Source organism: Crotalus tigris, unplaced genomic scaffold, assembly GCF_016545835.1.
Source record: "Crotalus tigris isolate CLP2741 ecotype Arizona unplaced genomic scaffold, ASM1654583v1 scf7180000024279.507856, whole genome shotgun sequence".
In the NCBI taxonomy this organism is placed as follows: domain Eukaryota; kingdom Metazoa; phylum Chordata; class Lepidosauria; order Squamata; family Viperidae; genus Crotalus; species Crotalus tigris.
In genome coordinates this window covers 175,169-236,420 of record NW_024100451.1, presented here as the reverse complement: position 1 = coordinate 236,420, position 61,252 = coordinate 175,169, and the positions used below count along the sequence as shown (strand labels likewise).

Genomic DNA, 61,252 nt, shown 5'->3' with positions numbered 1-61,252 from the left:
TATACATCTGCACTAATGTCTCTGCCTTTTCTAAAACTTTTGAACATCTGGCATTTCTATTTGCATGAAGGGCTCTAATATGCCTTCAATGACCATAACTGTTGTGGGAAGTCAGCCCTCCCCAGAAGGAAACATTAAAAAGGGGGAGAATATTATCTTTCCTCAAAGAATCTTAAAAGAGGCAGAAAAGCATACCCAGTTTTTTCTTAATATCCCCAAGTCTCCCTCCCCCAAGCAGAAGCCAGCTCTGTAAAAATACAGCTGTAAACTGTTCAGGACGGTTGAAGCTAGAAGATTAAGAGACTGTTGAAAGAAAAGTCTTCATCCTGGTTCATCCAAGCCGGGGATAAATAAACAACGTGGCAACTGTTTTAGAAAGAAGGTTGCAATTTATTGAAGAGCCAGACCGAAAGATGGTTCTGGCAGGAAACAGGAGAGAAACAAGGGCCGAGCATGTGTGGCTAGTAGGTTTTTATAACCTCTGAAGCCTTTTGTTTGGAATGGTTCTCCGTTCCTGTGGCATGAACTTTGAGGCTATTTCCTGTGTCATCTATTCTGACCTGAGTCTAGGTGTGCCTCTCTGGTATTCTTGATGGTGATGGGTTAGTCCTATTATGTCCCATCTCAGGTGGGGTATGCTGATTTTAGGTCTTTGTCTTGATCTCCTAGTTGGGGCTTTTCTGATGGTTTACATCTGCATTGTATAGGGCTGGCTTCTGCTTGGGACAGAGAGACTTGGGGGCAGGGTTGGTTTCTGCTTTTAAAATCCTTTTGAGGAAATATATTTTTCTGCCCTTTTAATATTTCCTTCTCTGGGGGGCTGACTTCCCTCAAGACAAAGACACCTAAAATCTACATACCCCACCCAAACTTTAAGACAGGACATAATAGGATTAATCCACAGATGCCAAAGGGCACACTCAGACTCAAGTCAAAGTTCATGCCATAGGAATAACTCCAAACAAAAGGCTCCAGTGGGTATAAAAATCCACTCCCTACATGTGCTCTCTCTCTCTCTCTCTCTCTCTCTTTTCTTCCAGAGCCATCTTCCTATCTGGCTCTCTTCAATAAACTTCAACCTTCTTTCTAAAACAGTCGCCATGTTGTTTATTCCTGGTTTGGACTGAACCATGATGAAGACTTTTCCTTCAACACCATTATTTTGCTACCATGTGAAATTAAAGATGATGTACTACATGAGAGTTTGCATCATCTGCTAAGTCTCCTTGTATTTATATTAGACTGACCTTTTCCAATATTTACTGGGCACTTTGTCATAATGCAGATATATTGGCAAAGCTTGATTAGAACTTTTATTGATCTTCTGTTGCTTGACATATTTCTGCAGGTATTGCATTAGTTCCTGTAGCCTTCTGACTTTGTAATAAGTGGCATAAATTCATTTTCTAACAGTAGAACTTGTAAAGAGGTAATATCTTCTAAGGCAGAATCCTAGGGGGGACAATGTCACAGGGGGTCCATAGAAGCTTAAAGAAATGTTATGATTTAAATATTGAGTTAAGTCTTGGTGGTCACAAAAGGGTCTGTGGTGAAGAAAAGGTTAAGAACCACTGTTCTAAGGTATCCTAGATATTGGCATCTGTACCTTACAGAATTTCAGTATACTCCTTCCATCCATCTTTGATCTTTTTGCAATCGGTTCCATCTGACCATTGCTATCTTTTAGAAAACCTATCTGAGTTTGCAACCTTCTGAGGTTACAGATCTTTTGGAAGACTTTCCATGTTTTTCCATATCTGTTTCCATCTTCTGTGCTTTTACAAAGGTCATTTGAATTTAGCATCTTATCTTTTAATGGCTGTCTATATAATCACTTTACCTTGATAAATATATCCATGATTTACCAAAACACCTTCCTATACTCAGGGCTTTTTTTGTCATAGAACGCCCAGAACGGGGTTCCGGCACCTTTTTTGGATGGAACCTTGTAGGGTAAGCATGGCAGGTTGTATGACGTGTGTGAGTTCCGGTACCTTTTTTTTTTCAAAAAAAAGCACTGCTATACTACATAATGCCTAATATAGGGTGCCCCCTTCTTTTAACGGAGATGGCCTTCATGTCTTGGGGACCAGTAGTCTCTGTTTATCCCTCACAGGAGTACCCACCTAATACACCATGCACAATAATGAGGCAGCATAGCAGGACTTGGGGGGAAGGGAGATAAGTAATTAAATGAAGCAGTTCTGTTATCTTGAGTACTCACAACATGCACAGGTACAATGCTGTGAGAAATATCTATTTTTCATCAGTTAATCAGATCTTGTATATACACGAAATATTATAGGTTATGAAATTGCTCTGAAGTTCTGCAGTTTATTTACTGTTGAAGGACATATATGCATTTAGCTTCAGAAAATAACCAGAACCTGCTTGTAATTTACAAGAATAATATAACTCACCTATTTCCTGAGGTTCTTTTTTGGAAGGATTTTTTTTTAATGTTGAGAGTACTTAGACAATTTGCATTTAGCTTTTGTTCTGCTATGAAATTCAGCAGCATTCCTTTTTAAGAGGAATAATTTTTGAATTAAGAAAGTCACGTTATTTCAGTTAAACATTTATATTTAATAGCACATGAGACCTCTTGTGGATTATGAGCTACAGTTATGTTCTTTTTAAATTTCCCTTGATCACGCTATTGCTTTTTTAAAAAAAAGGCAATGATAAAGCAAAAAAAAATCACACACGTTAAACAAAATATCATAAGCAATAATGGCTATGAAACCCTTATAGGGGAAGAAAGTAAACCTTCAGTATTAGAACTACTGACAATTCTTGCAAGTTGGTTGGAAAAGGATGTGTTGATTTTGGAGACAATATGCCAGATTATATTAGTAGCAAATTACTGTACAAAGATGGTTGGTATGATGGAAAGCCTTCATATTCGGTGTCATTAGGTATGAGATTGTGCTCATTAAGATTGTTCTAAACCTGCTAACAAGAAGGGGTGAATGTATGCTTTTATTTCATTTTTTTCTTTTTTTGTATTTTATTTTTTATGATAAAACAATAAATAATATTTATTTGTATAAAAGTGGTTATGAACTGGGAATAAAGATTGCTCCTTTTTTATTTTATTTATATTTTCTACAAGGTGACTCTGGGCAGATTCTAAAGAATATCAGGTCTCCTGCTCAAGCAGGGGGTTGGATACAGTATGTATAGTTCTAGGCCAGGGATCTTCAAATTTGGCAGCTTTAAAACTTGTGGACTTCAACTTTCCAACACACTTGTGGACTTCAGCTCCCAAGTCTTAAAGCTGCCAAGTTTGGAGACCCCTGTTCTAGGCTCTACATCTAAAAGGGTAACAGCAAAATGTGTGCAAACCAAAACAGGAGTGGGGAAAGAGACACAATGAAGTGGATAAGTCATTTGTAGCATAGATAAAGTGGACAGAGTGTTTCCTGTTATCTCAACCCATGGCAGCTAGTAACTATCCAATGAAGCTGATTGGAAGGCATTCTGGAACAAAACATGTGGAATTCATTACAAGATATGGTGGCTACTAACTTGGATGGCTGGAGGAGGGATTAAATAAATTCACGGAAGACATCTCTTAAGGGCTATTAATCTTAAAGATTCAATGTTATAGCAAGAGTACTGGAACTGCATTCACCAACAGTAGGGGAACAATGACAGCACAGAGGTATGTATGTCTCTGCCCAAAGATACTGGGTTGGCCCCTGCAGGAAAAAGTTGCTGTAAGAGGAGCAGGTCTTTTGTTTAAGTGAAAGTCAGCTAATACTATCACTTATCTATTCCATTTCAATTAGAATATAATAAATCAATTCTGTTACACACACACAATCATTTTATGATGGGGGGGGGATTCATCACATTATGCTAGAATGGTTAAACTGGCAGAAGTTCTAAGCCAAGTTTGGTAAAATACTTATCTCAGGACCAATATATTAATTTGAAGGAAACATGCCAAAGGTCTATGCTGGAAGTCTTTTTACTTCCTTTTCTGGTGATTTTGCTCTTTTGAGAGAGTTGAACTAATATACAATAGGTTTAAAACTATTCTAAAGCCTTCCATTTTTCTACCTTAGTTTTAAGCACTTAGTGGGTAAGCAATGTTTTTGCAAAAAAGAAAATGTACAGAAAACATGTTTCTATTAAATAAGATAGATAACTGTTATTTTTTTTTTTCTGTTGGCCTTCATGCCAGTCTTGACTCCTGCAGTTTTCTTGATAAGATTTTAAGAGTCACTTGCCCATGCCTTCTTCCTAAGGCTGAGAGAGTGACTGGCCCAAAGGCACCTAGCTGATTTCATATCTAAGGCAGAAGTAGAACTCAGGATCTTTAACCATTACACCAAAACTGGTTCATGTGTTTTAATTTTAGAATACACAATGGAGAGAGAATATGGTCTCTAACTCAGGCAATCAGCTACTTGTAGTAAGTTTGAGTGAAATAACGAGTAGATCTGTACTCTTACATATTTCAACTAAACAACAGTTCTTGAGGAGTCAAGTTATATAAATATCAACATAACCCTGAAAACTTAAAGTTTATTGGATAAAGCTAAATAGCAGTAAACAAACAAAATGCATTCCACCTAAATAAAAAAATTCACATATTTACAGAATTTCATAAATGTGTAAGTTGTTCACATGCCAAGATTAATGCAAGATTAAAAAGTTGATAGTGATTTGGGGACTTCAAAACACTGAAAGCTGTGTGATATACACTAAAATCCCAAATATGTTGAATTTAGCAAAAGGGCAGTTACGTAAACAATAATTTAGTTTCTGCAGGAAAGGTTCTAATTCAATTTCCTTATTTTTTTAGGCACAAGCAGAATTGCTTTTGTCAAGTACAGCAGTCCATGGTGAGCCACATATATAATAGGGAGTCAGTGAACCTTTTCCACAGCACCAACAATATAGGATTTTATTGAAGCATATAGAGGTTAAAAATGCAAGCTCAATTTGTAAATGGGGGCAGTACTTCTGTATTGCAACAGTGCAGGAATTTGTATAGGAACAATAAGGCCATGGCAGTTATAACTCAAAATTGATTGTGCAGGGGCATATCTTTATGTTTGTAAGCTCAGTTCAATCATTACGGCAAAAAATAGTACAGTATTTATACATTACACTTGTAATGCTTTAAGCACATTTTAAAGGAATCTAGATTTGCTGCCACTGTAGCTTCTCATTTTACTTGCTCCAGATGATCTATGACAGCTACAATAGCTTATACAAACATTTCATGTATTACTGTAAAGGTACCATTTATGCCTTTTGGCAAAGAATCCTTGAAAATAACAGAATATCTACATAAGGCGAGAGAAGTTTTGTTATGCATGCAGGCAACAAAAGAAAACATACTATAGCTAAGAACAGTACTTGATCCAATATAAAATGTTCATTTTTGAGAAACAGTTTGTACTTGAACAAGCACATTCAGAAGGTACCTATGGATGCATCAAACATATATTAAACAAGGGTTCTAAACAGCATTTAAATACATATAGGTGTTCCGTAAAATACCGTAAATGCCGGCGTATAAGGCAACTTCTGCGAGCGCTGAAATCGGCGCCAAAGACGGGGGTCGTCTTATATGCCGAGTCGTCTTATACGCCGGAAATACTGGTAGTTTCCAGTGTACAAGACGACGTTCTAGGAATGCGGCCCGGCTATAAAGACGGGGGTCGTCTTATACGCCGGGTCGCCTTGTACGCCGGCATTTACGGTAATATTACAGTGAGGAGCAACAGAAACACCTCTACCATGTATTTGCATACTGTAGCCTACCTCAACGTTACTGCATCAACAAGTTCAGCTTTGACAAACCAGTTTAGATATTGACACTACCAAGAATGTAAAGATATGAAAGTAATGTTAATTTTCCCAGTTCAAATAACCAGTACGCTGCAGAAGCTAATTGAGATAGAGAATCACTTCATAAATTATATTGTACTTCAAGACACAATTTAATGTTTCATAGCCTATGAACTTTATACATGATTACAAAGTGAGAAGCAGGCAAACCTAGTGTTGTCACAATAGCCTAGGTATTTAGCACCAAGTGCAACTGTGCACAACTACTCCATTAATAGAAGAATAAGCTAGACAGTGACACATATTTTTGTGCTGGAAATTAATATGACATCCAGAATGTCATACAGCTGTAGTCTGTGTAAAGCATTTCTAGAAGAAAGATGTGACTGTTCATCTAATTCAACATTACATTATACCTGCTTTTACATTCAATTTTTTGAGGCTGATTTTGAAATATTTTATTCCTTGCTCCACTTAAAACAACTTTAGCAAATATAAAGAAATTAGCAATGCCCTGCACAATACAAAAAAAAAAAAAAGCTGACAACCTGAATTTTTTATTCATTGGGAGAAATACAATTTGAGAATTTATGATAATTTAGTGATTTAATTGTAGTGCTTCGCACTTTCCTTTGAAACCTTTTTACAATATACATCACATGCATCTGGGAGGAAAAATTAGTACAGTATCCCATTTAAACAGTGTTGGAAAAGCTTTATAATAAGAGTTGACCAAATCCCTGTGCTGCCATGTGCCAGCATTTCCAATGAGCAGCTACATACAAGAATGAAATAATTGTGCAGAAAATCTAATATAAAAATCTGGATCAGGAAGACCGGGGGGGGGGGAATCTGAAGAAGAGGTACCCACTGCCACTGTCTAGATGAAATGAATAAAAAACATTTGCACGACTTATGACAACTCTAGCCAACTCGTTGACAGAAGTAGGATTATAAGTCATTCAGCAGTGCATATGGAGGCATGAACTGTGAAAAAAGGCAATTCCTTGGACACAGGAGGACTATCCTGGATAACAATTCATCACAGAGGGAGTAGACAATTGAGAATATGGCCAAATGAGCAGCTAGGTGAACATTTTCAGCTTCTTCGAGATTTTGAGTGCTGAATAAGCCACTGAAGTGTGATATCTAAGAAAAAGAAAAAAAAAGGCAATTGGTTTTCAAAATAATTGCTGTACCTAATCATCCTTAAAAATCAACATTTAGACTGGAGTGCACATCAATCCATTTTTTTTTTTCAGATTCCAGAAACATCCACTGTAAGATAACAAGCAGAAGTATCTTCTGTGTGGCTGAATCAATAATGAAAATATTTCTGAAGCTTGTTAAAAGTCTGTGGCAGTTATTTGAAGAGGCTTTGGTAATTTTAGTTCATTCGACATTTGTTCCTACTGCATTAGTTGGGGTTTTTTAAAAATTAAAAATGAATTTCAATGTAGGCAACAAGTGCTAATTCAAATTCTTTAGTCAGTAGGTGTTATTCTATGAAAAGCATATCTAAATATTTAATTGATTCTTTGATTTAACAAGATCCATTGTCACAGTCAATAGTTTTTTTCACAAAGCAACACTTGCTATCAACTGTTAGACATCTCATTAAAAGATATGTATGCAAGAAAATCAGATTCTTGTAAAAGAAAAAATACTGTATATAAATTTAAATAGCTCTTTAGCGCATATGGATCTTGCCTTGCATTTAACTGGACTTGAAAGGATGTTGAACAGATTTTAATACATTCCTTTTGTAGTAGTATAAATTTCTTGAATCATAACCTTAGAAACTTTGGAAATACAAGGGAGTTCTTTTCATAAATTCTAAAAGGATCTTTAAAAATATATATTTATTTTTAAGACCTCTTCAAAGACATATTTTGAAATATGCTTTCTGTTCTAGAATACAAATTTAGGTGTCATAAATAACAAACCTCAGTTTTTATAATGCTCGCAAAATGGTGATTTTCACATCAGTCTCATTTTATACAAAAAGTATTTGCCACTCAGATGACACTGATTTAAAATTCTAAAATAGCACCAGCTTTTTTTATTTTAACGTATTTTAATAGGATTATGTGTTTTTTAAAATTTTTGTTTGGGAACTGCCCAGATTTTATTATAAGAGGGGTGGCCATTTATGCAGCCTCTTTCACAGATGACAATCCAGCCTTGTTCGAAGATACTTTACAAAGAAAAACTCATAACTTCATGTAGCAGCCTGTTCCACTGGCTAACAGCTTGATGTCTAGCCTAAACCTTTCTTTAATTCTACTAGTTGCTTGGCAACACAGAATAAATTCATTCCCTCATCTTGTGAAAACCTTTCAGATATATGAACACAGCTATCCTATCTCCTCTGAATCATCTTTCTGTATACTAAACATACCCAGATCCTTTAACTCAGGGGTTCCCAACCAGGGGTGCTCGCATCCTCTGGGGGGTACGAGACAATATTCCAGGGGGTGCGAAAACTTGGATTTTCAAAATTATATGTATAATTCATTGCCGTTATTTTGAACTTTTGTAAGGGGTGCAAGAATATATCAGAAGCATTCTAGGGGTACAGGTATAGAAAAGGCTGGGAGTCTCTGCTTTAACTGTTCCTCAAAGACTTGGGTTTTCAGAATGGTACTTTAGTAGCCTTCCTTTAAACTTGTTTCAATTTGCCATTGCCCTTTTTTAACTGTGGTAGCCAGGGGAAACACACTGTGTACTCCAAAGTTAACATTATTGATTTTGTTATTACCTATATTGTCCTTTTCTTTGCAAGAAATGGAGTAGCAGCAGATTTCTCTGTCTTGAATAGCAGCCAGGTTCCTGGAAGAGAAGCAACTCATAATTTGGTGAAAATTTAACAGCAACATCCTATTAAACCTGACATAAATGTGATTCACGTTAAAATATTAATTAATTAAAGGCAATTTATTGGAAACTTTCTCCTATGACAGCAGGCATATTTGTATATCAATATAACTAAAATAATCCATCGTTATAAAGCTCAGATACAGATCATTTTATAGACCAGCAAATAGACTGTTCTTTATTTAAAACAATTCTGTGATGTATACAGGACATACCCATATTTACCACTGATAGACAATATTCCAAAGGCCCTTGTATGGCTGAAAAAAATAGCAAATTATCACGTGATCTCATTTCTTCCTACTACCCATATTGCAAAAAAAAAGTATTATTCTGCAAGTTTCATGCTTCTTAGGCCCTCAAAATACAACCCTCCAAGAAAGAATCCCAGATTACTAAGAGTGCTTTCTACCCATTCTAAGCCCCCCTGCAGTTTGATTTAGCATCTAACCCAAATGAAGAGATGATTCCACTTTGTGATTAAGCCAGAGAGGTGGCCTACTGAATCAATTGGCCAGGTGACTTCTGAATCAAGGAAAAAGTCTATAAAAAACAACTGCATGGTCTACTGTGCCACATGAACGGGGCTAACACAAAATTAATTAACTTTTAAGGCTTGTGCATGTCAACTTCCAGAATTCGCCAGCCAGCATGGAATTCTGGGAGTTGAAGTCCACAAATCTTAAAACTGCCAAAGTTGGACACAGTAGTCTAAAACTTATTTTTTAAAAAAAACCGTAAAATATGCTTGCTTACTCACATTTTTTCAATAAGCTGCTTCTCATCCAGTGCATTAGCAAGATCTCTTTTGTTTCCAAGTACTAGAACCTGAAAAGAGAAAATATGTACTGATTTTTAGCATTTATTTTTTTGAGGAAGGAAGCAGTTAAATTTCATTTCAACAAGAATCAATCTTTTGTGACACATAGAGGAAATATTAAGGAACTAAAATAGCAGCATTTATTCCCTCATAGGAATAGCCAATTAGCCAGATAACCCATAGACCTTAACAGAAGCACTCAGAAGCTGCAGGGAAAACCATTTCAAAAGGAAAATTTGATAACAGTAGATGAGAAATTGAATAGTACAAGTCGAAATAATTGGCCAATGGATAATCATTTCAGCTCAGTCTTTTTTTGCACTGATAGTCCAAAGCTCTTTACTTTGTCTTGTGAAACAAGATATTCCCGTCTTGTTTAATAATTTACCCAGTGCCTCAAGATATTTTAAATCACTCATCCCTTTAGCAACTTGTACATTGGTCTACAATTTCAGTATATTTCTATGGTCTATTGCTATGGAAGCTTTTAGAACAGGGGTCCCCAACCCCCGGTTCACACCCAGGTACTGGGCTGCAACCCATTCAGAACCGGGCCTCAGAAGTGATGAGTGCACACATGTGCATGTTCATGTGTGAAACCATCCCCTCTCTCCCCCCTCCCCCCGCCTCTGCTGAGCCGGAAAGGTTGGAGACTGCTGTTTTGGTAGATCTATTTCAACTCACATTATCTTAACAAAACCTAAAAAAATAAACGTAAGAATCAGAGAAAGATTTACCTGACAAAGATGTATTTAGCTAGCAGTATATCAAACTTCAAGAAAAAGTGTCCACAGACAATGTAATTATTTTCTAAACAAATAATTTCAAACCCATTTTCTTATCAATTTCTTCAAAAATTTTCAGGCAGGACTAACATGTCCACTACTCACAGGAATTCCTTGTAGCTGTGGTTTGTCTAGAAGATTGTGCAACTCATTTCTAGAAGCTTCTATTTTTTCACGATCCGCAGCATCTACCATATAGCTATTAAAAAGAATTAGTTTGAACCAATTTGTGCAATGCAAGATACACCGGTCCAGCAGTATTACCAACATTCCCCTCCCAAAATAATTAGGGCAGAAGCCCCTAACGTTTTGGGCACCACGGACCAGTTCTGTGGAGAAAGGCTTTTCCATGGACTGAAGTTGGTGTGGTTTTGCATGCTGCCTGCATCCCACAGATGAGGCTTCACTTGTTTGCGTGGCCACAAGTAAAGCCTCACGTGCGGGATGCAGGCAGCATCCCGCAGATGCTGTTAGGGGTGACTGGTGCCAGTACACAGACTGGGAGTAGAGGACCCCTGAACTAGGGATTTCAACTAAATATTACAAAAGGTATCAGTAAATTGCGAGCCAATCTCATTTAGTGACTAAAAACCTATTTAGTGACCCCACCACACTCATCAAAGTCGTAGCACAGCATGGCTAAAATTATATTAAAATATGTTGCAACTTTTCAGAATTCTTCTTCATAGTAGCTGAGGTGAAGTAAGAAAACAAGTCAAATTTGAAAATTGTACAATTGATCATCTTTGGGATCGGTATTCCCTAAATATTTCCCTATGCTGTACTTAAAATACGATGATACCTGTTTTTGTAACAGAGTTTCAACATTTTAATTCTATAGGAAGTACTCCACTTATAACTGGTCACTTAATGATTTTCATCTGAAATTATGACAGGGTTTCCTGCCTGAGCAGGGGGTTGGACTCGATAACCTCCAAGGTCCCTTCCAACTTTACTACTACTACTACTACTACTACTACTACTACTACTACTACTACTATTATTATTATTATTATTATTATTATTATTATTATTATTACCTCCCCAAAAGCTAATTACAACACAGTTTTGAAGTTACAACAGACATGCCCCTCTGTGGTCATGTAATTGCTTTTTGGCATTTGGGAACCAGCTGAACATTATGGTCAACAGTCATATGACAGTGATTTTTGATATTTTTTGCTTGTTTTAGACAAAAAACACCCATTGGGTGAAATGGATTCACTTAACAACCATGACAAAAACTATCATAAAATTAGATTCAGTCATGTGTTGACCTACTTAACAACCATAACAACTTATAACCATACTTCTGGGCTGAATTACAGTCAGAAGTCAAGGACTATCTGTATTCTGTGTCACCACAGAGTTCCAATATGGCTTCTAAGCCATGTTAAATATTCCATAATAGTGAATTCCAAGTTTTCATTTATATTTGCAACCATTAAAAACATTTTCATTTAAACTGACATCATCCAACTATAATGTAAACTTATGTAAATTACAGAGCCATGTTAACTGAAGTATTTACAGTCAGAATATTACTAATAGAATAATACAAGAAACAGCTGCAACAAATCTTAGGCTAACATTCTTCACTTCCCAATCGCAAGATACATTTGTAAGTTTTCATTACTTAATAATAACTTCAGTTTTGTAATATTCTATTTTAACTTGTTTGGAATCCTTTGTCATGTCATTATGCTATAAACCTTGAGTCATTAGGGAACACAGTAGTTTAGAAATATAGAAAATAAACTATATTGCAATTTAGTTTATTTTCTATATTTCTAAACTGTTATGCATGTTTTTTATAAGACAACATGAAATTAGAATCCTGTATTCATCATGTTTAACTTCACCATCATGCCCTTAAGCTCATTCTTTTAGAAAACCTTGAAGGTCTCACATTTGCAAAGTATAATTTGAGATTACCAAGTGCTGCAAGTTAGTGTTACTAGGTCTGAGCTGCAAAAATTTGATGACCACTAGATGGCAGAAAATGATTCTGAATCTCTTTGCCACCATTTAATGGTCATCTGGATTTTTGCAAGCTCAATCTTAAATTTAATCTCAAGCCTTGTTTCATTCTTCTGAGATAGAAGCATTTAGCATTTCCAACAGGAGCTAAGCGCCCTTTTTGCTGGGAGGGAGACATACTGGTACTTCTTGGGTTATGATGGCATTTGGGACCTCTGTCATTAACTGTCATTAAATCAAGTTCACCGTATTTGGAATCACTGTTCCGGCATTTGGGACCACTGTCAATGACAACTGTCATTAAGTGAAGTGTAAAGTGGTTGTCACATGAACACACAGTTTAGCTGTCATAATCCCAGGACTGCGTGTGTAGTTAAGTGGGAAGAGGCAGGAAGAGTCCCAGGTAAGGAGAACGGGCAAGCCAGTGATGGTTGGAGGATGCTGAGGAGTGTGGAATGGGCCAGCAAAACCCAAAGGCAAGCATTGGGATAGTAGATAAGTATGCAGTATGGCAATCAGCCAGGCAGGAGAGGGGGTGCTGAAGCTCTACACAAGTGGGTCCAGGTCAGGGGTAGGCAACCTTGGCTCTTTTATGACTCGTGGACTTTAACTCCCAGAATTCCTGAGCCAGCCATGCTGAGGGGAAAGGGAGAGGTTTCCAAGCTGAGCCCTGCTGGCTCAGGAATTCTGGGAGTTGAAGTCCACGAGTCATAAAAGAGCCAAGGTTGCCTACCCCTGGTCCAGGTGTAGTGGGTCTAATACTCTGTAGTGGGTTTGAGAAAAAGTGGCAGGAGTGGCTTGCAACCTTTCTTGCTGGCTTCCCCATTGACTTTGCTTATTGGAAGCTAGCAGGGAAGGTCACAAATGGTCATGTGACCATGAGTTGCTGCAATGTCGTAATAGCCAGCCAAGAGCTTGAGCACCCAGCTCTCAATCATGTGATGGCAGGGACACTGAAATGGCTGAAGCTTCATGGACTGGTCATAAGCTCCCTTTATTCAGCTCCATCATAATTTTAAACAGTCGCTGGTCATAACTTAAGGACTACCTATATAAAGTCAGCTTCTCGGAAGGGAGAGGCAGATTACGAATTACACCACCAGAAAAGGGTCAATAATTTTTTATTTTGTGCTTTTGGAAGGGAGAATTTTAAGTAAATTAGATGCTTTAAGCTTAGCATAGCCTTTAAGTATCTATTTTGCTTCTTCTTTTGTGACATAAATAAATAAATAAATACCATCATCTTGTGAGATTTTGTTACTAAATTTCTGAAATAGGACATGGAGGCCTAACCAAGGAGGGGGTTAGGTGAGACCTATAGGCTTTCAAGCCTTAGTTTAGAGAAGTCCATGGTTTTGTAGTCCAGACTTCCTTCTAAGCAGATGAGTATAACACGCAACAAAACACAACAGAAAAATAAAACATTTAAAGTAACCAAAATAAAGAGGAAAAAAACCTTACACAATAGCATTAACTCCTCTGCAGTAGCGTTCCCACATACTTCGGAATCGTGGCTGTCCTCCTATATCCCAAATCTTTTTAAGAGGGAAAAATAAAAAGAATTATATCTGAAGATTTTGCAACTTATTGAACACTATAGCTCAGGATGTTTGTTTGCCAGGAAGAGCAACCAAACACCTCTTTTAATACTCCTGCAATATAAGATGCTGGTTAAAGAACCTAGAAAGTTCTGAAGAATCCAAACAATGCAGACAAGGTAATTTGTCCCTATGTACCGTATGCAGAACAGCACAGCTTCTATTCATCATGGACTGGATACTACAGAATGTACAGATTTCATCAGCCTTGCCTCTACCCTCAAAAGAGTCCCATACAAAATATCACAGGGTCTCTGGCCACCTTGTCACTCCTGTATTTCTCAAAAGGAACAGGGTCATCTCAAATAGGTCTAGTGGGCAGAAATTTATGGCTACAATAACAGCAAAGAAGTGCAAATGTTTTGCCACTGTTATTACTACTTTGTAGGCCAGTGTGCTTAGTCAAATTCATCTGCAATCTTTTGCAGCCATTGCTCTAGATACCTTTAATTAGTTTCCTCTCCCACCAGTGGTGGAATAAGAAGCTCGCAAAAGCTCGTAGAGACAATCTCATTCGGTAGTCTGGTTTTACACTTACACTGTCCAGGCCTAGGACACAACTTGTGAACTTGAAACCCAGCAGTATAAGATGGTGGGTGCAATAGTTCTGAAGCCTGAAAGACTTCCCTCAAAAGATTTATTTTGAGCAGTCATATTTATAGGTTATTACATGAGTTTGTTGCTCACAGACAGGGCTACACACATATTTTCCCCTGAGATTTTAGTAAAGTGTTACATGTTATGTTTTCCTTCTATATTTGAACACAGCAAATCAGGGAACTACGTTAATCTTATTCAACGCAACTTAGTGAATAATTATATTAAGACAGTCTCATCACTCTTCCCATGCTTTTCTCATTAGCAAAATATAATTACCTTAGCAAGCAGGATACGTACCTTTATTGTGACATTACCCTTGGTAACTTTCCGCATGTTAAAGCCCACTGTAGGAATCATGTCTTCACTGAACTGGCCTGACTGAAAACAGAAAAGAGATAGGCTTTAATAAGATCTGTCAAGTAACTAAGTTATCTTTTCAGTCAGTTGCTTTCAGATGCAAGGATTATTGCTGGATAGATCAGAGAACATTTATAACACTAAGTCTTAGCATTATTTTTCTTACTCTTCTGTCAGAGAAGATTAATTTTTGCAATTACAATTGTTAATGAGCAGGTATCACATGTGAGAGAGGCCAGGAAAATTATGAGGTGGAAAGAAAAGGAATGGAAGAGAACAACACATAGAGTCATATGTAATGACTCAAAAATATCTTGTTGGTTTAGAAAAGTTGCATAGAAAATATTCAAGCTTCCCAGCATACTCTATTAAATCTAGATGGCTACTCCATGAAATAGTTTTCCCAAAAAGTGTTAGGAAACAGCACTGGCCAATTAGAATGTCTCATGTTGTTCCTTTTTTTTAAAATTGGACAAAAGCATAAAAAAATAATCTTTCCAACACCCCAAGGCAACACAATAGCATCTGGAAGAACCTGAAAAACTTATGCACTTCATGGGAAAGTATAAAGTCAGTGTCATACAACATTATTCCAAAGCATAAAACCTGAAAGTTTACTTAAAGGATGAGCCCAGGCTTGAAACACTTGTGAAATATGATAAATGGATTTTCAAAAATTACATCTAATATTATAATGTAACATAACATTTAAGTCATTTATACTTTTATTAAAGCATTTATTGCTACTTATTTCAATACGGTAGATTCTAAGATGGGACAAATATGATAAAATACTTCAAAATATATTTATGTGTTAAATTTGTTTGCTGCCCATCTCGCAAGGCGATTCTGGGTGGCTTATATTTTCAATAAATGCAAACACATGCCTATGTATCTCCCTTGAATTCATGAAGTACTTGCTCTAGGCAAGCTCAGTGGCAATCTAGAACAAGAATGTAAAGCTAGCCTCAAGCTGATCTCTCAGGATCTGCTGAGAAAAGAAGCAGGCAACACCAGAATCGATCTTCTACACGTAGTATTTCCTCCACCTTGAATACTATTAAAGGTGCCGCTTGGCATCTTTGCTACTTCTTTTCCCAAGGATTTTTGCCTAGCTTAGAACTCCATAGGGCAGTCATGGCGAACCTTTTAGAGATCCAGTGCCCAAACTGCAACCCAAAACCCACTTATTTATCACCGGATGCCGGGTGGGTGTGGCCACGCTGGTCATGGCAGACTGGGTGGGCGGGGGCCAGGATGGCGGGGACCAGTCCCTCGCCATCTCCGGGGCATGGCACGCATGCCCACAAAGAGGGCTCTGAGTGCCGCCTCTGGCACGCGTGCCATAGGTTCGCCACCACTGCCATAGGGGCTTGGAATGGATGTGGCTGGTCTTGACGAAGAGTGAACTTTCACTCTTCTGTTCAAAAAGCAAAAGGATAGGAACTTGCTATGCTGAGGGAGGCAAAATATATCTGAAATCTGTTCCCTGATGATTAAACCGTAAACACCCACACCAAGATGTTTGCATTGCTATTCCATAAGATGCCATGAGTCTATGGACATTGGAATAAAAACTGTATGTGATTTTGATCCCAACAAAGACTCATGGCATCTTATGGAATAGCAATGAAAAACATTCACAGTATATCGCAAAACTATGCAATTAGATTGAAGCACGGATTCCTAGTATGTAAAAGAAACTGACAGCTTGATGGAGCAACAGGACAATGACTGTATATTATGACATGGGTAGGCAATTCTTTTTTTGTCAGCCACTCAGGTTCATAGAAGGTAGGACAATGAAGTCACAATATTATATAAATTGGAGGAGCTTTGATTTTACAGCTATTTTTTGCATTTATAATTATTGTTTAAAAGAAGCTGCTAAGGTATAGGAAATCCATCCAATTATTTACACATCTTATTTTTCATTTAAAAATAGTAGGAAACCATATCGGATATTTTCTAAACTTCCTGACAGTGAGGACAATTAACCAGTGGAACAGCTTGTCTCCAGAAATCATGGGCGCTCCATCATTGGAGATTTTTAAGAAGAGTCTAGACAGTCACTTGTCTGAGATAGTATAGGTTCTCCTGCTTGAGCAGGGGGCTGGACTAGAAGACCTCCAAGGTCCCTTCCAGCTCTATTCTATTTTATTCATGGAAATCCATCAATATAAATTTGAAGCTGCTAAGAACTGCACAAAGGGTGCTTAGAGGCCACAGTGCAGTTCACAATTGGTTAATACTTGTCTTTTAGGAAGTCCAACTACTTTCAGTTCCTGTGGCAAATGCTTAGTTAGCTGCTTTGTAATATTAGCAGAATATATTTAAGTCAGAGAGCAATAATTGTCCCAGGGATGCAGTCTGTCCACAGTTTCTCAGTTCATGATATGCAGCACACTGACTGTGAGAACTAGGGTGCTAAAGTATTACTATATGCATATATAGTATTTCCTGGGACAAAACAAGATAGCCCCATCTTTAGCAGCTGCTTCCCAGCTTCAGACATCATGTGAGTATTTTTTATGGGTATTGTAAATATTATCAGCTAAAGCTTGCAGTCAAGGGTGGAAAGAAAATTGGTTTAACCTTTCCCACACTGTATATTCTCTACTGAATTCAGTGTATTTTACTAGACTGAACCCACTTGTCAGAATGTCAACATGTCCTTGCAAGGTGCATTCAGTTTAAATAAATCAGGATCTAGTGCTAACTATCAGTTACTTAAATAATTCATTCTTCAAAAAAGGGAATAAAAAACAAAACAATAAAAAGCCTGATTATTCTAGTTATGTTCTGCTAAATCACAAATCTGAAATATATTTCTAGAATTCCCAAAGATAAAGACAAGTTCTTACGCGCTGAACTCTTGGAAACATTTACAAATATAGGATTGGCGAAAAACACAAGTTGACTGACAAATCAGTCATTCTTCCACTATGGAAAATAATAATGGATTCTTCACTCTGCATTTTTGCTACCTCTTGCTCTGAATCCTACTTAAGTTCACAATGCTCCCAAATAACAAATCAATTTACTGTAGCAGTTCAGTCATTCTGTAACAGGGCCCCCAAATATCTATTAAATAGACGATGGCATCATTGCATTGATTTATATTAGCTGCTTAATAACATCATTATCCAAATGATAAAATGTGCATCTTTTGCAGTATAGCATCACCACATAAGTGACTCAACCCCATTTCCTGGTCAGCTGACCTTCAGAGGCCTTGGCTTTTAGCTGCTGCTGCTGCTGCTAAACACAGTGTTAGCTGTATAAAGCCTCCTTTAATCACAGATGAAAGAGCCAACCTGGTGTCTATTACCGAGATCTCTCAAAAATATGCCCAGCTGGGTTTTGGATATGACATCAGCTCTTTCTTAAGGTGTGTTGCTCCACAAGTTACTGGATATGAGATCCTGTTTTTGAAGTTGGGCTACAGCAGTGATGGCGAACCTTTTAGAGACCGAGTGCACAAAAACCGCCCCCCACCCATCATTCTGCCCCGCCTGTTCCACCCCCGCCCTCACCCCATCCCACCTGCCAGGCCACCGACCACCTCCACGGCCCACTGCAGATAGCTCAAGCGGCCTTGCAGCGTCATGGACATGCCCTCCATCCACGCCCCCACAGCATCATCTGCACGTGACAGGGCGCGAGGGCGGAGTCTTGCCCCTGCTGCCCAGCTGCCATATGCTTGGCTGCACTGCTCCACGCCTGGGGGACAACTCTCCTCTGGGGGGGGCTGCTGATGAGGGGGCTGCGGGGGGAGGTAGGACTGGTGCGACAGCACGTGTGCCCACAGAGAGGGCATAGGTTCGCCACCACTGGGCTATAGGAATCTTTGGGGACTGTTGCTATTGTACCAGCCTCTCAGCTGCATAGCAAAGTCCTTGCCTGAGCTTCTTGACTCTGTTTCAGGGTTGGCAGTGCAGTTCCCCAGGTTTGTGGTCCTGAGGACTTCAATCTGCTTTCCCTGGGGACAGCTCTGAGGTAACATAGGAGTTTGTGGTCAGGGTCTATCCCTAGTATGGGTCTATCCCAGATCATCCAGAGCCCAACCAGGGACAGTGGTCACACCCTGGTTTCTCATCAGAGCAGCAGCAATATTATCTGGATTTGGGGGAAATGGTCAGATCTTGCCCTGGTAGTAATCAGATCCTCTGGCACTGCCCCCTGGCAAAGGAAGATTGGGTGTATTCGATTGGTCCACTCACAGTGACTGATGAACCCAGATGGGTTCCAGAGCTGGGCTTATTCCTGATGGTTTGCCTGAACCTCGGTCAGTGTGTGAACCGCAGGGCAGCTGAGGCTCTGAATCAGATCACAGTCATTCAACCTCTCCTCTCTCATTGGTCCGATTAATCTGCATGGTTTACAGAAAAGCTTAGAGTAATGAAACAGGTCCTGTTATATGGCATTCTACAGGGTTCAGCATTCTCTCCACTCCTATTTAATATCTTCATGAAACCGCTGGGTGAGATCACTTATCGCCGTGGAATATGGTATCATCACCTTGTTGTACATTGTCCAGAGTAATTTGTCCATAAAATGGGCGGTCATATAAGTATGATAATATATTTAGTAAAGCTACTAAACAAAGCTGTGGTTTCAGTAAAAAGTGCACAAGCCTTCTGCTTAAATGGCCACCTCTATTAATGAGTATATGCAAATTTTGGGTACAGTTGCAATAGACAGCATAGTGAAAAGTCAAATCGTTTGATCTGTGTTTCTTATTCTATATTCCTTCTAGGAGTTCAAAATAGAATACAGAGAATTATAGAATTATATCATGGCCGATGATACACTGTTAATATTCTACTGTTTTGCTCAAAGCTGGAAAACAGCTATGCTGTGTGATATATGTTACTAAAACATAAGAAATGAACCTCAATTATAGCAATACTGTTGAAGTAAACAAAGCTGGTTGTAACCATGTTGTGGATAACTGCTAAATTCAACTAGCTCATATCACAGTTTGCACACTAACCATAATTGTAAAAACACATTCATTGCCACAACACAAATAAGTCCAACAGCAGTGGAAATCAAAGACTAATTCCGGACTATAAATTTACTGTTTCCGGTGGAATATAATTCCATCCAAAACAAGCTTCACTTCATTCCCAAAGTTCAGGTTTTTTTTCTTAAAGGCCCTTCCTTCTTGTCTGGATTTTGTTCATCTTGTACTTTCTTATACGGTCAGCTGGTCTGGTGTAGTAGTTAAGGCACCAGGCTAGAAACCGGAGTTCTAGTCCCATTTTAGGCATGAAGCCAATCTGGTGACCTTGGGCCATCCACTCTCTCTCAGCCCTAGGAAGCAAGCAATGGCAAACTACTTCTACTGCATGATCTTCCCTAGTAAGTTCATGAAGCAAAGAAGATAAGCATAGAAGATAAGAACCCTGACAACTATTATAGGCCAATGTTTAGATGTCAAGTTTTCCCAAAGCACCACATTCTGGGTATGACAAAAATGACTGTAACCACTACAAAACATTATCCACAAGATCAAATCTGACCTGAAAATACAAAAGGATATCCCATTTCATGGTATTAAAAACCACTGAGAGATGCAGGAGAACTAGTAAAGGCTACAATTCCTGCATTTAGTTTTAAATAAAAGGACATCTACCAAAGTAACTCAAGCAACGTCAGTATCACACCCAGTTCAAACCTCAATTGAAATGTGTCCAGAAAATCAGTGTCAGCCAGGTGCATATTGAGCTGTGGTACTACCACTTTCTTAACCAATGTCTCCAAGGGTCAAATATTAAATAGTCTTCTAGGTCAAAAGAAGGCTTAATAAAGTTTTTAAAATGGCCTTCTTAAGGCATACAGGAGCACATCCTATATTTCAGGAGGCACCAATCACTCAAGCAAGAGGCATATAGAAAACAAGAAAAGATTATTAAAATAAAGGCATTTGGAGTAAAACAAGTTTTTATTTAGCTTACATTCAACATTATTTGACATTCTATTTGACCCTTTATATAAATCAAAGACTTACTAAATCATCACTAGTGTTGGATGGTTACTATAGTTAACTGACAGATATATATTCACAAATATATACCCGTGTTTCCCCCAAAATAAGACCAGGTCTTATTTTTATTTTTTTTCCTCCAAAGAGGCACCAGGTCTTACTTGGGGGGATGTGTTACTCACCTCCGGCACCGACAGCCCCGCCCATCAGGTCCACTTCGTCTGGGACCGAAGGAGCAGCTTCATTCTGGCCTGCATTTTGCAGTCAGGCCTTTCTGGAAGGCCTATGCAGCTGAGTACCGAGCAATGGATGGAATCCATAGCTCAGTCCTCGGCTGCAGAGGTCTTGCAGAACCGAGCTATGGATTGAATCCATAGCTCAGTTATCAGCTGCACAGGCTTTCTGGAAAGGCCTGTGACTGAGAAATGCAGGCCTGACTGAAGAAGATGCCGCAGAAGAAGTGGGCCGAGGAGGAAAGACCTGGCTGCAAGGTAAGAGGGTACAGGGTGCATGGGGCAGATCCATACCCCTACCCCCACCCTAGTTCAATTTTTAAGTGTGTGCCTTACCCCAAAACTAGGGCTTATTTTAGGGGTTGGGCTTATATTAAGCCCACCCCCCAAATCAAGCTAGGCTTATTTTCAGGGTAGGCCTTACTTTCGGAGAAACATGGTATTATTTTTCAGTCAGATATAGCCCTAATATAGTCAAAATAAGAAAATATAGACATATATGTTTTCTATCTGTAGTAAAAAAGTTAGAATAACACCACTAGAATACAATTACAATGACTACTGGGACATACTCAGGATATACACCACATATAGTGTATATACTCTGTAAAAATAGAGACCGCGTAAAGCCTTATGTTGCACATGGGGGCATGTTATAATGTAACATCTGTGCCTGTCTGCTCAGAGAGTTTAAGAGGCAGCAGACTGTATACATCATTCCAATAGATTCGGCTAGAATACAGCAGTAACCACAGAAGACTATGATGGTGTTTATATGAAGCAGTCTCCAAATATAGCACAATATAATATTTGTAAAAAGATCACTTTCTCTTTTTTTCTGGATCATTCCAATTATTGAAATTAATGCATTAGCTCTGGTTCCTTCAGCCACAGAATATCCTCAGCTACACAGTAATAATAAAATGTACATTTATTTATTTACATAAACCTACCTACTGCCCTGTGCCTAAAAGTTGCAATATAAAAGAACTCCACCCCAATCATATTGAGATATGGTTGTACACTACCCAGAGTCACTTCGTGGGCAATATAAATGCCATGTAAACATATTACATAAATATTCAATCTCCCCAAATAACAATTGGCAAGTAAGTGCATTTATTCCAGAAGAAATATATCAGCTTTCAGTTTCATAAGAAATTAGCATGAAGGAGTATTTTTCCAGATCCAACCCTGAGAAATGCTGTAAAAGATGGTCCAAACTGACCTGTATTTTTTTTAAAAAAAAAATCATATTGAGCATTTTGCACTATACCTTGAATTTCCTTGTGAATAAACAGCACCCTGCAGCAGGGAATATAGTGAAGAGATCCTACATCTCTGACTAATTTGAAGAAGTTTAGTCTTCTATCTGCAAAATGTCTGTCTTACATTCAGTACTCTGACACTGTTACATGTTACTCTAATTTGTCCCAGGGTTGCTCACTTGGTGTTTTCACTTCAAAGATGCCAAGCACTGTTGGTCTCCCCTTAAAACAAATGTATTTTTCCCTTGGGATCCCATGGCTCCTGCCACACTGGCCTAACAAAAGAGACATCTTCTTCTTTAAGAGTTGCTTGACAAGTACTGCTTGAATGCCCCACATGCTCCAAATCACATTTTCTGTTTCAAATCCAGCTCACTACAACACAGCACTCCTTCATACTCTACTATGGCCTTTAAAGTCCAAAAAGCTTAAGAAAGCATGAAGAAGTTTTCTTCGTAGACAAAGATTATCAAGGTCATCAAAATGAGTTTCCATGGTTAGCCGCTAAACTGTCTGTATGATGGTAAAAGTACATCCTCTTTTTTTCTTATCTATTACTTTCCCCATCATTATAGACTTCACAAGGTAAGATGTCAACACACAATGTCCAAAGTATTATAATGTGTGACTGGTTATTTGTGTCTCCAGTGAGATCTCTGAATAGATTTGTTCTATGATCAATTTTTTGGTCTGGGGTTTGGGTTTATTATTTTTGTTTTTTGGCAATCTATGGTATACTCATGAATTTTCTCCAATACAAACATTCAGAAGTGCTAATATTCTTTCTATCCTGTTTCTTGAAATCCATGTTTTGCTTCCATAAAGTGTTCCAAGGAAAAAATATTGCCTGCATGATTCTGATATTTGTAGGCGTAAACACATCATTTTCCAAGGCCTTCATTGCTACTCTACCAAGTGCAAATCTGTGGTGTTATTTTTTGATTGTTGGTTCCTTCACTATTCATAGCTTTTGTCTTTTAGGACCAACTCTATTTAGAACCAACTCTATTTTGTCTTTTAAGACCAACTCTACCAAAACTATTTCAATATCATTGTTCATTCTAAAGTCAGTTGCTGTACATATTGTCATTAATTTGGTTTATATTTAATCTTAGGACATTTTTTCACTGTTCCTAGACTTTCGTTACTAGAGCTTGCAGTTAATTTGTATTTTCAGCTTCCAGGGCAATGTCATTAGCATAGTGCAGGTTATTTTAATTTAAAAAACCTGTTTATCCTCTTCCAATTCAGCTTCCCTCAATATATATTGGGCATATAGATTGAATAAATAAGGGAAGCGTATATAGCCTTAATCTTGAGTCAGCCTGATTCACCATGTTCCATTTTAACTCTGACTTCTTGACCTGCAAACTGATTTCAGATGAGGACGATGAGATGTGTTATGATTGCTACTTTCCTAAGCCCATTCCACAATTTGATGTGCTTTTAAATATGCCAAATACTTGATATATAAAAAGGGAAACATTCATTTTTGCTCACTCATTTTAAAATTGATAGCTACAACTGATAGCTACATATAGATTGTGATATTTTTAATATATTGGCATGCATATGAAAATGTTGATACACTTCAAATTTGCAAAATTAGGCAAAATTATACATCTTCACAATCTGGACATCATACATCATATAAGGGATTCTGGAATGTTTGCGTAATCAAATTTTAACACAGCTATGCCTGTAACATATGTAAATGCTTGCAAAAACTGTCATCAGGCATTACTGCTCTTGTTCCTGATAATCTTCATGTCCTGATTTAATTAGTTCAGTAACTGCAAATGACATATAATGATGCATAAGAGGCCCCTACGCCCCTAAAAAAATAGGTTAGTATAATTTATTTTGCTGACGGCTCAGCTATCAACATACCAATGCATAAATAAGATTTTAAATTAAGCAAGCACAAAACAAAGCATAGCTGCCAATACATGTGCTGTTCATAGCACTGATGATTCATGTCATTTGACCAACAAAGACTAAGCACACCAAAATTGGTGTTCAGCAGTCTTGAAGTTTTGCCACATAAGCATCATGTACTTCATAAAACCCTGCATGCATCAATCCTTTTCAATAGTGTATCTCTAATTAGCAAATACATTTTGAATGAAAGTCATCTGACTGTGCCCTACAGTCTTGCTGTTCTTAAAGCTATTTTTCCCCTTCATACTCTTGACTTACAAGTAATGTAAAGTGAAACTCTCATAAAAGGGAACATGTTCTATTTCTTCCTACTTATATTTATATTAATCATTCTGAGCCTGGACAACAACTTTACAGGCACTGAGAGAATATACTTAAGGATATATTCCTCTCAAAGGAGGCAGCTGCTGAGTTATGAAAACATTCACATTGAAAGTTTTTATTTAAACTTTGATGGCACAATGTACAATTATATATATAGAAGGAAACATTTTGGCCATAACTTTTTCAAACTCTCGTCTATAATCAAAAAGACTAAAATATATTTAACTGAAACCTGACCCCTCTAATGCAGCATTCTGATTCATACAAGGACCTACGAGGGTATATCAACAAGTTTTAAAAACAAAGCCAGGAGAGCAAAAGTCTGCTTTGCTACTGCTCTTTAGTAACTAGCAATATGGTCTGTTTCAGGAAGCAACATATAATTATATAACCATCAAGAGTAGTAATCAGAAAATCACCAATTCTCTGTGAATAAGCTGCTAGAAATATCATGTGCTGCATGTTATCCATATTTATTCAGTAAAATATGCTTATTAAAATCATATTGGTTTAAAATTAAGTAGCAAAGGGGTTTTTTTAATTTACTGGCCAACAAATAAAAGATTGAACAAATGAATTATCAGAATTATTAGACTACTCCCAAGCCTTGTTACAAATCAGTAAACCATTAAAACTCAGCAGTGGTTTTGAGGATTTCAGCTACAATTTATATATAACAGTTTCACTCTCCCAATAACTATCTTGTAAGGCAGCGATCCCCAACCTTTGCAGGTTGGTGGCCAGGCTGGGGGGGGGGGGAGAGAAGGAACCACTCATGCACGAGAGAAGCCTTTCGGGCGCAATTTTGCACTTCTTCAGTCTTTTCTGCACAAAAGCTTTGCAAAGGGACTGAAGGCCTGAAGCAGGACGAAATCGCTCCCCTGAAGCCTTTTGGCCATTTGCAAAAGCTTTTGGCACAGAGAAGAGAACCCTTTAGGATTGCAATTTCATGCTCCTTCAGATTCACTGAGCTGTCCGATGCTCCATAAGCAGATCAGGTGTCCTGCGCAGGCAGCCTCGGTGAGTCAGCAAAGCTGAGCAGGGTATGCTCATCCCACTCAGCCTCTGCTCTCATCGCTCCACATTTGGAGCATCAGGAGCAGGTGGCTTGGAGGTCCAGCAGACGGGAACAGGGCAGCCTGAGCAGCAGGCCTGTGTGCATGCATGTGCACACGCAGCTCCATTCATGCAAGAGAAAAGAGAAGCCTTTGGGGTGCTGCTCATGTGAATGGAGCGGCGTGTGAGTGCTGGCCCACCACTTCTGTGGCCAGGTTCTGAATAGGCTGAGCTCTTCAATATCATTCCCAAACTACATCATTTAATGTAATTCTTTTAATCAAAGAACAAATACTATTAATTATTCTGATGACCAGCCTTAACAAAGTCTACCCTTGCAAATCAGAAATTCTGAGTGCTACTCAGCCCACACTATAGTTTACCGTATCTGAGTGGAATAGAGTAAACCACACTGTAACACAGAAAGAAGTAGATTATTTGGGCTCCTGACAATCTAGATCAATGGTGGCAAAACTATGGCACAGGTGCCAAAGGCGGCACTCAGAGCTCTCTCTGTGGGCACATACGCCGTCGCCCCAATCCTAGGCCTTCAGCTGGGTTTTATAAAACCTTTTCACTTTAGACCTCCACTGCCGTGTGCAAAAAAAAAAAAAAAAGTTCCATCAATCAGTCAATTTCAACTTCTCACAGGAAAAAAAAAGATTTTGCAAAGTTGGAATTAATTGATTGAACTTTTTAGTCCCACCCAGTCTGCCGTTACTACCGCAGCCATGCCCACCCAATGGGCCACACCCAGCCACACCCACGCGGCACCCAACGATGCATAAGTGGGTTTTGGGTTGCAGTTTGGACACTCTGTCTCTAAAAGTTTCGCCCTCAATGGTCTAGATTCAGGCCCAGACAGAGGTCAAATACTGCTGTTTGATTTTACATAACCTATGGCAGGATTTGAATATGGGTAGCATAATGTTAGGGGGCAAAGGATAAGGATCATACATTAAGTTGCAGTTCAGAAGATGTATTGGTCAAGAATCTAATTATGTAAAGTTCAATACTAAATTGATGCCAAATAAGGGTCACAGAATTCAAGAGGGCCTGGACTTAGAACATTTGTGAGAACATAACGATTTTAAGCTGATGATGCACTTAATCCACTCCCAGCTCTGGTTCCTCTTCTCCTACACATAGCCCTTAAAAGGTAGATCTCTCAGTTGCCTTTAATAACATCAACTGCAATATCTTCCTGTGTTGTCTGGGAAGGAAACCATTCTGCTCCATTAGTTCCCAAGCAGCTAATTTCAGGATCTTATGAAAGAAACGTTCAGCATTTGGGTATCCCTATACAGGGTGCTCCAGGGTTTGATTCTCTCTCAACCCCTTTTGCTTAAGATCCACACAAAGCATAAGTCAGTTAGCTTATTGTCTAAACTGGCGGAATATATAATCAAAGTTAAAATAATGGAGCATGTAGAATAGCATCCTTGTTGAAGGAGAGTTAGCATGACTTCTACAGTGGTAGGTTCCACTTAAGTTCTTTGAAAGTGTCAAAAACATGCAGATAGAGGTAATCCTATTGATACCTGAATTTCAAAAAGCTTTTGATGAAGTTTCTCTTTGAAGACCTGAGAAATTGGAATAATCATGGGATTACAGAAGTGGTCCTCCAATAGACTGGTAACTTGGTTGAGCAACGAAAAATAAAGAGAAGGAATAAGTGGGCATTTACACAAATGAAAGTAAGAAATGGGATCTTCTGTCTACTTCTAGCCAGTAAATTAGGAAAAGTTTCAGATGAAACAAAATTATTTAATATGTTGATAAGAGTATTTTTAAGATCACTTGTTTTCAAATATATACAGAGTATTATTGAGGTTCTCTTCTACCTAGATATCTGGCAGGATAGGACACTGAAACAAGCATTCTTTATAGGAGATAAGGATAGTTTTTTCCTTCATCACCTTCTGGAAATTTATTAAAACTATAGGTAAGTCCTCACTTAACAATCGTGAGACTGAAATATCCATCACTAAGCATAAAGTGCAATGTCACAAACCATGCTGCTTAGTGATGGCAGTTCTGACATTTCCAGCAGTCCCCAATTACCATCACCATAGTTAAACAAATCATCATAGGATATTAAATGAGGATCTCATTGTGGCTGTGACTTTCAACTTCCTGCTATCTTGCCCATTGACTTTCCTTGTCAAGGAAGGTTCCAAATCACAATCATATGAGCATAGAAAACTGCAATGCTTGGAAATGTTACCAGTTGCTGAACGCCCAGATCATCACAATTGCATAACACTTAACAACTGCAACAGCCAGAACTGAGAGGACCAGTCACTAAGTACCACTCATTCAGCGCAGTTGTATATTTAAAAGGCTGCTGAATGAAAGGTCATTAACTGAGGACCACCTGTATTTGAACTCAACAGCCTTCAGGGAATAATACTGTTGTCTTAGTGAGATCAGGCCTGATCTATTGTTTATTACTTCATTGGTATTTATTATGTATAAGTAGTTGGTTCGTCACTTGGAATCAACTGCAACTGAAGCAACAAAAGCTAACTATCTTTTGCATATACTTTCTATTGGGATGTCTTCTTTGCTTTTCATTATGATTTTCTGTTTTATGACTATTGCATTGTAAATTACCATTAAATATTCAGACTAGGTGGAAAACAGGTAATATGACTTGTAGCATGTATTACAAGGAGCTGCTTGGATGCTCCCAGTGCTCATTTGAATGAAAATGAGGTGTTCATTTGCTAAATGAACATGGCACGTTTAACAATATAACGGTTATCTGCTGTTTTGTTTCCAGTACAAATCAAAGGGCTGCTTTAAAGCACTTCATCAGGGATCCCCAAGCCCCAGTCTGTGGACCAGTACCGGGCCGCAGCATGCCAGCAACCGGGCCATGCAAACAAGCAAAGCCCCATCCGCGAGATGCAGGCAGCACACAAAACCACACACCCTCCAGTCCGCGGAAAAACCTCCCTCCATGGAACCGGTCTCTGATGCCCAAAAGGTTGGGGGCCACTGCACTACATGGTTTGGTATCTACAAAACCAACCATCTCACCCAGATTCATCCTACCACGTGCAATCTTTAAATATCAACTATGCTAAAGATCAGAATCACACAAGCCATGTATTTCCTGTGATACTTTATGAAAGCAAAAGTTGGTCTTTAAACAGAATAGGAAGAATATTGACACCTTTGAACACTGAATTTGGAGAAGACTCCTGAATATACTGTTGACAGCCAAGAAAGCAAACTGATGGATGCATTAGGTCAGGGGTTCCCAACCCGAGGGTGCGAGACGATATTCCAGGGGGTGTGAAAACTTGGTTTTTCAAAATTATAGTGTAAATGCATAATTGTCATTATTTCGAACTTTTGTAAGGGATGTGAGAATGTATCAGAAGTGTTTTAGGAGTGTGAGGTATAGAAAAGGTTGGGAACTGCTGCATTAAGTGAACATCCAGCTCTCTGGAAAAGGCTCTAATGCTGGGAAAGGTAGAAGGATAGATAAGAAAATGACCAACAACTAAATGAGTGGATTGAGTTACAATGGCAATCAATGCACACTGAGAGACCTGAAAGAATAAGATAAGATCGACATGGAGAAAATCTATGTGGTTGCTAGGAGTCTAAAACGATTTGGCTCATAATCAGTCATCAATCAATGCTAAAGGTTGCCACCCCCTGGACATAGAGGCAGTGAAATCTTGACACACCTTCCCAGTGGCTTTCCTTTCCCACCCCCCAACACCTTATCACCTGAGATATGGAATGCTTCCACCTTCTCGTCTCTAAAATGTTTCACACAGATTGAACAGATGCACTGATGCATCTATGGGCTGACTTAATTAGGCTAGATCAGTGTTTCCCAAACTTGACAATTTTAAGGCATGAGGACTTCAACTCCCAGAATTCCACAGCCAGCAACGCTGGCTGTGGAATTCTGGGAGTTGAAGTCCACATGCCTTAAAATTGCCAAGTTTGGGAAACACTGGGCCAGATCAATAGTGGTTTTAAACACTGTGTTCTGTTTTGCAAACCACCTTTAGGAAGTGAATACTCTATATAACTGTATAAATAAACTGACATCATTCTTATTAAGAAAGTAGTATATATGACCAAAAACAGGTAAATTAATTTTTAGGTCTAGAGAAACATTTTTCATCAGCTTGCACAAGGAAATTCAAGTTCTCTGTTTAGATAAACCAGAAACACTTTCCCTCATCACCTCTCCCTCTATTGCCAATATGCTACACAAATCAACATAGTGGCATCTGGATAGATTGAATTGTTTTAATGGGAGGGGTTGCCATTGCCTTAACCTATTGCTTTATTTGCAAGCAAATACTTTAACTGAAATGCAGCTGTAATTTCCTTTTTCACTTGTGATATACTTGTATATATATTCCTACAAAAAGTCATTTCATTATTTTTTCACATTCCTTTTCCTATTCAGAGCTGCAGTATGTTTGTGTTTTGCATAAGTCATCTGAAGGCTTTTAATAAAGATCACAAGAGAGGTTTAGCAAAGGTCATGGCTAAACCTTCATACATCAAAATCAGCCATGGAAGGTGTCCACTAGCTTTAACCTCAGTAGCCATAAATTAGCAAAACAGCATCTGTGACCATGTCAGCAACCACTAAAAACCAGAAATATTCTTCCATAAGATTAGAAGAAGAGCAGATACAACTCTGCAACCTTTCCTTTAATACATTAAGTGGAGTGGCGTGGCTTTGCTTTGTAACAGATGATTTCAGCTTTATTAAGTATTCTGAATTCAGATGGGCTGGGTATTCTTTTGTAGTAAATCCAGTTTTGTAACATCATATTTCATGAGTAATGCTACTATTATATCCGCTTGGAAAATAAATCATGATCCAGTTTGACTGATGACTGCAAAAGAAACCACACTGTACATAAGGTTTGCGGTATAGGTAGTCCTCAGCTTAAAACCATAATGTAGCCCAAAATTTCCACTGCTAAGCCAGACAGTTGCTAAGAAAATTTTGAGCCATCTTACAACCTTTCTTGCCGCAGCTGTTAAGTGAATCACTGCAGTTGTTAAGTTAATAACAACAGTTAAGTGAATCTGGCTTCCCAATTGACTTTGCTTGTCAGAAGGTCACAAAAGGTAAATCGCATGATCCTGGGACACTGCAACCGTCATAAATACATGCCAACTTCCAAGCATTTGAAATTTGATCGTAAGTGTGAAAAATGGGTCATAAGTGATTTTTTTCAGTGCCATTGTAACTTCAAACTGTCACTTAACGAATGGTTGTAAGTCTAGGACAGGGGTAGACAACCTTGGGTCTTTTATGACTCGTGGACTTCAACTCCTAGAATTCCTGAGCCAGTATGGCTCAGCTTGGAAACCTCTTCCTTTCCCCTCAGCATGGCTGGCTCAGGAATTCTGGGAGTTGAAGTCCACGAGTCATAAAAGAGCCAAGGTTGCTTACTCTCGTCTAGGACTACCTGTATTACCATTAATACAAGTGAAATTGTTCCAGAGGTCCTTGCTACAATGAAGCCTTCACATAAATACAAATATACCTTTTCTAATGCCATATACAATTCATAATTCTATCCTATACCTTATTGCCCGAAAGAAAAGGCATATAAAATCGCAGTCATTTCAATCCCAAATGAAAGAAAAAATAAATAAAAGCATTACCTAGCTTTCTAGTCATTATGTTCATTTTAGTTTTTAAACAAAACTTGCAACACAAGTATTATGAGGGAGTAATAAGGTAAAACATTAAATACATGTCAATTCCAGTCTAAGAAAGAATTCTTAGTATCTTTTAACATTTAATAAATATTAAAAGGGTATAAGAACAAAATAAGCCACAGAGACCTGAGCCTACGATTTGGCAAATTATGAGTTAAATTATTAATTTAAATGTGTCTTTGAAGAGATCGTATTTTAACAATGGAAGACCAATACAAAAGTAAAGCAGGTTTGTAATACCATCTAAAACAATGTAGCATTTACCATATGGCATATAAGATATGGTCCAAAGGACAACAATGCCACTACACCAGGAGTCCCCAACCCCCGGTCTGTGGACCAATACCAGGCCGCGGAATGCCAGCAACTGGTCCACACAAACAAAGCCCCTTCTGCGGGATGCAGGCAGCACACAAAACCACGTACCGTTCGGTCCATGGAAAAACCTCTCTCATGGAACCAGTCCCTGGTGCCCAAAGGGTTGGGGACCTCTGCACTACGCTGTAACCAAACCAAGTTATAAATGCATAACTCACTTGTTAAACTAGATACATTGGTTATTCTCAACATGTTTCTGGACACCATTCAAAATACTGGTCATGACCTAAATAAACTAATTGTTATTTGGGACTCTGATGAGCTTAGTTGACTCTTGGAAGAGAGTATTATATAAATTAAGAAATAAGTTCATCATTAAAGGTAACTGAAAAATAAGAAACAATAACCTAATAGGGCTCTGTAACTGGGGTTTAAAAAATCAATATCACCATTACATGACAGCCAAGAATTAGGGCTTTCTGTATGCTGTTATCTTGTGGTTATCTGTATTTTTTATGCTGAGATTTGGTAGTCCAACACTACACAAATTGAATTAATAAATAACTATCCATTACTTATAATGAATTCTATTTCTGCTTTAAGAACTTAAGTTTTTTTTTATATACTTTCCACAGAGAATTCTGTATGTCAACTTGTTTTATGTTATTCAGTTTTAGGCTAATAAACTATTTTTTATTGAATTAATATGAAAAGTTCCTTTTCAAAAAACAAAAATTATGTTATCAATAGCAACTCAGTTGATTAAAAAAATCTAATAATTTGATTCATCAATAAAAACAAAATTTTATTTCATCTATACAAATACAGTCACATGTGCCAAGTTAAAGATAGCTGACAATTCATCTGAAAGGTTACAAGAGGTTACAAAGAGGGCATGTTTACTTTGAATATTATTTTGAAAGGAAGCTAACACAGCCAGTCTTCTATCAAAAATAATTGGAGTAAGAAACTAGCATAAATCATTGCTGATATGGTATTTTGGCTTCACCATTATAATTCAATAACTACCTCACTTAAACATATTTGGTTTGTAATCTTCAAAAAAGTAATACAATTATCAAAGAACCAGATATTCAGGATCATGTTTTATTAGTTTAATTTTGCTATATTTTAACTCAAGTATTTTGCTACAACTTTTGGTAAAGATCTCTAATAAAACAATACCATAGCAAAAAATTGTCATTTCATATTACTGTTAGTGATATTGATGGTAATTATCATGATTGTCCGAGGTCGTCCTGAGGAACACAGAGCAGGAACGCCGAACGAAGCTTATTCTTTGACAAATTTAAAGTCGGCACTGGGAGTGGTCATCTCCCAGTGCCTTATATAAGAGTGCCACACCCCTTACTCCCACCCCCCGGTGCAAACCAACATCCACCCTAACCCTGTATAAACCCCTCCCTCGGGCCCCTATGCCCTTCCGCTAACAGGAGCCTGCTACCCTGCTGCTACCCAACACGGCCGCCCGCACCCACATTCATGCCTCCACTGGTCTCTGGGTCAACATTGCCCCACATAACAGCCTTTTGGCGACTGCTTGCACCTCCGTCGGCCTGTCGCCTCGGCAAACTGGTGCCGCCTGGCTCCACTCACCCGAGCCGAGCGCTTCCTGGCTCTGCCCTCCCGAGCCGGGCTCGTTGTAACCTTCGTCAGTGTTCGGTATGTCTGCTCTTGACCTCCGTACGTTAACAGACTCCCGGGGCATGATGGGAGGTGGGAGCGGAGGCATCGGTCTCGGCCGCTGGAATGGCGTCAGCAGCTTTCTGGTGCTTTTCCTACACCCGGCAGCTCGCGGTGGTAAGCGTTGTGCTGTGTCACCCCCCCCTGTGAATGGCAAGCCCCACAGGGCTTGACAGTAATATTTTTGTTATTTTATCTATTATGAGTTTTGTCCCATGAACATCTTATTTATTGTACTTTATACTGCATTATGAACGACCATGAATATTGTAAAAATGGAGAGCATACCAATTTAATAAATAATAATAGCAATACATTTAGCACTTGAGTGCTGATCATAGAAATATATTCCATGAACATCTGTCCAATTTTCCTGTTATTTTCTTCTGCCTAGGCAAGTGGGCTGACTTTGGCCTTGTGCAGTTTATTTCTCCTCTTTTATCATCCAAAGAAGTCATCAATATGTTTTAAATTTAAAGAAGGAATTAATTTTAGAACATAAGTTATATGTGGTTGCACACCCAAACTCTTTTGAATTTTTAGCAATGTCTATGCCCAAAGCATCATATCTAAACATAGTTCCCAATACAACTCATCACCTCAAGAAAAAATAAAGATTATATGGGAATTGGGGGGGAGAGAATGTATCTATTTTCTTCATCAATTTCTCAAGAAACCTGCAATGATTTAGATTAGTTGGATTAGTTAAGCTTTAAATTCCAACTCTAATCTATACTCATCCAAATAAAATTCAAGACCTAAATTAATAGAGTGAATCAAATAGAATAGGATCTTCAAGCACCTATTTAACAACCTATAGATATGAGCTACATTCTTCCTCAAAATAAAATAGTTTTTTGCTGCCAGAGAACCCATCAAGGACCTTTCAAACAATGATCAAGAATGTATCTTAGGATCCTATCTTACCTATTCTAGACTACGGCTTTTCTACATGTGTCAACCAACTTAAAAAGAACATGTCAATATGCTCATCTCCTAAATATAACAGTCACGAATGAAGGCAAATATACATCTCTCAGGATAATGTTGCAGGATTCAATCTGGATCGGTCACCAGGACCAGAGATTTGTCTTCCCAGCTTTCGGACTTGTGCTACAACCCATCTTCAAGGAACTTCTCTCTAGCAGGAACTTCTCTGAAGATGAGCTCCAGTACAAGTCTGAAAACTCAGAAGACAAAACCTCTGGTCCCACTGACCGACCCAGATTGGATCCTAGAACATTAATCCACAAAAAAACAGAGGATATCTTCATTTAAATACCCCTTGAGGAAGGCACCTGAAAATCTTGTCAGAATTAGGGTTGTATCTATTATTCTTTTAAAAAATGCAATATTTATATCAATGAATTTTAAGATTAAAATTGCTTCAAGTATTTGCTTCAATTGCTTGCTTCAATCTCAGATAATATACTTACATATTTTGCTTGTAAGAGTGGTAATTCATTTAAATATATTTATAAAGGCACTCTCGCTGAAGTTCAGGGAAGAGTAAACGGTATTCACTACAAAGCATAGTTTGGTTTGTAAAGTACCTTGCTTATTCTTTTTTTAATACACATTATTGATACAAATGTAATAAAAGCCAAGCAGGATCCATTTCTAAGTTTCATAAACAAAAATAGAAAATATTTACATGCAAAGTTTATTACACTGAGGAGGGTTGTAAAGAAGAAGTACTTAGCATGTGATGATGCTGTAGTATTATCATACCGGAAGCTATAAAACTATAACTGTGAATTATAATATTACAAATACAAAAACTGTAAATTACAAATACCTTATATATACCAAAATGATGATTCTAGACTAGAGCAACAGTGAGCTATACTGTTACCATGCAACTTGGATACACATATTTTATTTGTTCTGTCAAATTAAGACATTTAAAAAAACACTAATAAAGACTTTGAGCTAATTTCAGCATGCATAATCAAATCCACAGCAAAATTAAAGAGGCATGTACCATTGCAAAAGCATTTCTTAATCTATCCTAACCAGTTTCCATCAACAGTTGACCCCACCCTCCTATTGTTGATGCTTTAAGTAAGAGGACACTTTGTTCTATCATATGACTATCATGGATGTTACTCACCAACTCTTATCTTTCCAAACCCCCTCAGTCTTTATTAAGTATGCTATAAAAACCAACTCAAAACAGCATACTCCAGTATCAAAGCAACAGATATAAAGCACAGTTCTAAGAAGCTGTAAGGATGAAAGCCTATTAAACTATAACATACTTTCCAACTGTAATTTTTGCTACAAAGTATCTGTGAGAAAGATTCATATTCCTAAAACCAAACCATACCCAAGGATTTCTATTTGCATCTAAAATTGCAACTTACAAAACTTTTTTAAAGAGTTATACCACTGATCTGAGAATTACTTCTAAATATACATCTTAAGTGTGCAGAGCTAATTGTTTTAATACAGTCTGAGAAGAAAATTAGCACTGAGGTAAAATGAAGACAACAACAAAGAAAAATATCTGTTATGTTACAGAATACCTTGCCTCTGAGAAGATTGCTAGTTCCACAAGAGGTAGCCTCAGTTCTCACTTAAGAAAGCAAGACTACAGGCAGTGGTTAAAAGGTACAATAAATGTTGTATGTTTGTAGCCAACTTTTGGTATATGAATGAGCCATCTATATGTTTCCTAGAAAACCTCAGACACACACAGGCATTCCAGGACAGTCCTGAGTTCTCTGATTGTGCCTGAAATATCCTGTTCTACATAATAAGGCCATTCTCTACCTATAAGTGATCTTGCATTAAGTGTCAAATCTAAACCTTATGTCCAATTTCTTCAAAAGAGGGACAGGCAGACTAATCTAGTTCCAAACCAAGGCTGAGTGCAATAAAGCCTAACCCTTTGTCTCACCACCCTGGGAATCTCTACCCTCCACTAAGATGATTTCTTTTGGGGATGCCACACCCACAAAGACTCTCCGGATGACAACAGCTACAAGGACGGGAGGGTATTCAGAGCAGCTCCTGACCTTGCTCATCCCAAGGAGCGCTTACTACGCAGGAAGCGCCGGTCCAGCCAGCCAAGATACCAATCTGGACTTCTCAAGAGTGGTTGAGTAAGAACAATTGGGTAAAACATCCTCAGCCCCACCCATGCCCAAGACGAAGACTCAGTCCCTACAGGCAGCAGCAGCGGCATCCCCACGCCACGAAGCTTTTACCTGCACCAAAGCACGGGGCCGGATATCTACTGTATAGCTCAACGCTGCTCAGAAAAGAAAAGCATCGAGCATGGGGATAGACTCGGGATCTGGAGGATGGGGGGGAGGGTGTCGATCTTTTTTCTTTGCAGGCAATTTTCGTACGTGACACTATTACAAACCACCATCGTAAGGCAGCATTTCAGCCAGCACTTGCAGACCAAATGCTTTCACCCCTCCCAGGCTTCGCGGACACGTTCTCCAGCCGTGGCACTTTTTTTAAGGGGGGGGGGAATCAGCCGGTTTTTAATCCCCGCTGGATTCCCGGGCAAGCGGCGAACCAGCCCAGGGGGCAACCCCTTCTCTTCCCTTCCTTCCCCTCCCCAACTCCGGCCGGGCAGAAGAGGCGAGGCGGGGCCGCTTCCAAGCCTCTCACCGCGATGACGTTGACGAAGGTGGTCTTGCCCGAGTACTGCAGCCCGACCAGCGTCAGCTCCATCTCTTCCTTCCAGAAGAGCGACCGGAACCAATCCAGCAGCCGAGACAACAAGGCCAGCATGGTGGCAGCGACAGCAGCCCAGCCGCGTCTCTACCCGCCTCTCCGTCTCTCCCTGCGTCCGCCTCGCCTGTCTCGTTCCGCTTCGCCTCCGTCACCACGACACCGACTCCGGCGGCTGCAGCTGTTCCCCTCTGGCTCCTCGCGTCGTGGTCATATGACGGGTTGGCGTGCCGTAGGAGAAGAACGGCCCCGTCCCTCCGGCTTCCTCGAGGATGGCCTCACAGCGGCCTCTGCCGGCAACGGGATGCCTCCACACCTGTGGAAGACTAAGGGAGGGAGGCGGAGAGGCCGAGACAGGCAGACAGAAAACTTCCGTAGCATTCTACTACCTGATAGCTTATAAGGCAGTGTTTCTCAACCTTGACAATTTTAAGGCATGTGGACTTCATCTCCCAGAATTCCACAGCCAGCATTGCTTATAACAGAAACACTGTTATAAGGCAACAAAAGGAGACGCGGGCAGAGTTGGAGGCAGAGCAGGTCTGTGTTGAAGATATCTGCTCTTTTCTCCCGTTGCAATTAGGTGCAATTCCTGCCTGGCCCGGATCAGGAAGAAATTTGAGCCAGAATTCATTTTGAAATTATTTTAAATGAAATCTTGATTCTGGATGAATGTTATTTTGTTTGTGCTCGCGTGTCTTTGAGTCAGTTTTGACTCCTGGCGACTGCCCGGACAAATCTCTGCAGTTTTCTGGGCAAGAGTTTGGAAAGGGTTTGCCTGCCGTTGCCTGCTTCCTAGGGCTTATTATTTATTTAGTGTATGGCATATCATACATGGACTAGCAATATATATTAATGTTTCATCTAGATTATTAAAACACAATAAAATATAAATGTTAAAAAGATCTAGGTTCAAATACCAATGTGTAGGCCAGGGGTCCCCAGCCCCCGGTCCGTGGACCAGTACTGGGCTGCGGCATGCCAGCAACCAGTCTGCACAAACAAGGAAAGACCCATGTACAGGATGCAGGGAGCGCACAAAACCAGCGCTCTCCCATCCATGGAAAAACCTCTCTCCATGGAACTGGTCCCTGGTGCCCAAAAGGCTGGGGACCTCTGGTATTTGAAGCACAATATTGTTGATAGATAGATAGATAGATAGATAGATAGATAGATAGATAGATAGATAGATAGATAGATAGATAGATAGATAGATATTGGACTGGTATATGCCCTCAGTTTACAACCAGTCATATGTGATGTAGAGTTTGATGTGGGACCTTGCAGTCCCATTAGGGAGGATGCCCCATTTTTACAGAAAGTCCAAGCAGATCCCATGTGAGGTGCAAATCCTATTCAGGATTGTCCATTGTTGACTTCGTAGTTCAAAGCCTAGCACCTTTTTTAATGGGGTCATTAAGTGTCTTCCTATATCTTCATACAGTATTAACCTTGTGAACTCTCAAGCTTCCTCTTCTGCTATATATTCAAGATGGACAGTGATTAATATTTATATGTATTTATATGTAAGATTGTGTGTATGTGTGTATATATATGTTGTATATAGCATGTTTATATGTGTGTTATGTATGTGTACACTTTATTTATTTATTTATTTATTTATGAGACTTATATACCGCTTTAAGTGCAAGCACTCTCTAAGCGGTGTACACCAGTAAGCAATGTATATATATATTTACATTGCCCCAACAATCTGGGTCCTCATTTTACCTACCCCGGAAGGATGGAAGGCTGAGTCAACCTTGAACCGGTGAGATTTGAACCGCTGACCTGCTGAACACAGTCAGCTAAAGTGGCCTGCAGTACTGCACTCTAACTGCTGCGCCACCTCGGCTCTTTTGAGAACAAGCAACAGAATTTCATTGTTAATATGTGCCAGTGTGCCCACAGCAAAAAAATAACAAAGCTTATCTTACCTTACCTTACCTTATCTCTTATCTTGCATCTTATCTTATCTTATCTTGTCTCTTATTTTATCTTATCTATCCTATCTTACCTTGCCTTATCTCATCTCATCTTATCTTTCCTCTCAGCTTCAGTGTTAAAGATGTTGGGCAGATGTTGTGTAAGTGCCAGTGGGGGTTTCCTGGATTTGTCTTCTGGCTGATAAAAGAGGTATGCCTCCATAGGAGTGAGTTGTTCGTAATTTTTCTGTATTTCTGTATTCCCTCACTAGTGCATCTTGCCTTCATAAAGTTGGTGATGTTACATGGCTCAGAGCATGAAGCCAGTAAGTCAGAGTGGTTTTAATTCCTAGGGCTGAGAGAAAATGACTAGTCCAAAGCCATCCAGCTGGCTAGCAGGACTAAAATGTATGTTCCCCCAGTTTCTAACAATTCAGTTGAGGGGTAACTTAACTATCTTGTTTGATTGCCCTGTTTCCATCTCAGGATGTAGACACATTTGATGTGCTTGGTATAGAACATGATACTTTCTGTCTTTAAGGTGTTTTTTTATTTATTTAATTTAGGATGGATACTGAAACACCACTGGTTTGCGCCAAGCATTCTGTGGTCTTATGCAGTCAAGGATTGCATGCAAGACTTGATGTTTACTTTAAAATGATGATGTGATCAGAATATGGAGAACAGTCTTTTGCCATGATCAGATCACTCTGGTACGCATACATATTGTTCTCTCACACAAACTGCACGAATAATAGACAAATAGTTGGACTAAGAAACCAGCTGAATCCAGAGAGTGTTTTGAAGGTGCTTGGAAATTTTTCCCAGAGAAAAAAAAGAATGTATCCCACTGTACTCTTTATCACTAGGAAGTTAAATGAGATTGCTCCCAAGCTGCTGCTTTTTATGCCAGATAGCAGGGGCTTTCTTGAAACTTAGAGCAATAGTGGCAGAAAACAAATTAAATCAACTGAATATGGACACAGGAATATACTGTGGCAATAGAAGCAGCAAAGCATGTCTTCTACATTCTTACTGCATCTGCAGACTATCATCCAGCAACCTTTGTGGGAGTTACCTCATGCTACTTTGGGAAAGACAGGGGTGAATATTGCTCATTGGGCCACTGTGACATATCTCTACAATTCTTTACAGAACATATTTGCTCAGAGATGAGGAATCTTGCAAAATAACTCAAATAACGCCTTGTGACTCAAAGCAACATTCTTTTGATCTTGTAGCAATCGAGGAACTAGATAGGTTTATCTGTGATATGAGCTATACCATCTATAGGCTGGAGCCATTAATCCATCTATTGTCTTTAAACAGAGCAGAACAGAACAGAATAACATAGTTGGAAGGGACCTTATAGGTCAGTGGTGGCGAACCTTTTAGAGACCGAGTGCCCAAACTGCAACCCAAAACCCACTTATGCATCGCAGGGTGCCGGATGTGCGTGGCCACTGAGTGGGCATGGCCACCGAACTATCAGCTCATCTCGCTTGCTCACTTGCTGTCCACTCCAACTCGTGCTCGCTCTCTCGCTGTCTGCAGCAAATGCTGCTTCCACCAAAACTTGTTCCTTTTATAGCCCCACGCCTATTCCCAGACTGTGCATGCACAGAGAGAAGGAGGAAGCAGCTCAGCCCAGCAATGGCTCATGTGCCACCAGAGACGGCTCTGCATGCCGCCTGTGGCACACGTGCCATAGGTTCGCCACCACAGTTAAAGGTCAACTAGTCCAATCCCCTGCCCAAGCAGGAGTCCCTACATCATTTCTGACAGATGGTAGTCCAGTCTTTTCTTGAAAGCCTCCAATGATGAAGCACCAACATCTGAAGGCACTTTGTTCCTTTGGTTGATTGTTCTCGCTGTCAAGAAATTTCTCCTTAATTCTAGGTTGAATCTCTCCTTGATCAGTTTCCATCTGTTATTCCTTGTCTGGCCTTCAGATGCTTTGGAAACTAGTTTGATCCCCTCCTATCTATGACAGCCCCTCAAATATTGGAACACTGCTGTCATGTCTCTCCTGGTCCTTCTCTTCACAAGACTAGCCATGCCGCGTTCCTGTAACTCTTTGTCATATGTTTTAGCCTCCAGTCCCCTAATAATCTTTGTTGCTCTTCTCTGCACTTTTTCTAGAATCTCAACATCTTTTTTATAGTGTGGAGACCAAAATTGGTTGCAGTATTCTAGGTATGGTCTTACTAAGGCTTTATAGAGTGGCATTAGTACCTCATGTGATCTTGATTGAATCCCTCATTAATGCAACTTAGGATTGCATTGGGTTTTTTGCCTGCCGCCACACACTATTAGCTCATATTTAATTGATTGTCCAATAAGACTACAAGATCCCTCTCACAGTTGCTGCTATTAAGCCTGGTTTCACCCAATCGATATGTGTACTTTTGGGTTTTCTTGCCTAAGTGTAAGATTTTACTTTTCTCTACATTGAATTTCATTTTGTTAGATAGGGCCCAATGTTCAGGTCTGTCAAGATCACTTTGGATCTTAAGCCTAGAATGTTGGCTATTCCTGCTAGCTTAGTGTCATCTGCAGATTTGATAAGTTCCCCTTTTATTTCGTCATCTAGGTCATTTATGAAGATGTTGAAGAGTACCGGGCCTAGGACAGAATCTTGTGGTACCTCACTGTTTACTTCCTTCCATGTAGATGTAGTACCATTAAGGACTACTCTTTGAGCGCGGTTTGTCAGTCACTTAAAAATTCATCTGATGATGATGCTATCCCACTTTTTTTAAGCTTTCCAAGAAGTAGGTTTTGGTCTATTTTGTCAAATGCCTTGCTGAAGTCCAATTATACCATGTCCACAGCATTCTGCTAGTCCACCAATTTAGTCACCGGATCAAAGAATGAAATAAGATTGGTTTGGCATGATCTGTTTTTAACAAACCTGTGCTGGCTTCTAGTTATAACTTATAAAGGACCAGGCATGGTGTTTGTGGCTGGATTTGGGAGGTGGTTAAAACTTCCTTAAAAAGTGTTGTCTATTTTGAAAGGGAATGTCTTGATCAAGTTGTAATACACAACTACTGCTCAATCTCAAATCTCCTATTTTGGCAAAAGATTATGGACGTGCTGATGGAGTTTCAGCTAAAGAGGATCCTAAACAAAATAGATTATCTCAATGCTTCCCAGTCAGGAGAAACTAAACAGGACTGATGGATCCAAACAAGCTCATACCCAATATCTCTGTTTAACTGATCCAACTGGCTCAATCCCAGTTACGAGGTTAGTTTTGGAAAAGAGGGGAGGACATCTGTGACTTGAGTCCTCTTGGACTGAAATCTCTTCTGGATCACCAAGTAGAAAGTCTTGATCACATACGTTCCACTTAGTTTCCAGTGACCCTTTCTGGACTAGGAAACATTTACAACTGTGACTCATTCTCTCATTGTTTTGTGCTTAGGCTGCGTTGGAAAAAAACTTGAAAATGCAGTTGATATAAAATGCAGCGGTCTGGTTCCTAACAGAACCAATAAGATTCAATAGCTAGTAGGACTGAATTCTGGACTGAATTCAAGATGGTAGTTTTAACCTATAAAATTGTACAAAGCTCTGGATAGTTTTTCTCACTAAATGTAGCTTGTCCTGATAGAAAAGAATATTTGTAGTTCAGGGCTAAACAGTGGAATCTTGGAACTCTCTGAACGTAGTTATTTTCTTGTAGACATTTCTTTACCAAACTAGGTAACATCATCAGTGTACTGGTGATGTCATCTAGTTTGGTAATGAAGTGTCTACAAAAAAAAAGCAATCAAGCTCAGAGAACCCCAAGAACCCCACAGTAACTCATTCTGTGCATCTCTCATGAGGGGTTACTGAGGGTCCCTCCCATGCATGATGGGAACATATTTCTTGGTGGCAACTCCCATTCTATGGAATACTATGCCTCTTGAAAAAGTCCATCTTGCCTGCTCCCTCCATTCCTATGTGCTTTGGGGGCAATGGACTTGATGGCAATTTGATTTCCATGGGTTTGGTTATACTGATTATGTCTACTGTGCTTGTTTTATCTTTTTTGTCAAAATGTAAACCACTCTTGAGTCTTTTTGTGCTATATTATATATTTGTGTAAATAAATAGCACAAAAGCAAAATGGTCTGGGGAGAGAGGATTAAAAAGAGAGATCACGCAAACATCCTTTAAAAAACCATTACAATTCTTACACGAATTGGCTAGGATCTGAATAGTTCAGATCATTCTTGAATTTGCAAGAATTAGTGGAAACAGCCTTCCTTCCTTTGGAAGCTAGGTTAAAGGGCCGTGACTGAGTTGACAGAATATAAATATAAAAAGAAATGACTCACTGAAGAGTGAATGTCTTTTTTTCAAGTAAACATGGCCAATATTAACATGTTTGATAAATGATAAGGCAGGACTTCATGTGTTCAGTCACTGTGACTTTCATTCCAATCTCATTTAGTATTCTGTCACTGGGCTTTAATTGCTTTTAACATAACCATAAACATAACTATATAACTCCTTTTTCTTATTTTTCTTGTCTAAATAGGAATATAGCAGCCTAGGTAGCAGCATCTGCCTTATCATCTCTGGGCTAGGAAGCTATGCATATTTGGGTCTGGGTAGTGCTTGAGTGAAAATCCAAGAGCTGTAGCCTAGATTAGAAAGTTGAAAAAGTCAAATTTTAAAATTAAGGAATTCAGGTTTTCAAAAAAAAAAAAATTCTCTAGTTTTATAGGTATCGTTTGGAATAAGAAAAGTATTTTTGGTAATATATTCATTTTCACCATAGCAATTCTCCCTAACATCGACAATTGCAGATTTTTCCATTTTTCCAAGTCAAGTTTTATTTGATTTAATAATTTTATATAATTATCTTTTATTGTTAAACATCTTGCTGCCAAATATATTCCCAAATATTTAACCTTTTTAATTATTTGTAAATATATTTTTTCTGACAATTGTTTTTTTTCTTTATCTGTAAGATTTTTAATTATCACTTTAGTTTTTTCTCTGTTTATCTTCAATCCTGCTATTTTTCCAAATTGTTCTATGTTTTCCAATAATTTTGGAATCATCTCTAAAGGTTCCTCTAAGTCTAAGACAGAGATCCCCAACCTTTTGGGCACCAGGGACAAGTTCCATGGAGAGAGGTTTTTCCGCGGATCAGAGGGGGCGTGGTCTCATGTACTGCCTGCGTGCCAAGGATGGGGTTGCTTGTTTGCGCGGATCGGTTTGTGGCATGCCGCAGCCTGGTGCCAGTCCACGGACTGGGGGTTGGGGACCCCTGCTCTAAGATGAATACCAAGTCACCTGCAAATCCTTGCAATTTGTAACTTTCACCTTTTATCTCCAGTCCTTTAATTTCTGAATCTTGACTAATATTTCTATTTAAAGCTTCCAAAGTTAAAATAAATAACAATGGGGATAGTGGACATCCTTGTCTTGTGCCTTTTCTTATGTCGAAGTTTTTTGTATAATCTCTATTTACAATCACTTTTGCTGTTTGTTTATGATATATTGTCTCAATCATATTTATAAAATTTTGTCCAAAATCCATTATTTTTAATTGTTGAGTCATAAATTGCCAAGAAACATTATCAAATGCCTTTTGAACATCTAGAAATACTAATGCCAACTGCTTCCCTGGATGCATTTTGTAATATTCCAATATGTCATTATAATTCTTAAGCTATTTTTTATTTGTCTTTTTGGTAGAAATCCATTTTGATCTGGGTGAATAAATTCAATCAAAAATCTCTTCAGTCTCTCAGCTATTATTGAGGTAAAGATTTTGTAGTGCACATTTAATAATGATATCAGTCTATAGTTTTTTATCTATGTCAGATCTAAATCTGACGTGGGAGTTTGGCCTCTAATAAAAGCTCATTACAGACCTCTTTCAATGGTAAACTTAGTGTATCTTGTAGATGCAGCAGAGCTGGCGTGAGAATGGGGCTGGCTGAGAGGTTTTGCAGGAGCTCTGCCGATGAGAACCTCTGGCAGCTACTGTGGTTCTGGCGGCGTGGCGTGGCTCTGAGGAGAGAAGACAGGGGAGGAGGAAGCCGATGGGGGGGGGGGGAGAAAGAGACCGGAGGGAGGTTTTTGATGGGAGATTGGGGGAGCCAGCTGAGGAAAAAGGGGAGAGAGCTTAGCTTAATGGAGCCTGCTGTCCAGAGCTAGGTGAGCGAAGAGATAGAGAGTAAGAAGGCCAGACAAAGACAGAGAGAGAGGGTAGGTTGGGGAGTTTTATTTCTTCTCCCTTGTTGGAGCCAGCTGGATAAAGGGAGAGCCAAGAAAGAATTTGACCAGGTTGAGGGTATGTCTTTTAGTGAGAAGTAGAGGGGTTTTTATAGGATCCGCTGGAGGAGGCAAAAAGGGGATAAGGAAGGGAAGGGGGGATTACATATAGTGAGGGCAGAGAGAGACGAGGAGAGTGGATAAAGGAGAGCCCCTGTGAGCTCCAGAGAGGGACTGATTACCATCTTCTTAGGCAAGTTGCTGTCACCAGAGACTGATTACCATCGCCCTAGGCAAGTCGCTGTTACCAGAGACTGACTAACATTGTCATAGGCAAGTTGCTACTATCAGAGACTGGCTAACATCGTCCTAAGCAGGTTACTGTTATTAGGGACCGACTACTACTGTTGTACAACCAATTGCTGCTACCAGGACTTGACTACCATCATCTCCTGTAAGTCTTACTGCCTAAGGTCAACTATCATCATCCCACACGAGTTACCATCGAAAGAGATCAACCATCACAGCCCTATGTGCGTGGCTGCCAACCGTGACGGAACATCACCGTGGTACATGCCATGTCAGGAGGCCAGGAGGGCCCGGACTTTCGTGGTCCCTTCGGGGGTGGCGCTACATAGATATTTGTAAAATTCTGCCAGGAGCCCCTCTGATCCCAGTGTTTTATCATTTTTTTTTGTCTTTTTATAGACTCTGTCAATTCCCTCATTATTATTTTCTCATTTAACATTGTTTTAAATTTTTTGGGGATTTTTGATAGGTTAGTTTTTTTTCCATATATTGAATCGTTTTCTCCCGTGAAATTTCTTCCATTTCATACAGTTTCTCATAATATTCTTTAATTATCTTTTTTGTTGTCTCATTTTTAAATTGTAAACAGCCTTTTCCATCTACTAAATTGTTTATCAGTTTTTTCTCCTTTGTTTTTTAAGTTTGTAAGCTAGCCATCTTCCTGGTTTGTTTGCATTTTCAAAAAGGTTCTGCTTTGCTCTTTTACTTTGCTGTGCCAGTTTTTCTGATTCTATTAAATTTAGTTTATGTTTGATTATGTCCATTTGCCTTTTCAATACTTTCTTTTGTGGATTTATTTATAGTTCGAGTTCTAGTTTTTTAAATTATTCCTGTAACAACACGCATTGTTGTCTTTTTTCTTTATTCTTTTTAGCCATATAAAGTTATAGCTACACCCAGTGGTGGGGTTCAGCCAGTTTGCACCACTTCGGCAGAACTGGTAGCTAATTTTTTGTTGCCCAGCCCCAGAATGGGCTTCCGGAAGCGGCATCCACACAGAGAACCGGTTGTTCACATATTTGAATCCCACCACTGGCTATACCTTGAAAGTATGCTTTGGCCACGTCCCATACGTTTTGCAATGTTGTATTTTCTTTTTTATTTTCTTTGAAAAAAAAATCCGTTTCTTTTATTGCTAATTCTCTATAAATTCTTTCTCTTTTAATATCTTCTTCTTCTTCTTGTGCCATATCTGTTCTCGGACATTGGTGATCATGTTGGCAATCCTGTTTTTATCAGCAGCCGCATAAAAAAATGCTCTGAGTTTTGTTCAAACCAGTCCCTTAGATTTTGAAGCCATGATGTTCTTCTTCTACCTGGACCTCGTTTGCCTTCAATCTTTCCCTAGAGGATTAAATGGAGTATGCCGTATTTTTCTGGGTGTCGCATCACATTTCCGAAATATTCTAACTTCATTTTTTAATTGTTTGGATGATTTCCCTTGGCTTTCCCAGGTGGCTTATCACCTCCTCATTTCTGATCTTGTCAACCCAGCTTATACGTAACAGCTGCCTGTAAATCCACATTTCAAATGCTTCTAGTCTCTTCAGGTGATCTTCTTTCAGAGACCAACTCTCTGCTCCATAGAGCAGGATAGAAAAAATATAGCATCTGGCAAGCCTGATTTTCAGTCTTAGGCTTATGTCGTGACTGCAGAAGACCTTTTTCATTTTGAAGAATGCTGTTCGAGCTTTCTCTATCCTAGTCTTTACTTCAGTGGTCATGTCCCAGCTTTCATGTAAATTAGAACCGAGATGCGTGATCCTTTCAACTTTTTCTAATGGTATTCCTTCTGAATTTATTGGTGGTAAATTAATGGGTTGTTTGCTGATGACCATGATCTTGGTTTTTGAGGTGTTAAGCTTCAAGCCGTATTTTTCAGATATTTCTGTGACTGTGTTGATGAGGAGCTGAAGGTCTTCATGCTTACTGACAAGCAGAACTATATTGTCAGCATATCTTAAATTGTTGATCCAAACACCGTTTACTTTGATGCCAGCATCGATGTTCTCCAGTGCTTCATTGAAGATTGACTCAGAGTAGATATTGAACAACAGTGGAGACAGAATACATCCCTGTCTGACCCCTCTTCTTATTTCTGCATCAGCTGAGTATTTTTGGCCTAGTCTCACATTTGCTACCTGATACCAATATAGATTCTTTATGACTAGGATGTCTTTGTCATCTAGTCCCCCTTGTCTCAGGATTTCTAATAGTTTGCTGTGTCTTATTTTATCAAATGCTTTTTCAAAACCAATGAAGCACATGTAAACACTGTGATTGACCTCTCTACAATGCTGTACAAGAACCTGAATGCTGAACAGCGCATCTCGTGTACCAAGATTGTTTCTGAAACCAAATTGTGTGTTACCTAGACGATCTTCAATTTTTTGTATATTCTTGTGTGAATTATTCTCAGGAATATTTTCAGGGCATGATTCGGTACACTTCTTTGCATTTATTTTTTTTTGGGGGGGGGGGATTGTCACAAAGGTTGATTTTAGCCAATCATTTGGTATCTTTCCTGTTTCATATATCCTATTGAAGAACTGCAGTAAAAAAAATTCTTCCCATTGTCTTCCAGCAATTTTAAAATTTCTACTGGGATATCATCAGATCCTATGGCTTTTCTTGTTTTTGCTATTTTTATTGCATGTTCCACCTCCTCCACAGTGATGTTTGGTCCAGTTGTTATACTTCCCATATCTATATCATCCCTAGTGTCCTCAAAAAGTTCTTCAATATACTCCTTCCATCTTTTTAGTTTTTCATCCTCATTTAAGATAATTTCCCCCTCTTTGTCAACTAAGGTGTGGTAGAGGCCTGCTTCTTTCACTTTTTGTGTGTCTCTTTTAATATAGATTGCTTCAAAGTCCATCTTAATTTTTTCTGTATTCCTTTCCATGTCATTTTTAAGGGATTATGATCTGCCCAAGTGCCTAGTTCTATCTCAATTTCCTGCATATTGATTCTTAATTCAGGTGTCATCCAAATCATGTGTCAATTCTGGACCAAGATTTATGACTGTTCAAGTAAAATGTATACTGTAGCTTTTCTAAGTTCATTTCTCTCCAAGTATCTTGTACACCAATTTCCTCTTTCATATTAAAGAAAGTCTTGGGTAGCCTCTTTCTTCCTTGTTTTCCTGTTTTACTACTTTTATAGTCTAGTGTCCCATCTATTATTGCATTAAAATCTCCCTCTAAACAAATACTTTGATATTCCATTTCTACTATTTTTCTATGACGTTTTTGATAAAAATTCTTCTTGCTTATTGTTTGGTGCATATATTACTACCCAAAGTATCTGATTTTGATTTAAAAATATTTCCACCATTACAATTCTTCCCTCATCTGAATAAATCATTTTAGAATCTATTGTCTTTAACATACGCAGCTCCTCCTCTTTTTGTTGTTGTTGTTGTGCTGATACATCAGTGATGGCGAACCTATGACACGCGTGTCAGTGCTGACACGCGTAGCCATTTGGGGTGACACGCGCAGGATTTCATGCGATTTTATGCAATTCATCCTCGGCTCCTGCACGCCGAGGATGAAAGAAATTTTTTTTTTGTTTTCGCCACGGAAGAGAAATCCCCACGGATATCTGGCGGGTCACCAGGTTATGTGGGACTCAAACCCACTAAAACTCTCCCATTATGACTACCGCCCCCCTAGAGCAACCGTACCACTACGGCCTAGGATCCAGGAAGGATGAAAGAAATACGCTCTGTGCTGGAGGAACGGGGGGCGGGACGTGTGATCTCCCCCACCCACACTCACTCATTCACTGTGTCCCCGCCGCAAACTTCAGCAGCCCCTTTATCAGCGCAGGGGCTGCTGGTAAGGCGTGCGTGCCGTGCGCACACACTTCATCAGCACGGCTGAGAGTATGTTAGGGAGGACCCCCAGGAGAGGAGCGCAGGAACAGTGCGCGCCTTTCTCCAGTCAGGCCGCAATTAGTGAGTGCCACACAGTAAGGGGGACCTATGAGCGCCATTAGCAGCAACTATTGGGGTGCCATGGACTTGTAATTGCCCACAATAATTGAGATAAGTGAGGGGGAGGCTGTGTTAGGCTAGTTAACCCCTAATTGGCTAACAAGCTATCTATAATTCTATCTGCTGTCACTGGCCCACTGATGGAGCACCCAAAAAATAAAAAACAAAGGTTAAGTAAAGGGAGTGGTAGTAGCAGTGGCCGACCCTTTCAAGAGACATGGAGCGAGATGTATGGTATTATAGAAAAAAATGGCAGATCATTTTGCGTTCTATGTACTGAAACGGTAGTAAGCAGAACGTGGAATATAAATAGACATTTTGAAACTAATCATTCCCAGCTCTTGGAAAAAAGTGAGGATGAAAGGAAGGAATACATTTCCAGGAAGCTACACCTTTATAAGAGCCAATCTAACTCCATCCTTAAATTTATAAAAGGCTGTACAAATTTAACATCTGCAAGTTTGAGCATTGCTCACTCCATAGCTCAGCATGCAAAAGCACTTAATGAGGGAGAATTTATTAAAGAAACTCTCCTAAGATGTGCACCACTTCTATTTCACAATATGCAGAATAAAGATGCAATTATTAAGAGAATATCTGAGTTACCACTCAGTAGAAATATCATAAAAGACCGAATAATGAGACTGAACACAAACGTACAACATCAATTAAAGAGAGACATAAGGAATTGTAAATATTTTTCCATCTGTCTTGATGAAACTACTGATGTCATGTCACATGCTCAGTTGGCCATTATTGGTCGATATTCTGATAGTCACACAATGAGAGAAGAGTTGATAAAGTTAATATCAGTTCCAACAAGTACATCAGGAAGCGAAATATGTAAGGTTGTTATGCAAACATTCTGCGACCTAAGCATTGATATCTCTAAAGTTGTGTCAGTGATGACAGATGGTGCCCCAAACATGGTGGGGAAAAAAGTTGGATTTGTGAAATTGTTTACAGAAGCTATTGGACATCCGATTGTGCCTTTTCATTGTATTATCCATCAGGAGGCTTTATGTGCCAAGGCAGGATTCACTGACTTAAATGACTTAATGTCAGTTGTTACAAAAATAGTTAATTTAATAGCTGCTCACCCCCTTCACAAGCGAGAATTTTCAGCACTTTTACTGGAGGTTGATTCCACCTACAGTGGACTGCTGATGTACAATAATGTAAGATGGCTGAGCCGAGGCAAGGTTCTTGAGCGCTTTGTGGAGTGCTTTGAAGAAATTAAGGTATTTCTTGAAGATAAGGATCTGGGAAACTTTCCTCAGCTCAATGATGATAAGTGGGTCAACACCCTGATGTTTTTTACAGATCTCTCTGTTCATGTTAATGAACTGAACTTAAAGTTACAAGGTTTTGGCAAAAGTATTGATGTTATGTTTGGATACATAAAAGCTTTTGAAAGTAAAGTAAAAATTTTCAAGCGAGATGTAGAAACTAAAACGTATAAGTATTTTCCTCGAGTACAAAAGCATTTTGAGAAGGCCAGTGCAGCTGTACGAAATGAAGTGGAACTCTTGCATATGAAGTGCCAGCATGTTTTAGACTCGTTACTTGACCAGTTTACTGATAGATTTAGTCAATTTAGAAGCCTAGAACAGACCATGAGAATAATTAAGTATCCTGATGTAGTAGTCTACAATAGTTTGGAATTAAATGGTTTCCAATGGACGCAAATAGATGATTTGGAGATGCAGCTTGCAGAATTTCAAGACAGCATCTGGGCTCAGGTGTTTGTCGACTTGAGGTCAAAGCTTGAGAATCTGGAAAGGGGCCGCTTGGAGAATCAAGATGAGTGCCACTACGAACAGGAAATTTGGAGTGCCTGGAACAGACTACCAGACACTTTTAGCACCCTGAAAAATATAGCAACAGCTTTACTCACAATTTTTCCTTCTACGTACTTTTGTGAGACCTTATTCTCAGCATTAAATAATATCAAAACCAACAAAAGAAACAGATTGACAGATGAGGTTAGTAGCGCTTGCTTGGGCCTGAAGTGTACAAAATACCAACCTTCAATTGAAGATTTAGCCAATGAAATTCAGCAACAAAAAAGTCACTAATATGCAGGTTAGTTAAAGAATTCACTTATCTCAGTTCACGGCACCCCAAACAAGTTCACGGCACCCCAAACAAGTTCAATAATATCAAGGGCAACATACGAAATCGACAGATTGATGAACAAAGAAGTTACTAAGCAGGTATGTTAAATAATTTGGTTTTGGTTTATTAAATACAATTATATATTGCAATTATACATTTTTTTAGTTTAAACTATAAATTGCGCAAAATTGTGTTTTTTTGTCGAAGTGACACACCACGCGAGTTATGCTCGATTTTTTTGCCGAATTTTGACACACCACGCCGAAAAGGTTGCCCATCACTGTGATACATAGTAGAGTTTCCCAATTTTTGGACATTCCAAAAGTTTGTAATATTGTTTTTTTATGTGTGTCTCTTGCAGATAAAGTATATTTATGTTTAATTTCTGCAATTTCTGCTTATTGCAAGCCAGTTGGGAAGCACACATATGACAATCACATGACCGTAGGATGCTGTAACAGGTGTAAATGTAGACTAGTTGTTGAGTGCCCAGTGATGATCACATGACATTCATAAATGTAAAGACTGGTAGCAAATCTTGTTTTTTTACCATTGTAATTTCCAACAGTCACTAAATGAAGCAGTGGGTAAGTAAGGTCTATCTGTACACCTTACCTCTTACATTAGATTCATTAGTAATAATAATAATAAAGTTGGAAGGGACCTTGGAGGTCATCGAGTCCAACCCCCTGCTCAGACAGGAAACCCTATACCATTTTGGACAAATGGCTGTCCAGTCTCTTCTTAAAAACGTCCAGTGTTGGAGCATTCACCGCTTCTGGAGGCAGGTTGTTCCACTGGTTAATTGTTCTAACTGTCAGGAAGTTTCTCCTTAGTTCTAGGTTGCTTCTCTCCTTGATCAGTTTCCATCCGTTGCTTAATTCCAAATATAATGTGCTTAATCTAGCTTCTTTTGATGAACAGAAATTGGCTGCAGAAGGTCTATCTTTTATAAAGAGAGAGAAGGAGGGAGTACAGAGAAATATACGCTCAGTGCAGTTCAACACAGTTCTATTCAGGAAGTCCCATTGACTTCATTTGTCCCTATTCCCATAAAAATGTATATAGGATTGAGAATATTTTGAATTCAGTTCTGCTGTAAGACCAATTTCTTGAACAAGCTGATTTGGATTGGAACTAGGTATTAAACTTAGTAATATTAATAGAAGCAGATTCAAGAGAGGTGAAGTTGTTAATTTCTAGAGGTTCCATGATTCCACCACCCTACACGGGAAACTATTTCATTTCCATTTTCTGTAGTTTTACGCATTAACTTAATTACCAGGAAGCAGTTTTGTCCTTATTGAGACTCATCCTATTGTGCAAATCTAGCATTATTTATAAAACATGGCCTATGTCTTCCTGTGACACATGAGAGCCAGTTTCGTCTAGTGGTTAAAGCACCAGAGTTGAAAGCAGGAGCTTGTGAGTTCAAGTGCCGCCTTACTATGAAAGCTGTCTGGATGACTTCAGGCCAGTCACTCTATCTCAGCCCAACTCACCTCACAGAGTTGTTGTTGGGCAAATAGGAGGAGGAAGTTGTATTGGATATGTTCTCTACCTGGAGTTACTTCTAAAAATAATAAAGGCAAGACACAAATTAATAAATTAAAATGTACCTAACAATTCTAGCTCATTCTTCAAAATATAGTACAGTGGGTATATTCAGCCATAAAAGATGTAGACATTCTTTAATTTCAGGGATGGGATAAATGAGGACCAGAGTTTTTTGTCTTTTCTCTTTGTTTTTAACTAATAGTTTTAAGCAATGGTAGTTTGAAGGGATTGCAAAAGCCACAAAAAAAGTTCCCCGGAAGTCAGAAAATGCCCATTTCTATATAGAGGAGCAGCTTAGACAAATACACATACTGAACAACAACAAAACAAAAACTCTGGTGACATCTTGTAGATCAATGTTTTTCAGACTTTAAATTGTGCAGAATTCCGCAGCCACCAAATGTCAACATTTCTGAATACTTTCTCATCTCTGAACCAAGATATGCTGTCTGAAACTTGAAGTCCACACATCTTAAAGTTGCCTAGTTTTGAAAAACACTGCCCTGGATTAAACTTTAGCAGCAAGTTGCTTGTCTTTTATTTAAAGTTAGCCAAAGTTTGATTTAGACTTATAAATATGCATGAGTGAATTTCAGGATAAATATTGTCTATGGTTGCAGATCCAAGCTGCTTTTAAGTTTCTAGCAATGCCCAAAGCATCATTTTTGAACATATTTCCCAACAGCTGAAAAAGAATTATCCGGTAGTTTTTTTTAAAAAATGCAATTGTATGAATATTTATGAGTTAGTAGTCAAAGTGGAGCATAAATACAAATAAGTATACATGACTAGCTATTTAGCACACGTTTATACAAATCTGTTCAGAAACAAAGTTTACTAAATTCACTGGAACTTGGTCTCAAGTTAGCATTTCTATTTGAAATTACTTTTCCAAAATAAATGATCAGATTAACTCTTGAGTTGCAAACAAGAATTATTCTGCTCTAAAAAAGATTTCAGTCAGAAAATTAAAATGAGAGAGCGATTTTGATTAGGAGCTTGCATTTTTATTTTATCAGTCTGATATAAAGTTGCAGAATAAATTATGCTAATAAATTATGTTCACAAATTATGCTAGAAATCTCAGGTTATGGCCAACACTATTTTAACTGTAAACTGATTCATTGTTAACTGATTTTAATAAAGTTTTGTAACTTACTATTTATCCAAACTTGAATATTCACCTCACGCTTATTTTTTTCTCTTTTAAAAAGAGGCAAATTGCCCTGTTTATGATCATAACAATGAATGTAAATCATATAAGTGACAATTTCATATCTGAATTATAATCATCTCATAAATGCTGCTATCATGTAGGTTATGGCAATTGTGTGATTGCCATTAGTTCACCATTGATTTGCATAGGGTATGCAAATAGGGTAGGCTGTTTGAAAAAATTAAAAAAAAAACTCACATACCTATGGATATTTTTATGCTTCCTTAAATGCTTTTTTTTTCTTTAAAGGAAAACTTTGTCAAGGAAGTTGGTAAATATTTATTTATTTATTAAATTTGTTTGCCACCCATCTCACCATGAGGTGACTAGAATATTAAAACAACCACAACTGTAATAATTTGGAAAAGAGATCTCTTATTGAAGGTGTCTTTATAAGCTGATGGCACAAGTTATCTAACATGGACTTGTCTTTTGAAAACATTTTTTTTTAAATATTTTAGTCCTCTCTCTGCGTATAGGGGCATATTTTCTCATAACAAAACTCCTGTGAGATAAGTTGGCTAAAAGGTAATAACTAGCCTAAATTCACCTAATATATGCCATACTCAACTCTAGTGACTTGAAGCTATGGCACCTAAAACTTAAGGCACCATCCTTTTGTTCCCACAATAATATGAAGCTTGCATGAGTCTAGCGATTTTGGTTGGCTGCTTGGCTACTGCCCCAGCATTTTCATGAAGCTGCAGAGTAAGCAATTACTTTTTCATTGAGATTCTTGCCATTTGCTCCTGGGATTTCTCTCTCCCTCCTCAAATGACAGCGCTGTTGGGTTTTAAACACTCTCCTCACACGGCTACAGGTATTTCTTTCTCTGTGTGAAAGCAATGAATAAAACATAGAGCAAGGAAGTTGTTGGCCAGAACACCAATTTTCCTGCCTTTTTTCCCAATTGCATTGTGCAGCCATCACTTGTCCCAAAGTGCTTTTTTTCTTTCACAAGGCAACTGGACTTTCTTGTTTTTCTTTGAAGAAATTTTGCTTTTCATCCAAGAAGATTCAGCTCTGACTGGATGGTGGAGGATGGAAGGATTTATATTCTTTGCAGTCATCTGGTTGTTAGCACTCTTTCTGGACATTCAGCCATCCCAGCCTCAACCATTTCCAAACAAAGGAACAGCTTTCTCCAGAGCTTCATCCTAATGTAAGTTTATACATCTATCCAGGGCTTTTTTTGTCATAGAACACCCAGAACGGAGTTCCGGCACCTTTTTTGGATGGAACCTTGTAGGGTAGGCAAGGCGGGTTGTATGACGTGTGTGAATTCTGGCACCTTTTTTTTTTTTTTACAAAAAAAGCACTGCATCTATCCAAAATATAACAAAAGTCCTTTCTCACACTGGCTTCGCATCTGGTTATCAGAGCAAAATGCAAAACATTTTCTGTATTTCTAATCATTTAAAACAATTTCTCCTTGTGGCCACCAGATGGTATCTCTGCTCTAGGTTTGGTAAAATGTTCAGTTTTGTTTTAAGGAAATTGCTGGACTCACAGATACTTTAAGAATTATCTTTAGCTGCCTGCAACCTAATTTTTATATAGTATTTATAAATGAAACTGTGACTCTGAAGACAATTACATTGATTAAATTTTTCATGGTTACTAAATGCATTTTTTCAAGTGCTATATTTCCTTTTAGCAGAAGACTAAAGCAGCTATTGCAGTCTGTGATTATTCATTATAAATAATAATTATTATAAATAATAATTAATAATATATTTGTAATTAAAATATAGTACCTCCCTGACCCACAGTTCTTTCATCCTTATAATATTAATGTGTTACAGAATATAGAAATATAATCTACATATCGATCTTGGGTTCAGCTCCTCAGACTATTGTATTTAGAGGAAAATGTTTCATTTATTTATTTAAAATAAATTCATTCATTTAAAATCATTTGTATCCTTCTTTTGTCCATAATGTAACTCAAAGAAATAAAATTTCTTGGACAATTTCTTATTTCTGGTAATGGCTAGACACAGACCCGCTTCAACAAATTACTGTCTTATAGGCCCCAAGAATTATAAATGATATTACACATTTATATTTCTCTATTTAATTTTTATTCTAGTTCATTGTGGACTATTAACATGCCTGAAATATAAATACTGAGTCACTCACAGTGAAGACCCATTTCTAAAACTAGGCCACAGCCTCAAGTTACACATTGCACCACTGTTATAACTTCATGGTGGGGTACTGCTTTGAAAGCAAAAGGAGCAGGTCCTGTTTCTCTCCCCCCCCCTAACGTTTATTGGGAATTTTCTTAGGGAACAAGTATCACTTATTGCTGACAATCCTGGGCTACAATATAATTTGGTTTAAATATAGTTTTCTATGTTTCTGTATCTTGCCATCATTTGCCTGGAATCTATTAATACAGTAATTCTGAGATTACAGTGGCAATAGGTGCACCGTTGTAAATTCTGAAGGACCAGGCTGGGGGCAGATCTATCTTTGTGGTCACTAAGAATTGACATAATAATAATCATCATCATCATCATCAAGCACACTGAAGTCAAGAAAAAGATTGGAGGTGAATACATCAAGAGAGTGAAGAAGATCTATATACAACTACTTAGATGGGATGGACAAAATTGGCAGCTAAAATCTTTGGAAGATCTAATACATGAAAATATTACTTATTCATGGTTTCAATATAGACAAATAGTGGAGAGGTGGAAGATGGATCGTAATATGGGTTGGCTTAGAGAAGATGAAAATCTTCTTAAACAAGTAAGGGATCAACGACCAACCCATATTAAGAGGGTTTATGGGGTTTTAGTGGAAATGGATTCAGAATCTGAATTAATCAAAGATTGTATGATTAAATGGGCACAAAATATTAGTGAACCAATCCCATTGGATACTTGGGAACTTATATGGGTGAGGAATGTTAAATTCACACAAGCGCAGAATTTAAGAGAGAATTTTTATAAAATGTTTTATAGATGGCACCTTGACCCACAAAAATTGTCTATTATGTACCCTGATCTACAGCCTAAATGTTGGAGATGTGGTTGTTTGGATGCTACCTATTATCATATTTGGTGGTCATGTAAAAATATAAAAGCTTTTTGGATTAAGATATGGTGGAATATTCAAAGAATCTTTAGAAGGAGGGTAAAATTTACTCCGCAATTATTTTTATTAGGTATTGTTACGGATTGTGATGCTAAGGAAGTTATATTGATCTTAAATTTGATCACAGCCGCAAGGCTGTTAGTAGGACAATATTGGAAGAAGGAATCTTTGCCTACCTTACAAGAGTGGTTTTATAAAGTTTCTTATTTGGCGGAAATGGCAAAGATTTCGGCTTTCTTAAAGGAGCAATCTCAAGAGAAATTTTTTGTTGTATGGGAAAAATGGATAAATTTTATACAATATAATTTGGATATGGAAAAATATCATTTAGCTTTTTTATAAATTGTATAAAAAATTTTTTTGATATTTTATAGATTGTTTTTTTTCTTTTCTTTTTCCGTCCTTTGCTTTCTTCCTTCTTTTTTTTATCTTTTTTATTCCTTTTTCTTTTTCTTTCTCACTCGCTTTCCTCTCTTTTTCTTTCTTTTTTTAAGTATTTTTCTTTTTAATGCTTATGTCATATATATTTTATTATTAATTATTTCATAAGTTGTAAAAATTTGTTTAGGTTTTTTAAAATTATAGATAAGCCTGTATTCAGCTCTGGGAAGCTCGGGGAGGAGGGAGGGGGGTTTGGGAGGGATGGGTGAGGGTTGGTTGTTTATTTGTAAAACTTTTAAAAACTTTTCAATAAAAAAAAAAGAGAGTGAAGAAGATCTTAAAGTCCAAACTCAATGGAGGAAATACCATAAAGGCAATCAACACCTGGGCAATTCCAGTCATTAGGTACACAGCTGGAATAGTGGACTGGACTCAGGCAGAACTAAAAGCAATGGATAGGAAGACCAGAAAAATAATGACAATGAATCATGCCCTTCATCCATGCAGTGACATTGACAGACTTTATCTACCAAGGCAAATAGGTGGGCGTGGAATGCTACAAGTACATCAGATGGTTGAAGAATAAAAAATGGCTTTGAAAGAATATCTGAAGAACAATGATGAAGATGCACTGAAATTAGTATATCAGGAAGGCTTACTAACTACTGGAGAGACCAAACTGGCCTACAAGAAAGACCAAATGAAGAACAGAATAGAGGCATGGGAAGACAAAGCACTACATGGCCAATACATTAAAAAAATAGCTGAGAAAGCAGATAATAACAAGACCTGGCAATGGCTAAGAGCAGGAAAATTGAAAAAAGAGACCGAGGGACTAATTCTGGCTGCACAAGACCAAGCCTTAAGGACAAATGCATACAAAGTCACAATTGAGAAGACAGCAACAGACAGTAAGTGCCGCCTATGCAAAGAAGCTGAAGAAACAGTGGACCACTTGGTAAGCTGTTGCAAGAAGATTGCACAAACTGATTACAAGCAGCGGCATGACAAAGTAGCAACAATGGTGCACTGGAAGATCTGCAAAAAATATCATTTGCCTGTAAGCAAAAACTGGTGGGATCATAAAATAGAAAAAGTCATAGAAAATGATAAAATTAAACTGCTCTGGGACTTCAGAATTCAAACAGACAAGCACCTGAAACATAACACCCCAGACTTAACAATTGTCGATAAGAAAGACAAAAAAGTCTGGATAGTGGACGTGGCAGTGCCTGGAGACAGAAGAATAGACGAGAAAGAACTGGAGAAGATAACAAAATACAAAGACCTACAAATAGAAATAGAAAGACTGTGGCAAAGCAAGCAAGGGTAGTACCAATAGTCATAGGCTCCTTGGGTGCAATCCCAAAACAACTGGAGCACCACTTGAACACCATTGGCATTGACAAATTCGCTATTAGTCAATTGCAAAAGGCGGCCTTATTAGGAACTGCTTCCATCCTGCGACGATATCTGTAATACCATAAAACATCCACATCTGCCTATCCCAGGTCCTGGGTAAGGACTCAATAGGTAGACAAAATGCCAAATCCAGTCTGAACATCTGGCTGACTGTGCAATGATCCATAATAATAATAATAAAGTTGGAAAGGACCTTGGAGGTCATCTAGTCCAACTCCCTGCTCAGGCAGGAAACCCTATACCATTTTGGACAAATGGCTGTCCCTTCTCTTCTTAAAAACTTTCAGCATTGGAGCATTCACCACTTCTGGAGGCAAGTTGTTCCACTGGCTAATTGTTCTAACTGTCAGGAAGTTTCTCCTTAGTTCTAGGTTGCTTCTCTCCTTGATTAGTTTCCATCCGTTGCTTCTTGTCCTGCCTTCAGGCGCTTTGGAGAATAGCTTGACTCCCTCTTCTTTGGGGCAGCCCTGAGATAGTGGAAGACTGCTATCATGTCCCCCCTCGTCCTTCTCTTCATTAAACTAGACATACCCAATTCCAGCAGCCGTTCCTTATATGTTTTAGCCTCCAGTCCCCTCCAGCAATCTTTGTTGCGCTTCTCTGTACTCTTCCTAGAGTTTTAACATCTTTTTTACATCGTGGAGACCAAAACTGGATGTAGTATTCCCAGTGTGGCCTTACCAAGGCATTGTAAAGTGGTATTAAGACTTCATGTGATCTTGATTCTATCCCTCTGTTAATGCAGCCTAGCACTGTGTTGGCTTTTTTGGCAGCTGCAGCACACTGCTGGCTCATATTTAAATGATTGCCTACTAGGACTCCGAGATCCCTTTCACAGTTACTACTATTGAGCAAGGTACTCCCTATACTATACCTGTGCATTTGGTTTTTCTTGCCTAAATGTAGAACCTTACTTTTTTCTTGATGGTACAGGTAGTCCTCCATTTGCTTCTGTTTATTTAGTGGCTGTTCGAAGTTACGAAGTTATGACTGTTTTTCACACTTAAGACTATTGTATCAGCCCTATGATCACTATATATATAGTCTACATATATATAGACTAGCAATATATATTAACATTTCATCTGGATTAATAAAACAAAACAAAATATAAATGTTAAAAAAATCTATATTCAAACACCAATGTCTAGGCCATCTAATCACTGAAGCGCAGCATCATTTATATTAGAAAAAAATCATATATTAGACCAGTATATGTGGTTACAGGAATTGGGTATGTCTAGTCTAATGAAAAGAAGGACTAAGGGAGACATGATAGCATTGTTCCAATATCTGAGGGGCTCTTATAAATGAGGGAATCAAACTGTTTTCCAAAGCTCCTAAAGGCAATACAAGAAACAATGAGTGGAAATTAACCAAAGAGAGAAGCAACCTAAAAATAAGGAGAAATTTCCTAACAATGAGAGCAATCAACCAATGGAATAGCTTGCCTTCAGAAGCTGTAGGTGCTCCATCAAAAAGAGACTGGACAACCATTTGTCTGAAATGGTATAGGGTCTCCTGCTCAAGCAGGAGGTCTCTTCAAACTTTATTATTCTATGTTCTACGTATTTATCTATGCCATTTTGCTATGAGATTCACCCTACTCATTTCTTGGATTTTGAAAAGAGGCATTCTAATGTATTCAAAAAATCCTTACTATCAGTTGTACAAAATTCCTCAGAATTAAGACTTCTTTGCAGATAGGTGAACCAGTCTTCAGTAGCAGAAAATGAGCGATTTGCTCACTGAGCAAATAATTCAAAGGAATTAAATTGAAAGCATTAAACTTGTTTTGTTTTGTTTTCGCATCTATTTTATTGCTGAATGAAACAATAACTGCAAATATGGAGAAAGCAATCAACTATTGCTGCAGCAATCTATGGAAATCATGGACTGACATTGGCATAAAAAGTGTG

The 61,252-nt window shown here is 38.5% G+C and overlaps 1 protein-coding gene across 1 annotated transcript; it reads right to left on the bottom strand.

Moving 5' to 3' along the window:
* Positions 1 to 4,516: 4,516 nt before the first annotated feature.
* Positions 4,517 to 37,320, bottom strand: ARL8B (ADP ribosylation factor like GTPase 8B). Its single transcript, XM_039323563.1, has 7 exons — positions 37,013 to 37,320; positions 14,769 to 14,849; positions 13,735 to 13,808; positions 10,399 to 10,492; positions 9,449 to 9,516; positions 8,573 to 8,643; positions 4,517 to 6,960 (listed from the first exon to the last, which is right to left on the bottom strand). Exons 1-7 carry the CDS (start codon positions 37,133 to 37,135, stop codon positions 6,911 to 6,913), a joined length of 561 nt encoding a protein of 186 aa, XP_039179497.1. The 5' UTR covers positions 37,136 to 37,320; the 3' UTR covers positions 4,517 to 6,910.
* Positions 37,321 to 61,252: the final 23,932 nt, after the last annotated feature.

Coding starts and splice junctions, on each gene's coding strand:
- ARL8B (XM_039323563.1), bottom strand. CDS start 37,135: ATGCTGGCCTTGTTGTCTCGGCTGCTGGATTGGTTCCGGTCGCTCTTC. Junction 14,850..37,012: donor CCTTCGTCAACGTCATCGCG/GTGAGAGGCTTG, acceptor TTCTGTTTTCAG/TCAGGCCAGTTCAGTGAAGA. Junction 9,517..10,398: donor CACAGCTACAAGGAATTCCT/GTGAGTAGTGGA, acceptor TTCTCTTTTCAG/GTTCTAGTACTTGGAAACAA.